Source organism: Hesperophylax consimilis, chromosome 27 (genome assembly GCF_061612785.1).
Source record: "Hesperophylax consimilis isolate HC1 chromosome 27, BYU_Hcon_1.0, whole genome shotgun sequence".
NCBI classification, from domain to species: Eukaryota; Metazoa; Arthropoda; class Insecta; order Trichoptera; family Limnephilidae; genus Hesperophylax; species Hesperophylax consimilis.
The window spans coordinates 4,223,650-4,295,738 of NC_142862.1; the positions used below are offsets into that span (position 1 = coordinate 4,223,650).

The 72,089-nt window shown below is 35.1% G+C and overlaps 2 protein-coding genes across 3 annotated transcripts; both read right to left on the reverse strand.

Annotated features, from left to right (window-relative positions):
- Positions 1-4,584: 4,584 nt before the first annotated feature.
- LOC149410495 (cytochrome P450 9e2-like) lies at positions 4,585-30,690 on the reverse strand. The gene is made up of 10 exons (XM_089647972.1): positions 30,644-30,690; positions 26,145-26,344; positions 24,682-24,845; positions 18,341-18,484; positions 17,008-17,213; positions 15,940-16,174; positions 14,758-14,979; positions 10,843-10,943; positions 6,118-6,286; positions 4,585-4,788 (listed from the first exon to the last, which is right to left on the reverse strand). The coding sequence occupies exons 2-10, from the start codon at positions 26,339-26,341 to the stop codon at positions 4,622-4,624; spliced, it is 1,605 nt and encodes a 534-aa protein (XP_089504098.1). The 5' UTR covers positions 26,342-26,344; positions 30,644-30,690; the 3' UTR covers positions 4,585-4,621.
- Positions 30,691-45,884: 15,194 nt separating this feature from the next.
- Positions 45,885-67,534, reverse strand: LOC149410496 (cytochrome P450 9e2-like). 2 transcript variants are annotated; one of them, XM_089647962.1, is made up of 10 exons: positions 67,487-67,534; positions 62,987-63,198; positions 60,630-60,793; positions 59,322-59,465; positions 56,393-56,598; positions 55,585-55,819; positions 54,166-54,387; positions 52,175-52,275; positions 48,626-48,794; positions 45,885-48,131 (listed from the first exon to the last, which is right to left on the reverse strand). In XM_089647962.1, exons 2-10 carry the CDS (start codon positions 63,193-63,195, stop codon positions 47,965-47,967), a joined length of 1,617 nt encoding a protein of 538 aa, XP_089504088.1. In that variant the 5' UTR covers positions 63,196-63,198; positions 67,487-67,534; the 3' UTR covers positions 45,885-47,964. The 2 variants fall into 2 exon arrangements, with proteins under 2 accessions (XP_089504088.1, XP_089504087.1); XM_089647961.1 differs by having other exon boundaries at positions 67,394-67,493.
- Positions 67,535-72,089: the final 4,555 nt, after the last annotated feature.

A 72,089-nucleotide genomic window follows, 5' to 3' on the forward strand; every position in this document is an offset into this window, starting at 1 on the left:
ATTTTTATAGAGCTTGCAGGAAAGGAACAAGGAAGGAGTCAGAAATTATGTAAAAATTGTACGTAATATTATGTCCGTAAGTATGTAAATGTATTCCGTCTCGCTTACTCGACTTCAATTGTATTTTATTTTGTAACGAGACACTAGTGTATGATTTGAGATTTTCACGGCCAAAAGTATTATAGTGATTTGTTTTTGGTGTATTATGCCGTGTTGCGCTACAATCATCAGGGACGTCAGGGCAGATGTGTAATGTGTAACACTGCAATGCTGTCCGAAACGTTGGCAAAAGAAGGAGGTAACACGGCATTATAACCCAAAAACAAATCACTATAAGAGACACTAGTGTACGCAGAGCAAAAGAAAGCCAAGCAATTTATTGTTTAATTATTGTAGACTATGTAAATTAAGATAATGTTGGTACCTAGTTCTTATTCAAAGTATGATACAGTTAAACGTGACCGAAAGAGATTGGGTCCCATTAGCTCAGTTGGTAGAGCGGTGCCCCGGCAAGAGTCCTGGGTTCAAGCCCTAGAAGAAACCGTATCTTTTCCTGTTTCAAATTTTCGTTTAAGAATCGGTAATATTGTCTTCAATTATTAAATATTTCAATTTGAACTCTTAAGTTATTGCAAAAAAATTAAAATAAAAAGTTTATTATTATTTGGTGATGTTTTAACCAATATTCATTTTGAACGCTGTGTGATTTTTCCATTTGCATGAACCATCTAAAAAAATGTTTTAATAATTAATATAAAAATATTTCAGAAAAGAGTGTGTTAATACGTGTGCTTTAGAGAATTACTCTATTTAAAATGATAAATATTTTATCAAAAAATTTGTGATTAATAAAAACTAAATAAATATTTATTTTTTCTTAAGATTTTTAATATTATATTAAATTCAGATGGTCGATAGCCCAATGGCTCAACTTCAATATTAGTCAAATTTGTTTTACTATCGTGTTAAATCGATAGTTTTTATAATTTAAATATAAGCCTAACAACATGCTTTTTTTAACAATTTTGGTTTCATTATGTTTATATAATGTACGGCCAAATATATTTTTTGTAATAATTATCATTAATAAGCGTGACGTGCGTTATCATCTACGTGTTCATAAATGGCGTTAATTACGCTTTTTGCAAGTTGTGCTTTACAATATTAACAATTGCTTCACCGATACAATATTGTATTTGTATGCCTTTTCTTGAAAGATTTAAGGTTTTATACATATGCAACTATTTATTCATATTCATAAACAAATAATTCATCTTAATAGTAACGAATATTTTAATAAAATAACTAAAGGAACGCCATCTATGAACATGTAGATTATAATAAACGACACGTTTAACCTAAACTCACAATAATTGCCAAAGTTGCCTCTGAAATAATGAAAAATTTAATTTTTGAATGGCCTTTATTTGACAATTCAAAACACAAATAAATAAATTAACTTAGTAACTTTTGGTTAAAAAAATAATTTTTCAGTTTGGTTAAGTATTTTGTGTTTTATATATATATACTTTTTATTTTTTATAGTAGTATTATATATATGTATTTATTGTGTATTAAGTATATTTTTTTACATTTTCACAAGAATATGTATATTTATATATATGCATAAGAGATTTTTATTATATAAGTAGTCCTCCTCACTAGGAGATTCTGTGTTGAGGGGGACTTTTCAGCGACTTCTATGATTCGACTTCATGTTTTGGGTAAGTATTTCCATAAACTTCTACGACGATGTTTTAAGTATGCTAGTAAGTTATTTATCCGGTGGTTCCTTAAGCCAAGATTTAATGTCCTTAATGTAGTTATTTTTTGTTTTGAATTGTTTGATACTAAGTGAGAGTTTGTTATATACCTTTACTGATAAAAATTCAGAGCTTCTTTGTCCAAATGTAAAGTTACACTTTGGTATATTTAGTATCTCTGTTTGTTTGGCTCTGTTTTTATGAGTATTGTCACGTCTGATGTCATCCTGATGAGCGTCTGATGAGCGTCTGATGTCATCCTGATGAGCGTCTGATGAGCGTCTGATGAGCGTCTGATGAGCGTCTGATGAGCGTCTGATGAGCATGGACTCTTGTCAATCACCAGGGCTATTATGGGGCTAAGGCAAGAAGACATAATGTGTAAAAGCATTGAAGAACCTTGATCATGTTGTCACGTCTGAAGGTGTTTTGAGAGTCCGCCAGCGGTGAGCAGGTTGCGCCGGGTAGAGATTCGTCGGATGGAGTGCGCGAGGCCATCCTCAATTAAACAGCATCCATTGAACGTTTAACGGAACAATGATGATTCATCTTTGTGTCACCTCGACAGCATGCTTGGTAATCCAGTGTAGTCTCCAAGGAATTACGCTTCACAAATAAAACCATTTTTTAATCCAAATAACCGATTGTATATTTTCATCTCTTCAAGCCACAACACTCGAACAAGCACAGGCCGATCTCACACAGGAGTCGAAACGTTGGTTATGTGTTTTGTAAATTTAAACGGAAAGTCTCCAAAGGATAAGTTCAAGGTATCCGCGCGATCTTTTTCTCAAAATTTCAATCTCCATTTTTTCTCGCCTAACGCCACGCGCACCGCGAAATCGTCCTCCCGCGTATTGTTCCCAATCTCCCTACCCGCGTAATTTTTGCTCGCCCCTCAAACCGATCGCAGGGCAGCCACCCGAAAAACTCTCAACAAAACAATAATCAGGCACTACCGTGGCAATCCAAACTTGCACAATTCTTTGACGTTACAGTATGTAAGGTGTTTGCCTGTAAATCATTTTTGAGGTGATGTACCAGAATGTTTTTGGCATAGATTTTCTGCATATTTGGAACGTCACGTTGTTAAAAATCTCTGCTGTTGTCGTTCTTATGGGAACTTTTATCATGGTCTTTATGATGCAATTCTGAGTTACTTTCAGTTGTTTAACGTATTTTGATGCTGCTGAGCCCCATCCTATTATTCCATATTCAAATTTAGAGTGGCATAAAGCATAGTATACTCCATTTAAATCCCTAGTTGACAAAATTTTTCGTATTAATTTTCTGAAGAAGTAGATAAGTTTTGTTAGCTTGTTTGAGGTTCGATCAATGTGTGAATCCCAGTGTAGTTTATCGTCAATTTTGATCCCAAGATATTTAATGCTTTTGGTTTTGTGTTATATGCGGGCAGGAACATTGAGGAAAATTGTTTTGACCTTCACATTGACATTCATGTAATTTTAGGTATGCTCATTCATTGGTTGTTCTCTTTTGTTTTTGGAGAAAGTTAAATATTTGGTTTTATTAACATTTAATGTAAGGGAGTTAGCTTTAAGCCAGTTTTGAAGAATAGTTAGGCCATGTTCAGCCTCCTTGTCGGTTCTTGTCCAATCTTGTTCGTGGAATATAATAACAGTGCCATCTGCAAAGCTCAATATGTTTCCTTTGATACGAAGATTCATAAGGTCATTTATATAAATTAGAAATAGTATACGTCGTAATACGCTTCCCTGGGGGACATCGTACTTAATTATTAGGGTTTTACTTCTTCTTTTACCAATTTGTACAAATTGTTCTCTTCCAGTTAAGTAACTTCTAAGTAAGTTTAGAGTTGTTTCGGTTATTTCATTTTTTTAGTTTTAAATACAGTATTTCATGGTCAATTGTAACGAAAGCTTTTTGAAGATCAATGAAAACTGCTAAACATTTTTTGCCTTCATCCATTTTTCTAATGATTGTATTTGTTACATTAGCTATAGCGTCACCAGTACTCAGGTTTTCTCTAAAACCATACTACGTAGATGATAATATTTTATTAGAATCCAAAAATGTAAACACTTGTTTTTTATTACTTTTTCCAATATTTTCGATAGTGTAGTTAAAAGACTAATTGATCGATAGTTTGATATATCCTTTTTAGGACCCTTTTTATATATTGGTATGATCGTAGCAATTTTAAGACAAGCGGGAAAAATACCTTTTGATATTGACTGATTTAATATATACTTCAGTGTTTTTTTGAATTTTTTTCTTTGGCTAATTTTTTCGTTTTCCAAAGAATTTCTTTATGATACGCGCTTAACTCTTCCCCGATGAAGATTGGAGATGTCGTCTTATCCTTTATTTAAAGCATTTCGAGTTATTTATCTTTCAACTTCTAAAATCATGTAGAATCACCCTCCTGAAGTTATTGCACTTTGCCCTCGGACATCCTGTATAACTGGTTATTCTGACAACAAATACAGATTTGTACTGTAGATAGCTAGTACTGTTATATTTGTAACTGTAGATAGCTACGCTACTTAAGTCACCTGTAATTTGATAATAACGGTTATTTATGGGTTTGTACAGATTGGCGTCAATTGAAAATAATTCATTAAAACGTCATTATTATCTATAAAAATTCTTATCTTTTGTACTTGTATATATTTTTATACTTCATATTTGGTACTGATATCTTTAACTTTCTATCTAAATTAATGGCACATGTTGTGCCGTATGTTTTTAAATAAATAAATATTTCAGAGTTATAAAATAAGTCATTCAATTTCAGGTAAGGGGTAAAAAAAATATTTTCGATAATACTTTTTGACTGTTTATTTATGATTAAAAACGCTACGTTTTATACATATTTAATTCCTTGGCTTGAGACCTATCCAGAAGCCGTAGCGCGCTTGCATGTTAAAAGTGCCCATCTTGAGCTGAAGAGGATCCTGGGTGCGCGGAATCTTGACGAAGTCAAAGTCACGGAGGAGGTGGTAAATCACTGACTTGGCTTCCATCAGGGCGAAACGGGAACCTGGAATATATATATATATATATATATATATATATATATATATATATATATATAATAATCACGTAAATAAATAAGAATTGGAGTAAAACGGTATCAGGACAGGCAGCAATTTAGCTGGCGGATTCGGGTACCGCCGCCCCCGGAACCGTTTATTGGATAACAAACACCTCTGCCATAGGTCACCCCAAGTGGTTGGCTACGTTTACTGATTTAGCAGAGGTGCCCGGGTTTGTCGGGCCATGTTTGTTCAGGATTCGCCTACCCACCAGCTGCGTGGCGTCCCGGCTTGGGAGAGGCTGGTTTGGTGAAACCCTTTGACCACTCCATATGGGCTGTCTTGATTTATCGCCTTGCGTCGGAGCGGGCGGGACAGAACGTTCATCCGTCACTCCTGGGCACACTTATCCTTAGATTCCTATCCACCAATAATACTTTTTTCCTTCCCAGAACTTCATCTCCTTCTTTTCCTTAAAAAGGCCCTTCAAAAAAAGATCCCCAAAGAGGACATAATCTATCCACTTTGCAGAGCACTTAAATTGGGAGCAAAAAAATATGCAGCCTGACACTGTAACTGTACTTGTTAAATATTTAACTGATTTTTTTTCTTCATATCTGCAGTCACAATTGGGGAATTAATTTTTATATTCTGTTTTCGCGAATCACAAATCATGGTCACAGGAATGGTTTTTCTCCACTGTGAGTCCGTGTGTGACTATTTAAATTAGACTTTTGTGAACATGAATAGTTACAGTCGAAACAAGTAAATGGTTTTTGTTCACTGAGAGTGAGCTTGTGCATCTTTAAACTGGACTGAAATGGCTACAATTGGGACACGGAAGTGGTTTTCTTAACTGCAAGTCAGTGTGTGGCTTTTTCTAATATTTTTTTCTTTATTTATTCACATTTCTTTACACGTATAATACACAATAACAAATAGTACATAATAAGATAATATATAATAACAAATAGTATAAATAAGAAATGAAAACCCACTAAGGCACTGCCTGAGTTTGGGTAATATAAAAACGATTACTAAATTTAAATTAGACTTTTGTGAACATGAATAGCAACAGTAGGAACAAGAAAATGGTTTTTCTTCACCGAGAGTCAACGTTCACCTCTTCGAATTGTAATTTTTTTTTTGAATAGCTACAGTCGTGATACAAGAATTGTAATTAAACTAAATTTAAATTTAATTGTCGTAATTTAAGTTTAGAGTTTCAGGTAGCTACCTAAGTTGCTTAGGCCTAAATACTGCATTGATTCTAACTCTTACTGAGACTGAAACGTTAATACTGTTGATTGTTTTTGAAAAAATGTTCAATTTACCAATGCAATTTCTGGGGCCGATTCCAAATGGAACGAAGGAAAGAGGCTTGATGTCTCCTTTGTTTTCGTCGGAAAATCTTTCCGGGTCGAATGTTTCCGGGTCCTTGTAGAAGAGCGGGTCGTGGTGGATTCCGTAGATTGGGAACAAAATGCCATCACCTTGTTGGAGCTGTAAATAAAAAATAAAAAAATTGTAATGTTATCTTTCCCGAAGTGAGTTTTATTAAACTTATGGCATCCTCAATTAGGGTATATTGTGAAAGGGAATGAGATGGGGAAGATGCCTGGCTATTCTGATCTTGTCACCAAACACGGCTAAAGCCATTTCAAGCTGAATGGTGGTCTTACACCAGGGTGATACTGAGAGTATCTCCCACTCTGGAACGTGCCGCAAGAATACTGTAGAGTATTTAAAATTACCAAATTGTGAAATAACAAATATTCATCAAATAAAATTTACTTGCGCTCACCGGGATTTTAACCCACGACCTTCGGATTGCTATTCGAAATCCTTACCCCTCAACCACGGGGGCCGTGAAAAACGTGTTATAAAAATTATTGCTAATATGTAATAATATATTATCACTAAAATGTAGCTTGGATAAATTTTGTCACAATTGTCCCGGTCAAAATTTCAAACAACATGACCTTAATCGGTTTGTTCCGATTTTGATTCAGACATTAGCCCAGGGCTAATTTGAAACACCAAAACATATCTAGCGTACTAATATACGTACTAGTAGTTCTATGAACAGCTGGTAGACAACGCGCCCAAAAAAATGTGTTACTAATTTTCTCTCATTGGATAAATCAAGAGCAAAATTCCTCTGAAATCATAAAATGTGTAAGTAGGTACTTAAATGCCCACTAACTTAATTATAAACCACACATATTTTATATAATTCAAATAAGGAATTACACAATTTGTCCAAAGAAACGTCACTGAATGACAATTCTATTTTCAAACTTTTTTAGACCTGTAAGTGCGGTAAGTACTTAATACATTAATAATTCGAATTTGTCCAAAGAAACGCAACTAAATGAATAATCTTTTTTCAAGCTTTCTTCAGAACGGTAGGTTCCGTAATATTGATTATTCCGATTTGGAAGCTCATAGGAAGATTCACGCTCATTCAAACTCTGGTGGGGTGAAAATACAGTATCCAATACGGCTACCATCTTAAACCGGAAACGGAACCTACCAAATAAATATGAAATTCCAAATATTCAAGTTAAATCTGCTCAATAAAACTACTTTTCCTGACATCTCAACAAGATCTAGGAGAAAAAAAATAATATTACAAGAACAATCGTTAAAAAGTATACTGATCTCTTGTTGATAACCCAGAAGCTTAGTTGATCGATACGACAAATAATATGATAGTTCAACAGTACATCAAAGTTTTTTCCAATCACATTAGGGATAATCAATAGATTTTTTTATTTATTTAATATTTGTATGTTTTTTACAATAAATATACAATTATACATATTATACAGTGTTATCAAGGTAAATAATAATAGCTTTTCCTCACCATAAAGAGACGAGGCTCTTGTGTTTGGTGAGTGAATCCTAGCTCAATTATATGGAATCATGTAAGTAAGTAAATAATATATTTGCAAAAACCAAAGGGATAAGTAAGAAATAGGCAAGATTTATCAATAATACAGTTTCAAGATTTGAAGGAAATAATAATAAGAGTAAGATATGGACTTTTATAGTAGTTTTAGGTAATTTGTTAATTTTATTTTAAATTCCTGAATATCTTCAATATTTTTTAGATATAATGGAAGGATGTTAAAATATGTTATACCTAGATAGAGATAGGTATTTTGTGTGTGCTTTGTATTAAGTTTTGGGATTTTGATAGTTTTTTGATATCTTGCTGATGAATTGAATTGTAAGTTATTTAACTGTATTTCTTTATAAATTTGTAGAATTGAATATTTTTTATATATATTGTCTATTGTGGGTACATTGAATATTGAAAAGAGAATATCAGTAGAAAATTTGGATGGTTTTTTCAATATTACTTTAATTATCAATCTTTGAACTATTTTAAGTGGATTTAATATATTGTTATAAGTTCCTCCCCAGCCAATAATACCATATTGTAATATAGATTGTACAATTGCATAGTACACTCTTTTTAGGTTTTCTAGTCTAAGAATATTTCTAAGTCTTATAAATATATAAATACATTTTCTAATTCTTTTGACAAGTTCACAAATTTGTTTTTTCCATTTAAAATGTTGATCTATATATATACCAAGATATTTAATTTCAGAAGTTAGACCAAGTATAGAACATTCTTGATTGCAATTAGTTCTGTTACATTTAAGTTGATGTATTATAATTTTTAATTCTGGTATTGATTTAAATTTGTTGATAGAGAATGGGATACATTTTGTTTTTTCAGTATTTAATGAGAGGAGGTTTTTATCGAACCAATTTTTCAGTATATTAATATCAGTATTTGTTAAGTTATTAACATTATTACAATCAGTACCTTCAATTATTATGACAGTGTCATCAGCATAAGATATTATTTTTCCATTTAATCTTTGATTGAATGTGTCATTTACATAAATGATAAACAGTAACGGTCCCAGGACTGTACATTGAGGTATGCCGAAGTGACTTGTTTTTTGTTGACTAAGTACATCGTTGATTTTTACGACTTGAGGGCATTTGAAAAGGTAGCTTTTTATTCATTCTATAGCTGTACCACTTAATCCAATGTTTCTTAATTTACTTATAAGTTTGTCGTGTGATATGCTATCAAAAGCTTTTTTAAGATCTATGAAAATTCCAATGCATTTTAATGATTTATCTAATGAATTATGAACAAGACTAGTTAATTTTGCAAATTGCATCCTGACTGCTTCTACCTTCTTGTAAACATCATTCTAATCAATGACGTTACAATATAAAAAGATTTGCTACGGAAATCACAAAGTTGCTAGAAAAAAATACGTCAATTTTAGTGCTTTTTATTTCGTAGTTTTAGTTTTAAATTGTCACGCGTCGCGTAAGGTTCCAAAATGGCCCTGCGTGTGAAGAGATGAGAAAGTAAATCCCAGGAATAACATGTAATTTCTAATACACGCAAATTACTTTGTGCAAAATATTTTTTTTCGATTATTACGAGTATAAATAAAACGGTTCTTTCCTGACCGAAGATTTTACGCGTCACAGAGAAAATACAAGGCCGACTGGAGTGGAAGTCAGGTCGCGAACAGTGTTGCCAACTCAACTACTTCAAAATATGCTAGAGTGATGGGAAAAAATATGCCAGAAATATGCTAAATTCCTTTAAAAAATGCCAAAAAAAGCCAACATAAATTTAACTTAGTATTTGTTGAGAAATAGAGTGATGGGAAAAATATGTCAGAAAAATGCTAAATTACTTTAAAGAATGCCAAAAAAAGTTTACATAAATTTAACTTAGAAATAAAATCAGTGAAATAAAAAATAGCAATATCTTCATATTCATCTTCTTCTTCTTCATTAACAGCAGCTGATGTGGAAAGCTGAGAGACGGAGTCGTAACTTTCTTTGGTCCCAATGCAGCGTAGTACTTCGTCAGGAACAGTGTAAGAATAACAGCACTTTCCTGCTCTCTTTAGGCCAAATCTCACGTACAAAATGGCATTCAGGGTTCTCACCGCCAAACGAATTCGGAGTTTTGTTTTGACCAGACTCATTTGGCTAAATACACGTTTAATGTACGCATTTGGATGCGGCAATGTTAAAATAGACATTGCAAACTGACATAAATCATCGAAGGGGTTATAATTAGCTGCATCTTTATATTGCATGACTTCATTCCAAAACTCTACAGTGGAAGTCAAGGATTCCCATTTAATGTGAACTATGTTTCTCCATTGAGACACCAGTTTTTCAATCGATATCATTTTTGTTAGTTAAAAAATTGGTTTTTATTATTTTCATGTTTCTGTAAAAATATGCCAAATAAATATGCTATATGCTAAAAGCATAATAGTTATGCTAAACATGGAGTAATTATGCCAAATTCAGCATATAATATGCTAACTTGGCAACACTGGTCGCGAAACAGCCTAATTACGAAGTCAATGCAGTCACCAACTAAACTTCACTGTTTAAAACAGTCCAATCACTTTGTTTATTTATATGCTTTTGGTAAAACAGCATACAAATCAGCATTATCGAGTATCATCAGGAATAACAAACTGTCGTTGCTCTATGTCGTTGCACGGCGATGAATAACACCTAAAAATCGGTCAAGCGCTCAGGCTTGTAACTCTAGTCGGCCTTGAGGTGGTATTTCTGGTAGTCCTACCGTTTATTTCCTTCATGAATATGTATTCCTTGAATGTTTCTATTTGTCTTACATTAGTAACGTTTGAATTAAGAGTTTACTGGAAATATAAGAGTGTTTCTTACTTGCCACATTTTATCTAAATTTTGTGAGATAATAACAAGTCTAGATATATTGTAACGTCATTGATTGTAATATTTAATCATTGATGAAGATAATATCAACAACTAGCATTGAAAATATGTAAGACGAAAATATGGAAGATAAAATTCTTTACAAACACACCAAAAAGATGGCTGTCAAAAATATATGAAATAACCGGTTCAAGTCCCTTTTTTGATGTCTTTTGTTGGTTTCATATTTACATTGAGAGTTAGTGTCATTATTTTCTAATTAATATTATTATTTTTTATTTATTTACCTGGAAGGTTTTCGTGCTATTTTTATTTGGTGGTGGAAGGGTGTATGGCTTCACGCACCTCCTGTCTATGAACGCTAAAGGTGGCCATAAGCGGAGGGTCTCTGAAAGAAAAAAAACATCTTATTACCATCCGCTAAAACCGCTTTTAAAGCTACTATACAATAATTTTTTTTCCAATATACTATGGAAAAAGAGAGAGACAGATGGCATTAATTTACTAACCGATACAAAATATTATATTCAATGTTTAAATACACTACAATAATAATATAATATATCTTTATTTAAGAAAGTTTGCACATTACAACTAAAAATGCATATTATGATGTATATTGTACATTTAATTATAACTTTTTTTAAGAATGTTTTGTTTTATTTTTTTATATGTACCAGGCCGTTCAACTCTATAACAAAATCCCGAAGGAAATTGCTGTGATAGAAAATATTAATAAGTTCAAAAATGAATTAAGAAAATATGTCTATCTCAATTATTAATGTTTCTTTTTTGTGACTTTATTGAAATATTTAAAGAAAGATTATGTTTGCCAAACAATGTACGAGTACATGTTTACATGTTTATAAAACTATTAGCACACACGAAGATGTGAGCTAACTTAAGATTAATAAATAAAAAATAAAATAAAATAAAAATAAGATATAAAATTATCAGAAAAATACAATAATAATATGATGAAGGTAAAAAAGAAAATAAAAGTAGTTAGCAGTAAAAGCAGTTAGTTTTTTTCTCATTATTTCTGGCTTTGACCCTTCAAAGGTGTTCTTGGCCATCATTTAAAATTATGGAGAAATGAAAGGTGAATTTAGATATTAATTTTATTTAAATAGGCAAATTTCAAAATTATAATAAAAATTGGAGTCGAGTTCAGACTTAGAAGAGATGAGATGTTGAATGGAGGGGAGGCAATTTTAGATAAGGCTTGATAGAAGAGAGGATATTTATTTAGAGATGGACAACCAAAAAATATGTGATCTAAAATTCCCACTTGTACAATCTGGGGAGTCAACGGAAGGAACGGAACAATGTCCGATCCACATTCGAATGAGTGAAGAAATTGTTTTTTTGGAAAAATGGGGGAATTGCTGAAACCATGGTTTTGATGGGATAGTCTTTTGTATTGAGGCATAGCAGGCTCCCTTGGATTGACTATCAATGTTCCAATACTCTGCCCAAACATTGCGGGATTTATCTTTGATGATGGAAAAAATGTCAGATAGGGGAATATGGTTTACGAGAGTAACAACAGGGTTGGACGCTCCTTGTTTTGTCATGATACCAACATGTCCAGGAATCTAAATCAGAGTTACAGTTTTACCAGAGCTTTGAATGGAGGCTATCATCACTCAAATAAGTCATACAAAGTGATCATCAGGATGAAGAAGGGGACAGGATTTAAGTTTTTGGAGGGAACTAGAGAGTCAGAGAGAACGACGGAATGTTCAAAATTATTTTCGATTATATATTTGAGAGATTCTATTATTGCGATGCACTCGTCTAAAAATATTGAAAATTGATTTGAAATGAATATATTTCATTTGAATGAAATATTCTGTCATTAGAATTATTGTGGTAAACGTTAATACCTATACCACAGTTAGGAGAGTCGGGAGATTTGGATCCATAAGTAAATAAAAGAGAAGAGTTGGTCCATTTAGATGAAATAATGTCATTGAACATATTATTGACAGCAAGGGCCGGGAGATTGGAATGACTTTTAAGGATTCCGATCCCTTCTAATATTGTTGGGGATAGGGTGACGTGACTATATTTTATTTTGTATATGGGAAGTAGATAATTTTGGAAGATGTGAAGCTCTGAGAGAGACTTAATTTTTTTTACAGATAGCAGGAAGAGATTTAGTTGAAGCTCTGATTGTAGATGAATGGGTTGAGTAAATGAACAACAAGACGCTGAAGATAACCTGATGAAATTTGAACATTTAAAAACAAACTTGTCATCAAATAGTTGACGCCTTAAATAAAGAAGAGGATCAGAACATTCTACTTGAAGGGAATTGATGGGTGACGATTGCATTGCTCCAGTTATTAATCGCAAAGATTTAGATTAAATTTTGTCTCATTTATCAATTACATTTTTAAGCAGTACTAAAGAGTGGGCAGGCATAGTTGAGATGGTTTCGAATAAGTAAAGTAAAGTATAGTTGCGTTGTAAAGCAACTTAATGCAAGTAGGGTGAGTTCCCCACCAAACGCCAGATAACGATCTGATGATATTTAATTTTTTTTCGTATTTAGTAACTAAATTATTAATATGGGAAGACCATTTAAGTTTCCCATCAAATTGCACTCCCAAAAATTTTACTTCAGCAGCTTAGGGGATTGGAGAATTTTTAAATAAAATTTGAACGGGGGGTTTTATGGCGGTTTGAGAAAGTGAGCCTTTATGATTGGGTCTAGTGCAGATGAAGTGCCGCCTTCCCATGCTATGATATAATACTGAATAATAAATTGGAAGACTGCAAAATAAATCATTTTCAGGTGTTGTAAACCGAGAAATTTTCTAATGATTCTGAAAAATTGCATGGTTGTTCATATTTTGTTTGCAATTATTTGAGTATTGTGTCAGGGTGCTTGTAAGAAAATAGTCTTTCAGCGTTGGTCAGTTTATTTCTCTTACATACTGGGTGACTAATAGTAAAAAACAAAGTACAGAAAAGTTGTAGCACAAAGTAAAGTCATTTAGAGTTTAAGCAATGATCACTAACGTTCTCACTAAACACTTAGCGTAATAACCTCAACAGATGACCGGTGGTCTCTTAGTTGGGTTGAGGTTTTCCCGAAAAGTAATGTCCCCGAGGGAGCTGTTACTTGAATTTCCAAGGAGGACCCGGGGGGGTTCTCTTGACTTGGTACTTGGGAGGGTTTAACTGGGCAATGGCCACTAGGATTCTGTTGCTTAGTTTAACCAGGAGACTGGATACTCTTACACCATAGGCCTGCACTGTGTTATATACGCTTTGGAGCAGGGTAGTACCGGCCGATGAGAGGTGGGGGTAGCTCGGCCAATGGGGTGTCTTACTGTACGGGTAGAGAGCTGAAAGTTGCCGAGCGAGACGGCGCCATGCGTGTGAGGGAGAAAGTATTCGGATCCGTGCATCGGACCAAATACCGCGCGCTACAGTATGAAGATTTCCTTTGCGATACGGATCAATGGTGAGGCCGAGGTACTTGATCTGAGTAGGGGCACTGACAAAATTCATCGACTTTACTCTAACGTTAGACACTCGACACTCGACTCGACACTATTCACTATAACACTTGACACTCGACCATCGACACTTGACAATCGAAAATTAACACCCGACACTCGAACTCTACACTCGAGATTGACACTCGACAGTTGACACTCGAAATTCGACATTGACACTCGACATTAGACACTTGACACTCAGTATTTGACCTTCGATACTTGAAACTCGACAAATGACACTCGTCAACAACACACGAAAATCGACACGCGACACTCGACACAAGACAATTGACATTCGACACCCGACACTTGACACTTGGCAATCAATACTTGAAAATTTACACATGACACTCGACTTTGCACACTTGATACTCGCTCTAGAAATATAGACACTAGTGTACATGTCGCCCATAGCTCACCACATTGGTGTCCAGATCAGCATCTAAATCGAGAGATGCACGTACCTGAGTGTTATGCCTTATTGCAATAGTTAGAATCGTAAACATTTTTGGAGTTAGCAGTTCAATTCACCAGAACATTCACAATTAAGATTACGATTTTTTATGTAAATTCTGATCTCCCGATCTATACCCGATGGAAACCAAATTCACGCGTAGAAAAAAAACAATGTTCTGCTAGCGTTGTATCAAATTCTCTAATATCAAAGGGTGAAAGTAGATGACTGACCTGACACAACCATATCCAAGTATTTCATCCCCTGAAGGTCATTGTAGTCCAGCTTGCCCTTGCTGTTGCTGGCCACTTCATCAATTTCCTCCTGCAATCTCTGTTGGATGTCCGAATGCAGCGTCAGTTCATGTGTTAAGAAGCAGAGGAGAGTTGAAACAGTGTCGAAACCAGCGGAGAAGAACACCAGGGCTTGGGCAGTCAGTTCATCATCAGTCCACCCTGTAAGAAAATAATAGCAGTCAGAACGTCGAAGAAGTGAAAAGTTTTTTGTACAATTTGGGAGGCGGGTATGGGAGCCGCCGCACAGTGGCTTAAATTTGAGCGCTGGCGCGACATTGACCCCGGATCGGCATGTTCCCGAAATGATTTTTTTTTTACCAATGTGTTCTCAATTAATCACTGACATTAAAAAAACTATATAACTAGCGCCGCCCCGGGAACCGGTCTTTGGATAATCAACACCTCTGGCGTAGGCCATACCAAGTGATTAGCTACGCTGGCAGGAGTGCCCGGGTTCCTGGGGTAAGGTTTATCCAGGTCTTGGCAGTGGATGCCCCTGCTCACTAACTGCTCTGCAGTGGGAGATATGAATTTATACGTCCATCACTCCTGAGCATACTGACCCCAGATTCCTACCAAATCTTGAAATATTTTTCTATCCCAGAACTTCTTCTCTTTCCTTTCCTTAAAAAAACCCTCCATACGGCACCCCAAATGATGAGGTCTTGATAGAAATTATTTTTTTCAAGGCCTCCTTTATGGAAAACAAGAAAAAACATTTTTTATTTTTAGTTTACGAAAGTAAGAAATGATATTTCAGATCAAGCCAAGAAAAAAATTACGAAACGTGCCAAAATTTTCCTCTCATTACTTTTTTTGTCTAATTTCATTTGTTTTGCTAGTTTTACAACTTGTATCACGTACTGCATATTTTGATTTTCTGATTATTGTCACTGAATTATGCTAGACATTGAGTACTGCAGATCAGAAGGCAGTGTTAGATGGTACTATATGAGAAAGCTCTTTTCATAGAAATCTTTGTCGTTTTTAGTTATCTCAGAAAAAGTAGAAAAAAAAGTTGTTTTCTGTTTAATTTTTAACCGAAGTACCATGGAACCAATACTAGTCGACGGCTTGTATTGTTAGTATTGTTTTTTTGTACGTAGGAAGTATACTTACTCCTTTTGGCTGTCTGCTTTCCCACTGCAGATTCCTCCACAGCAGCGAATCCAGCTTCCTTGATGACTTCATGGTTCGAATCTTCATGCTTTAGCACTCCCTTTTTGGCATCCATAAGGATCTGAATCATATCATGCCTAACTATCTTATTCTTTTCCCTTCCTTCCATCGTTTCAGCTATCAAGGTTCTGAAGAACTTCTGTACGCTCTCTTTGAAAATTTGGATTTTGAGGAACTGAAATAAATGCATAAAATTTATTTTCGTGAAGGTGCAAAACGCTTTACTACTATTACTAATAAACGTGGTGTAAATTTTATACATACTATCTTACTAATAAAGTAGAATAAAACTTTGAAAGTAGTTTAATTTATTTTATAATACAAATAACACAAAGTTATGTTATAATCAAACTTTTTGTGAAAAAAAAAATTATTGTAGACCAAGTTATTGCCACATTTGTTGGACTTCGTTTTCAAAGTCGGTGACAAATGTGATTCATAAAAAAAACCACTTGACGGATTTGAATGAAATTTATACACACAAAAAAAGATATAAATTTGTTTTAGACCACTTTAATTTCAATTGTACTGTACCGGTTTCGGAAGCACCCTTCATTCGTCAGGAAAATTAAAATGAAAATTAAAGTGGTCTAAAACAAATTTATATCTTCTTTTGTGAATTATGACGAGCTAAAAAGTAAATGCTTATGACAAATATGAAATTTATTCAGTTTATTGAAAGCATAGTAAACTAGTGTCTGATCGAAGGAGTTTTTTTAAAATAAAATCTAGTTTTTATAAACAATAAACAAGCGTTTTTTTCCTTGAAAATCCCTCACTAAATTATCAGAGATTTTCAATCAAAAATAAAAGGCTTCGACCATGTACTAGATTACTACTAACATAATGATTATTTTTGTTTGATTGATTTTAGATGAAGCAGTCAAACTTGTGGGTCAAATAAATACTCTTTTTTTCAATTTTTTTCTCAGAGGATAACAAAAAAAAAACTGATGGGGAAGCGCTTGCATCCTCCATTCGTTGAAAGTTAAATGCCATTAGATTTACCTTAAACAGTTTAGGTGCTGAAAACATCAATATGAACTTGAAGAACTGTCCCCCTGAGAAGTCAGTGACTTCTTTGCCCATCTGATAAAACTGGTTGTCCCTGTCCTTGAGTGAGTCGACCTGCAGTCCGAAGGCTGTGGTAGCGATGACGTCATTGGTGTACCTGGTGAAAGTATCCTTCATCTCTACCTCAACCAAACCCATCTCTGAAAATAAAACAAATGATTTAAATTAATAATGCTAATTTGTTCAGTTATGGGAACAAACATCTAGTACGCTGAGTCAATTTGTTCAGTTATGTTGACAAACAGCTAGTACCCTTTGAGTCAATTTGTTCTCTTTTTCGAACCACTCATATGGTCTCATGGAAATAGTTGTCTCCCTTACCGTCATTGTTAGAATTATGAACTGAACAGCGTTAAAAGAGATAACACCAAGCTTTATATTAAAACAAAGAAGATAACCACAGAATAATTAAAATGTACACCTCAATCAAACCAAATGTTCCGACCGCAATCTGAGATTTTTTTTTACATTTTGTGAATTTTTTATTAATTATTTTTTTTTTAACAAGTGAGGTGGCTGTAATGTTTAGAATATAATTGTATATAAAATATGTGTTAATTTTAGTTAACGTAGTTAGTAAGGCGAGCCATATTTAAGGCTTTTTTATGTTTGCATTTAAAATATTTCAAAAATTTTCATATTTATTTCTGAAAGTGTATTTCATCACTTTTCAAAAACAGTTTTTAGTTTTTGGAGACGTTCAAAAATACCCCACTATTTAGATTTTATTGAAAAGCGGAACACACACACACATTCTTCGACTTTCTGAGAGTTTTTTAAAGAAATATAACGGTCGATATGTCGTAAAGTATCTGCAGGCCCAATTGTCCAAAATATAACAGTTAATATGTCGTTAAGTATCTGCAGGCCCAATTGCCCAAAATATAACAGTCAATATGTCGTAAAGTATCTGCAGGCCCAATTGTCCAAAATGTAACAGTTAATATGTTGTTAAGTATCTGCAGGCCCAATTGTACAAAATATAACAGTCAATATGTCGTAAAGTATCTGCAGGCCCAATTGTCCAAAATATAACAGTTAATATGTTGTTAAGTATCTGCAGGCCCAATTGTCCAAAATATAACAGTCAATATGTCGTAAAGTATCTGCAGGCCCAATTGTCCAAAATATAAAAGTCAATTTGTCGTAAAGTATCTGCAGCCCAATTGTACAAATTATTATGAAATTTGACTTATGTGTATAAAATCGTTGAAAGTCATTAAGAAAACCCTGAAGGTGCTATGCTACTATTTAGAAAGATATTTACTTTTGTGCTCTGGCTTCTTCATCTCTTCCATATAGAAGTCGGAAAAGGTTTGTCCGCACACCGCCACGATGTTGAGCATTCCTCTTATCTTGGAGCTGGTGAAGGCTGGACTCATTGTAGCTCGCATGTCGCGCCATTTTTGACCTGGACATTGAAAATCAATTAATCAATCAGTCCCAATTACTATGAACTAAAACCTTCTTATTTTTGCTATAAGAAAAGGATACAACGTGAAGTGAACTTAAAGATACAGTTAGTAAAAAAATAAAACTACATGAAATTAATCCAACTATTTAAAACATCTATATATAAATAAAAATGTTAATGTTCATTTGTTCAAAATCTTAAATCTCCGAAAGTTCTTTGTATTTTTTCTTCTTCATATTTCATAGTCTCCATAAAACATTTGCACACCAAAATATTACAGAGATTAAAGGTGTAGAACAGATAAATGTATGGTTCATTTGATTATATCATTCTTAATATAATTTTTTTTAATATTGTCTTATTAGAGGCAAATTCAGAAGGAGGAAAACCATAATTCGTTTTATTTTGGCTGTATATACACTACGCAGGTACACAACGAAAGTGAAAAATGCGATTCCCCGAAAATGAATAATGAGAATTGCGATGGTACAACTGGAAAATACCAAGGTTGGTAAAATGTGTCCAACATTCAAGAAATTACATTATTTTGTTACGATGGTACAAGTGGAAAAAAATGTTTCTCTATCTAAATAACGAACAAAATGACACATCCTCATACACACAAGCCTAGCTTTATTATGGTGGTACAAATTGTGTATGAAATTTGACTTAAAAATACTTACTCCTTTTTAATAATTTACAAATAATTTTTATTTTTAATATTTTTTAATTATTTACTTTTCTGTAAGTTATGTAACATAATTTTTTGTGAATACATATTTTAAAAACAATATTCACAGACAGAATGAGCCACAACAACGCTTAGAGAGTGGTTTGAATGGTAGAAGAAGTCGGGAACGCCCGAGAAATAAGATCACAACAAGTGCGCAAACCTAAATTGGGTTCTTCTAATTTATCAGCAGGTGAATACCAGAACATCCTTTGGACAAAGGAGTTTTTCTTACAAAGCTCCATTGTTTAATAACATAGCGCCTGTTTCTGCTATCGTGGTACGAGAACACGCCGTCAGATGGAATGCAGGAAAACACTTCTTCTTGTTGCCATATAAATTTATTAGTTCACAATATAATTGCAGAGGATCTTATTTTCCTCTGCTCAAACTTAAACTGATAGAAATAAAGGTCTAGTTTCCTTTATTCTTCAGTTTTCTCTAGGTACACATAAACCTAGTAATTATCTCACGACTGACTGCGTAGGTACGCATGTACCTACCAGTTATATCAACACTAGCTCCTGCGTAGGTACGTCTGTACCTACCCGCTATAGCAACACTGCAATACTGTCCTTTTTCTGGGAGGTATCTGTATTTAAACTAAATTCTGAAGGACATTTTACCAAAATAAAGATGTTCCACCCGCTCGTTGGCAAACAACATTCTAAACATAAAATAAAATGCACTTAACTATTCTTAATGATACAAACGTGACTTAAGCAATACAAATATTTTAAAGGAATTATTTTAAGGGAGATGAAACTTTATTTGGGGTTTTTATTACTATAGGACAGGGGTGGGAAAGGTATTGGAAAATATTTTTAGGCATAATGGTTTAACTAGGGTCATCATAAAATAGAGAGCGAACAGCTCTAATTGAAAGCTGCCGCCGCTTGAAATAAAATGTCACGAGTTCTTAAATCATAAATGATACAAACAAGACAATATGCTTATAAAAATACCAGGCCAAAGAATTGTTTTATTGTAGGGTCGAATCTGCAAATGTGGGAAGCTACACTAACTTTTAAAATACGAACTGTGAGAACTGGCCTGAAGGTTAAATTTTACTGAGCAATATGTAATAGTCGCATTCTGGAAGATACAGCGCCCTTGAGGTGATTTTTCACAAAAACGGCGCTCTACAAATTATACAATTATTATTATTATTATTATTATTAGTGAAAACATAAAAACTATAGGTTCGTTAAATCTATTCAAGAAAATGGTCAAAAATTCCATACTAGCTGAGAGCGGTTATTTTAGATTACCCATATCGTAGCTTCTGTCATAAATCACATTAGAAAGCTCAAATTTGATATAATTCATCTATCTATATATTATTTAATTTACTTATTTGATTAAATATAATTTTTTTTTCATGTTCTCCATAAAACGGTTATACACCAATAAATCATGGAGAAGATTACAAATTAAAAAGTTTACAGAGGCAGTTTTACTATTTTGTCACATTCGTTATAAGATAGTTACTGAATTGTCTGTAGGTGACATTGAAAATGTCGATGGCTAATGCAGAATCGTTAAGCAGTTGAGTCGCTCTGTTTATTGGCGCGTTCTGATAGGCAGAAGTTTTTTTATTTTTATTTTTATTTTAGCGACTATATAAAATAATTGTTACATACAAAATATAATGGTGAAATTAAGTATAAAATATTGTATTTCTTAGTCCTCCTCACTAGGGGGTCCTGTGCCGAGGCGGACTAAAGTTATTTAAATATGGTTTATTTGTCTTCTATGTCGTTTTTAGTGTCTTCTATGTCGTTTTTAGTGTCTTCTATATCGTTTTTAGTGTTTTCATTAGGGTTTTTTCATTGACCTCTTTTAGCCATATTTTTATTAATGATTTGTATTCATTAGGATTTTTTATTAGTTTTATGTCTTGGGGAAGGATGTTATGGAGTTTTGTTGCAAAGTATGTATAGTTTCTTTGTCCGAATGTGGTTTTATAAGTCCTCGCTTTCGGAGCATATAAGAGTGCATGTGATCTCACTCGAGTTTAATTGTTAGGGACATAAAAGTTAACCTCTTTCAACATAGGCGGATTGTGTATTGTACCAGAGATTAACTTAAAAAAGTGTTTGTCTAAAAATATTTTTCTGCGGGCTTCTAATGTATTGAAATCGAGCATTCCTGTTAAGAACAAGGATGGATACAGGAATGGATAGTATGTATATTCCCTCATATACAGGTAACGCATAAACCTTTTTTGTACTATTTCTATTTCTAAGATATGGTTTTGTTCAGAAGGGGCCCAAATAATGGAGTTGTATTCCAGGATGATGCGGACAAGTGCTTCACAATCCCATTAGTAAATGATCTCGCATTACGAAGAGCAAATCCAAGCATTTTGTTGGCGCGGGAGACAATGTCAGATATGTAATTGAATTGACACAGGAATTCCCTAGTGAGATGAGCAGCGGAGGAAGAAAAAATAAAACACATAACGCGTTATCCCTGCATCAGATTGAGATACGGACTCAAATTAAAGTCGATGTAAGGTAGTTTTTTAACAGTAAAATTGTGGTATTCAGTAGTGAATGGTGGAAGAATTCCGAGATGCCCGAGAAAGACATTAGCAATTGCGAAACATTGCGGGGTTTACTAGTTGATTTTATAGTTACAGTGCGTGTACCGGACGTACCTCCACCGACTTTATATTAATTTGCATAAATCTGAATTTACGCAGAGGCAGTTCCTTTACAAACTCACCTCTGCGCATATTCGAATTTAGGCAACAAAATTCTCTCTATAAAAATCTGTAATCTTATCTGCACTTGTGTAAAACTGTAAATCTTATATGCAAAACTGATCAATAAATAAAACCACGGGGTCAAGCAGTCATCATTATAGACAAAAAAACAAAGGCTTGACCCCCCAACACCCTCTTATAAATTAAAATACCTATCATAATAAATTTGTACAAAACATGGAAGATTTGCATGAAATTTTAAATTGTGCAGACGCAGTTTCCTTTACAAAACTCGCCGTTTGCACAAAATTGAATATTGTGCAAATCTTCCCTTTTAGATACCAACTCCCTTTAATATTTAAATTTGCATGAAATTTGAAATTGTGCAAACGCAGTTTCCTTTACAAAACTTGCCGTTTGCACAAAATTGAATATTGTGCAAAGCTATTTTCTCTCTTTAATAATGTAAATTTGCACAAAGTTTGAAATTGTGCAAACGCAGTTTCCTTTACAAAACTTGCCGTTTGCACAAAATTGAATATTGTGCAAAACTGCCTTTTGGATGTCAATTCCCCCTTTTAATATGTAATTTGTGCAAACTCACAAAAATGTATTTAAATAAAATGACCCGGGCAAAGTGGGTTGAAGAACAGTCAGGGACCTAGTAAAAATCATCCCCTTCCAAGTTACGCAACAACGGCGCTCTCTCCTGTGACAAATTCCGGGAACCCAAAAATAATTCTCGGAATTTGTCGCTAACAAAGGGAGAGCTAGGCCCGTTGGTCCTTTAAAAGGCAGAAAACTTGTGCAATTCGGCAGAGAGCCAGCAACCATCGAACGATCAACATCTCTCCTGGACTGCCCTGACTGCCTTCTTCAAGCCTCTTCTGCCCTGGACCTTCACTGCAACCTGGCCTTCTTCTTTCTCCCGGCCCCCTGGTGTTCATCAAGAAGAAACTGTCACAATAGTCGAAGCGTCCCTAGTCAGGGCGCAGGTTCCCCCCTACCTTCCTCCCTCCTGCCTTATACCTTTCTCCCACATTTTCCCCATTTCTCCCTTCCCTATATTTTTCCCCATTTTCCCCACAATTTTCCCCATTTTTCCCTTTCATAATTTTTCCCCATTTTTTACCACATTTTTCCCCACTTTTCATTTTCCCCATATTTTTCCCCATTTTTTTCAACATTCTCCCTACTTTTTCCCGACCTTCCCTTCCAAGGCGTCGAAGCGGCCAGCCGGCCACTCCCGCTATATCGTCTGTGCGGCCGGCGACTACAGTGCCGTCCCGTACAGTGCGTGCTCAATATATATCGCAATACTGCTTATGTCACTCAACAAAAACGTCTAATTATCATGTGTACCAATAACTTTAATTTCAGTCTAAAATATATTAAGAATTTATTACTTAGGCATTAATAATATCACACAAAATCCACAATCTCGTCGTCACTTGTTAACTGACTTGATTCACAGTCAGTTAATATTGTTTAAAAATATACTCGCCATTCGGCCGTCTTCTTACGAGTCATTACAGTCAATTACAATATATAGTAGTACCCGTGAGTCAATTGCCCATGATGGGATAATGACATTCAGCGAATGATGATATAAAGGCGGCAATTGAGAAAACAGAAAAAAATTGCCGGGACCTAAAACAATCACTATTAAAGGATTCAAGATATTCAATGAACTACCGACAGATGTTAAAAAAGCTAAAAGCTTTGCTGATTTTCTTGGGTTATGCCTAAACGCTATAAAGAATAAGTTTTAGATGAAGTGTAAAGTATTGTAAGTAATTCTAAATTTGTATACTAGCGTAATGAATGCATTCAAAGCTTGGAAGATGAAACCAACCCATTTTGCGACATCCGATCGAGCTAAAACTCCTAACTCCTGACAGTCCTAAAGTAAACTCTTAAATAAAAAAGTAGTTTGAACTTGAAAACAATATATAAAAAAGTAGCTTAAAAATAAAAAGATAACGGTCTCAACAGATAACGGTAATAACTGGGAATATAGGTATGAAAATGTAATTTTTTACAACTGAATAAAAAAAACATGCAAATCTGAAATACCGACAGTTAGCCAAAAGCTACCGCAAGCAAGCTACCCTAGATCATGCAACATACATTGCGCAACATTTTTATTGCGTCTTTACAGCACTCTGTTTTGTCGATTCCTTACCGACCCGTGGGACAGAGACAATTACTTCTGCTTGATCCGTAAACCATCCTTTACTTACAATTTACTTTCTTCTTCTATTTCGTTTTACTGATTTTGTAAATTGGACGTTAGTCTGTAAGTAATAAATAAGTAGGATAATGTAATGTATGGAGTATTGTCGTGCATTTATTGTGGCGTGTGAAGATAGTATGCAATAATACTATTAGTTGATCTATGTACTGGTATTTATTGAGGAGATGTTTGTAATAAAAGAGGTACACAACTTACGTGCATCGCCTTTTATAAGATCTCGTAAGCATGCTATCTCGCTTGCACTCATACAAATTCGCACAGCCATCACAGATAATAATGATGGCAAAAACATTTTTTACTTATTTAGTATTGTTTATGATATTTAATATTTAGAATTTTTTGCGATGATCGCTTAACCATCGATTATAGTTCAGTTTCAGTTTCCAAGGCAACAGTGTTGCAAATTTTCACGTACACATATTTTGAGTTGTTTGCAAAATGAGAAATTTTGTGAGACGCCAGAAAAATGTGAATAGAAGAGGAGTGAGAAAACAAACCTTTGAGAAGGAAGAGATTGTTCCCAAACAATGGGTCGTTGACCTCATCGACTATTCCCGTATGATCGGTGAAGTGGTCGAAGTCTTTTATGGCAACTTGCTTAATGAGGTCAAGGTCCCTGATCATTACCATCGGGGTCAGGACTTGACGGACTCCAATGTAACTGTAATTTAAATTCAAATTCAAATCCCTTGTTTTTTCATTATTTATTTACTTACACTCTTAATACTAACTTACCGAACATGTATATGAAAAAGTAAATAAAAGAAATAGGAGAAAACAAATATAATTAATTAAATAAACTACGTATACGATACTAAGAAAATTGCTTTAAAGAAACTAGAACGCTTAATGCAATTTTCCAGCGTTGAAGTTATTTTACAGCTTTTGTCACTTTAAGGTTCTTTTGGAGTTCACTCCGGAAAGTGCCGCCGAATGATTTTGTTGAGCGCTTTGGTCATGTGAATATAAACGGTATGTCCTTGTAGACCTGTATCACAGACTAAGAGCTAACCGAAGGAGCCTCTTTCCAAGTGGCGAGTAGCCGTTGTAAGAATTGCTCATATCGGGTCCATTGAGAGATTCCATTGAGACGTTCGTTGAGTGTTCACACAGCCCAAATGAAGCACAGGTGAGGCCAAAGACTCGTCGATGTGTGAATGCAATTTAAATTAATACATATATATATATATATAGTTAACATACCCCAAAACTAGGCAAATAGTCGTATTATGGTGAGAAAATAAGACTAATAAGAAAATATGATGATATACGTATATAGTAAAACTAATAATATAACAATAATAATTATTCGACACCTCCGTTCCATTATTTGGACAGCTGTCCATTTATTGGTGTTGGTAGGCAAATCGACTCTAAGAAATCAGCTTCTCTAGTCCTCAAGTCCAGATCTATTACTGACAGGGTTGTCGATAGTAGGGATAAAGACATAATTATGGATCATCATCCTGCGATGCGGACAACCGAGCATCGAGTCAACGAATTCTACGATCCAAAAGGCAACACTTGATTCAATAGGCTTAAAGACATTGATGTTCAGCTTGGACTCTCACCAAACTGAAGAAGATAGTAGTGTAGGAACTGCACTCACGTGTTTCATTTTTAGTTACTGGCAAGGTCTACCAGCTTGCCACACAGAAACGATATGTAGCCCCCATCAGCTGGCGCGGCGAACCGATGAAATTTTCCTACCCGAGCACCCATCTACTAGAGACGTCATATCTCTCACGTAGTTCCTTTCCGCGTTCGCATTCTGGTTATAATATTTTCGCGTGTATCTTATATTTTTAAATAAAAGTAATCTTTTGAACGATTGTCTTTTTTCATTCATCTCTACAATCCGCGACCTTTTTAGCACTGCGTTGAGGTAAGGCGCAGTTAACAACTCTGCTAAAGTGAATTCAAACAAAACCCAGGATGAAAAAAAACAGATTTTGCTTACCTTTCTTCAGGGATGTATTTGTACATTCTGTATATCCAATCCTTGACGTGTTCCTTATTCCGAAGCATGTCTAAGAGGGATTCGTATATTGTAGTGCTCTTTATTCCTCGCCCACTGAAGTGGTTATCCTCCCATTTTAAGTACAGATAGAGGATGCTGATCAGAGCGATCACTACTAGAAGGACATTGAACAACATTTTCTGGAAGCATAAATAAGATTATATTATTTTTTATTAATGAAGTCTTCTTTATTAATATCTTATTCATCAATAACTGCCACACTTCAAGCTAACGTTTAACTAAGCATCACGATTTTTGTATAGATACAAAGCGGACGGCGATCATGCACCTCAGTCATAACCCTAAGACTGTACACCGTCGAACACAAAAATCAGACTAAAAGAGAGGGCAGAAATTACATTTCTGTTCCAACGAGCAACACAGCGACATATCAAAAGCATTCTCGTAACTCGGACCAAAAATATTTAATAAAATTCCCTCACAACTGAAACTGTGTGAATTGTTATTTATTTTTTACTTTATTTATTTTCATTTCTTTACACATATTAATAGATAGTTTATAATAACACAATATATAATACCAAATAGTATACACAAGAAATGAAAACCCACTAAGGCACTGCCTGAGTGTGGGTAATATAAAACGATTACTATATTTCAAGTACCTAAAGAATAATATACATTAGTAGAAAAAGTTTTTTTTGTTGTTTATAGTTATTATAAAAAGTAAAGAGAAAACATTATGTACAATAGTTTATAAAGTTTCAGCAAGTGAGTTGTAGAAAGGATCAATAAATTTATAGTAAAAGCGTTTCAATATCTGCCTCATTCAGCCATAATTTTACCTCTTTAATATATTCTATCTTTTTATTTATCATTTGAGTTTGTAGTGGTAGAAGGTTAAATGTACGAGGACCAATGAAACTGCTATGTGTCTTCATTAATTTAGTATTGGTTTGGGGGGTGTAAAATATATTATTTGTTCTTTTGCTCATTCTGTTTTCATTTATTTTGAAATTATTTTTGTTACATACAGTCATTTGATTTTGGGGTATTATGCCATGTTGCGTTACCTCCTTCTTTAGCCAACGTTTCGGACAGCATTGCAGTGTCCATACTCAGGGCAGATGTATAATCAGATTACACATCTGCCCTGAGGATGAACCAAAAACAAATCACTGTAATACTTTTGACCGTGAAAATCTCAAATCATACCTGGTTATTACATGGATTTATGCAGGACAGATTTCGGAAAAATTATTAAAAAATGTAATATAATAATTTATTCCGAGCGCCTATTTTTATCTTTGCTTTTAATCATTTTCTCTAAAAAGTATATTTTTCTTGTTATTCGCCTTAAGTATATTACTTATTGAATTTATTTTTAATTTTTTTTTATGTGATACAAGCTCCCAACCATCTGAAGCCAGTGAGACTATGGGGTATGTTGTAAGGCTGAAGATAGTGGGGAGGAAGGTGGGGAAGTATCTGACTATTCAGATTTGGTCACCAAACAGGGCCAAAGAAATTTCGAGCAAAGTTTCAATTCTTAATGGTGGTCTTACACCAGAACGACACTGAGAGCTTCTTCCACTCTGGAACGTGCTGCAAATATACTGGATGTTATTTTTAATTTATAATTTTGTGAAGTCACACAAATTAATATAATTAAAATTTTCTTGCGCACGCCGGGATTTGAACCCGCGAACTCCAGCTTGCTAGTCAAGAGCCTTACCCCTCGACCACAGGCACTGCCTAGTTAGAAAATAATGATGATGGGCCTAAATGTATTCACGTCTGTATTGCAGCTTATCATTTTGCACATATTCACGTATATATTATTTGGCCTAATCTGTTACTTATAATTTATAATTTATCAAATGTACAAGAATAATAAAAAATAAAAGATAATCACCTCGCTAACGATCACGATAACGCTCTCATACAGAGATAGTGAAGGTATAGGCAGTAGCGCCGAATAAAAGTTTTCACTAGTAAACATAAAAAAAAAAAATTTAGACATTTATTTTTTAAAAAGTTTTTTTTTTTTTTTTGTAATTTGAAAGTTTAAAAAAAAAATAGAATTTCAAAATTATAAAAATTTTTAACATTGGAAATTCTAATTTTTTACCTTAATTTTTTTGAAATTTATAATTGATTGATTTTAGAGTAGAGGTCAAACTTAACTTAACTGTTAAAAATACGTTACATTACGTGATGTTTTAAAATACTCTAATCACTCTGTTTATTTATATGCTTGCAGTCAGAGATGTGCAAAATGGGTACCCAAAACCATTTGAAATGCAAAATGGAAATGGGTCAAAACTTTTCCATTTGAAAATGCAAAATGGTTTTTAGAAAAGCATTTCAAATGCAAAATGCAAAATACCTATTTTCAAAATGCATTGAAAATGCAAAATGGTTTCTCAGGTCAAACAATAAAAATAATTATAAAATTTTTAAACAATTTTGTCATTTAATAATGGACATCAATGTAGAACAAACATATTACATGATGGTAAATCCAAAAACACCACGACTACAGATTATGAAACCACAACAAATTTTCGCGGGACTAATGTTGTCAACGTAAAAACATAGAAACTGCTATCTAACATTTAATATTACAGCGTCATGGCCCCGTGTTCAGTATTTGAATCAGTATTTTTTGTAATGGTATTACTCAATTGCCAGGGCTCCTACCAGGGAGCAACTTGACAAATGGAAATTATCATAGCGAGATTGAGGACTGGCTGATATTTGGAGCTTATGAAAAAAGGTGAGTGGAGATAGTAGGAAGAATGTTGCAAAAAAGCATTTAAAATGGAAAATGCATTGAGAAAAGCATTTAAAATGCAAAATGGAAAATACCCATTTTGCATTTTGCATTTCCATTTGAAATGGATTTATTTGAAATAAAGCACATCTCTGCTTGCAGTAAAACAACATTCAAATCTGAAGTAACGACGTCGTTGTTCTATTCTTAGTTAATCTCAAGAGATTAATGTTAAGACACCTCAAAATCCGTTAGAGGACACCACTTCCGTTTACAACAATACTAAACTATACAGTCATTAAGATAATAATACCATCAGACACACTTCCACATAAGTGTGTATTGTCAATGTACGTGATAAATGAATTTGAGCAATTACGTGATGTTTTTTCGGTAAACATCAAGTAATTGCTCGAAGCACGTACACCAAATATTTACTTTACAGACAATTTGAAGCCAATCCCTCAAATTTTGTTCCGGCACGAATTTAAATAAATATCTGCTAGGAGAAAACTTAATGATATGAAATATTGTAAATTTATTAAAATACTTGTCAAATTATTCGTTTTCCTGTTAAAAATGCTATAAAGAATGAATTGAAAAAGTTCCTAACAAAGTATCAGTTAAAAGCGAATGTTTTATGAGGACGGTGGAACACGTGTTCATACAAATACTGATATTGATATTAACATGCTGATATTGTCGCATTCCGTCATGATATTATTTGAAAAAGAACACGTGTTCTCGATATATTCTGAATGAAAAATATTTTATCGGGAATTTGGCATGCTGCCACTTTTTTAACAGTATGATTTTCTTCGTGAACTCCACTGATTCGGGTACCTACCTCACTACCCCCGGGTCAGGAACAAGGAGCTTTTATAGAAGAGAAGTTATTATAGTTTTGTAGTTTTGGCAACTCAATTTGATTTAAGCAGACCTAGCGTCAAAAAAGTATGTTTATAATATTCTCTTATTTAATAAACCAAAATCTAAATTATCTCCTGAAATCATAAAAATCTTAAGTACAATACATAATAGAAACTATTTTAATTTTTTCTCAAGAAACTTTACTACCTCAATGACAATTCTTTTTTCAAACTTTTTTCAGGCAGTTAGGTAAGAAAATATTAAAAAAACCTAATAAAAAAGTCCAAATAATTTTTACTGAACCATTAAACGGCCACCAACTTGAAACGGATACGGAACGTACAAACAAATTTACAAATTTGACGGCCTCCGTGGTTGAGGGGTAAGGCTCCCGACTAGCAATCAAGAGGTCGCGGTATAAAATACCGACGTGCGCAAATGAATTTTATTTGCTTAATTTGTATTGTTTCACAAATTAATAATTTATAAATATTATAAGTTTGTAGCACGTTCCAGAGTGGAAGATACTTTCAGTATCGCCCTGGTTGAAGACAACCATTCAGAATTGAATCGTTATTTGAAATGGCTTTAGTCGTATTTGGTGATCAGATCTGAATAGTCAGGTACTTCCCCACCTTTTCTCTTCCTCATCTCCTTCCCCTGTCCATTACCTTTAGTCTCACAACATATCCCAATTAGGGTTACAAGAGTCTCACTGACTCCGGACGGTTGAGAACGATTGGGACTCTTATACGGAATTCTCAAAAAGAATAAAGGTTTTTTTACGGTTCACTAATTACAAACGGAAAAAATCAATAACTGTTTGGCTTACGAGTACTTGCGTCCTGCGAGCACTAGTATCTCTTCATAACGACAAAACACGACTGAAATGAAAAGTAGAATTGAATCGCTTCGATCGACTCGGCTAAGTGAACCGGATCTCCATTCGGATCCGGAAGATCCGGTTCACAACGACCGATCTTTACAGTTCGCGGATCTTTGCAAACATGGACCTAAAAAACCCTGGACAGAGCATAGAGCGATTTTGTATGAATTATGAATTAAAATCAAATCCAGGGTTAGGGGATATTGCCTGGCAGCCATCTTATATGACAAGCTTTTGAAAAAATTTGTACGCAAAGTTGAGCATAGTGAAATATTATAATTTTCTTTGTGTGTTGTTAATCCAGTTATAACGGCTTATGGTTTTGAAGGTTACACCCGCCCTGTCCCACCCCGGTATAGGTGACTTATGGTCACCCCTTCGGAGTTCTCGCATGAATCTAATTTTTGAATAAACGGCTCTACAAAGTATATAAATGAAGCTAGACCTTCAATGTCCCCGCATACGGTGTTAGGAGGCGGTATGCGAGCGCTTACGGGTATTAATCCAAGGACAACACAGAACAATGAGCATCAAACAATCAAGTAACAAGTGTCAGGCAAATAGTTGGTGGAGGGAACCCACACTCCAGTACCTGTAAGCACAAAAAAGAACAAAGTGAAATAATAGAGTGACGGGGGAGTTTCGCCGAGCCACGTCTGGCAGTCCTGTTGAGAGATTGGTGGTGGTTGGGGTGACTGGTGCAGGTCAGGACTTCCACACCCCTTAGCCGACCACCCGGTGGTGCCCTGAAGATAAGTATGGGAAAAAGAGGGATAAACCCTAAAGAACCTAGGGGAAAGAAGCGTCAGGAGGTCGGAGGCAGGGTGGAGGTTATCCCAATCCGCACAGTCACCCCTCTGACCACCAACGCTCCTCAGGGGTGGCGCAGGTGATTGGCGGAGTCCCCCGGTAAAAAAAAGGAAATAAAAGAAGCTCCAGCAAGGTATGCGGGGACGAGGCCCGTTGTCCAACCCCTATTGGGGAGAAGTAAACAATACAAGACAAACAACGGAGTTCAGTTCTAGCCTGTAAACTCGTTGCCGTTACTGAAAAAAGAAAAAAAAAATACATATAAAAGAAGAGAAAAGAAAAGAGAAAAGGAAAACAATAAACAATCCAAAAGTGCCAAAAAAAACAAAGTTGAAAGTGTAAAAATAAAATCTGCATAGTCTGTAAAGAGGACAGCATGTGAAGTATAAGATAACAAAAAAGTAAAACATAAGAAAAGAAAACTGAAAATAAGAAGAAAAATAAGAGACAAGTTATTTAAAAGAAATGTAAGCGAAAGAAAAATCATCTGCAGCAGCTGGTACAGTAAGGAAAGAAAAATAATAAAAATAAGAAGAACAGAATAGCATAAACAATAATCGGAGATTTGTAAAAGAATTAGTCATGGAGCAGGAGCAATACACCAGGGGTTCTCAGTTATCACGCTAGTCAGCGACTCTAAGCTCAGACCATCTCTCAACCCAGATCCTAGTAAACTTCCTCAGACATTCGAAATTAACTCTGTTAGAAACAAGATCGGTGTTCCACACCGGTCTAATGGGGACATTCAGACCGTCTATCATTTCGTCTCTGGCATCCTTCAAGATCTCACAGTGCCACAGAATGTGCTCGGCCGACTGGTAAGTATTGCCACAAGCGCAATTGGGATGGGTAGACAGGGCAAGGCTGTGAAGCCTCCCCCTGAATTCCCCATGTCCTGAAAGGAGCTGCGTCATGTGATGGTCCAGTTTGAGGAAGGCCCCTTCCATTCTGAGTTTAACTGATGGGAAGAAGGAAAAGGTCCATCTTCCCATGCTCGACCTATTCCAACGGATCTGCCACTCTTTAAACGAAAGGTCCCTCATCGTCCGAAGCAGTCCAGGGAGAGTTCCCGGTCCACCTGGTGTCAGAACGACACCAAGATGGGTTGCCGGGGATCCTCTGGAAAGTCTCTGCTTGGTTAAGACTTCCCTAATCTCCAGATCGATTGGCAAAATGCCGGCCAAAACTGGCAAAGCGTCCGAAACAACAGTACGGTATGCGCCAGATAGTGCCAGCAAAAACAGATCGCTGGCCCCTAGTAAGAGCGAGGAGTATAAGGCAGTTATCCAGGCGGTGCTCCCAAACAGAGGCAGCATACGAAACTTGCGCAACGTATACGCCCCTGTACAGAGCACGTAGTGCCGGACTGCGTAGTCCCCATTCAGCGGTGGAGAGTCTCCTCAGCTTTAGGAACAGCGCCTGAGCCTTGCTTGAAACATCTTTAACATGAGCCAGAAATGAGGACGATCGATCGAGTGTTACACCTAGGTACTTGACCGTGTCTGCAAATTTGATGTTGGTGTCTCCCATCCGGATGGTAGGGTTTCTTGTTCTACTGAGAGAGCCCTTCATCAGGAGACCTTTTGTCTTGTGGGGAGCGAAGGTCATCTTATTCCTCTCCCCCCATTTAAGGAGGGTGTTCAAACCATCACCAGCCTTTTCTTCAATTTCCTTTCTGCTGTTCCCCGAGACAAGATACATTTTATCATCCGCGTAGTCGATCATGATACATCCTTCAGGCAAGGGTAACCTAGAGGAGTCGTCAAAGTCAATATTCCAAAATTCAGGTCCCAGAACGGAGCCCTGGGGACAGCCCATATTTACTTCGCGTTCTATAGTAAAATCACCATGGGATATCGAGACAGTTCGTCCCGATAGGTAGTTGTCAACCGATTTAAACAGGCGTTTTGGACAATTCCTACTTTAACCTTTGTGCGTATCATGTCCCACCACGCGAAGTCGAAGGCACCAGTTATATCTAAGAAGATTGCTACAACATACCTCTTTGTGCAGACCTTCACCCAGTTAAGCGCAAACGAAATGGCGTGCACAGTGGATTTACCCGGGACGAAACCAAATTGAAGTTCACTGGGCGGTGATAGTGTACTGCGAAGACGCTGCCGAATAAGTAATTCCAGGATCTTACCGAGGACTGGGAGCAAGGTTATCGGGCGATAAGCCTTTACATCGGTGAGTGGTTTGCCGTTCCCTTTAGGTATAATCCTGAGCACGCCCCTCTTCCATTCAGAAGGGAAAATTCCTCTTCTCAGGCACGATTCCATCACTTGAAAGAGCTCCTCTTTAGCGTGGACCCAGACATGCTTCACTATTTCGCCGTTGAGTCTGTCATACCTTCTTTGGACCCAAACCCTTAATTATAGCACCTATTTCAGCTCTAGTGACGGGAGTGATTCTATCCTCTTGGGCGAGGTCTCTAGGTGGAAGCCGTGCTAGATTTCTAATCTGTTTTTGGTGGTCACTTTCCCCAATTACTGACTCTACAGGGACTAACTTGCCCAAAAGTGTGTTGAGAGTAGAGGCCACGTCCACAGTCTCAGCGTCCCTCCCATCAATATTCCCAATTAAACTTGACAAAAACCGATCCGATCCCTTGCCGGATTTTTCAATTGCGCTGTGGATTTCCCACGGGTTGGCGTTGCCCACATCTTTAACCCAATTATGCCAGGCAGCTCGTTTCGCAAGGAGAACCGCATGTTTGAAAGTTGCCCTGGATCTAGAGCGGCCTGAAGGGCAGCTGTCTCCTCCTCCGTACAGCTTCCCCTCCTGGACAGTCCCAAGGCCCTATAGGCTCCTTTGTAGGCCCCCTTTAGCGAAGTCAGCTCAGGTGACCACCACGGCGTTCTAATTTTCGTCTTTGGGTTTGATCTGCCCAGAGAGGAATCAGCCGCAGATACAACGGCAGAATTGAAAAAGTTCCCCAAATTGTCCGGATCATTAGCTGCTACGTGATGAAAATCCCTTAATGTATCTCGTAGCGCCTCCCCAAAGTTATCCCATTTTGATTACGGCTTATGGTTTTATGAGTATTTGATGAAACAAGGAATGGGATATGTCATTGAAAAATTTATGTAGATTTTAGCATTTTTCATCTTCCCCCTCACCCCGCGGATTTTAATTGTTCTCTAATACCCCCTTCCAAGGCAATTTAGGTTGATAGTCGCGGATGAGTGAGCCGGTGAGCGGATATCTATGGGATTGTTTAACCGTTCTCACAGCTCTCGGGTCACTACTGATCCGAGTTGATAAAATAGGGATTCATAGTGTGCGTGCAAACTTCAGTCGTTGCGTCATGTTTACTAATAAAAAATATCCGGAGGAAATTTTGGTAATGATTCAAAATCAAAAATGTCAATTTTTGGACGCGGGGTCTATTGTTTATAGAACTACTAGTTTTTTGTAATTATGTATCAGACCAAACGGGAAAGATGCAAAGGATTTCTCAATTTTGTTTGATTTTTTTTAAAGTGGATTCCAATGATATTCAATTTCAGTGCCGGCAACCCGGGCGTTTATTTATTATTAGTTATGTACATACATGATTTTTCTCCTTACCCTCCTTACTAGACAAAGTCTGTTCTGAGGCTGGTAACGCACTGGTAAGGTACTGGCATATATTGGAATTTCCTTTTGTAACAATGAAATATAAAAAGGTGGGTCCAGGAAGCGTGGGAGAGGGCGGAAACCGTGGCGAACCGTGGTTCAATAGAGCCGGTTCACCGACCCGGATCTTTACGGACAGCTCTAACTGGGGATCGGGCTCTCTGAACTGAGTCACTTCGCCCATCGCTAGATTGATGTAATCAAAATGGATGATAATAAAATGATAATTCTGTCACACTTCAACGCTGATATCGTTGGTGATTTTCAACTGATGAATATTACCCCTGGAAATAACTCCGATGCACAGACAAATGAATATTCATATGTCTATGCGCCGATGGTATTTCTAGTAATTTATGTATTTATATTTTTATATTGTTTTCCATTGGATTGTTTTTTGTGTGTTTCGTAATCAGTGATGTCTCCTCATTTAGTTAGAATATTATGTGTAGTGTTGAAAAATAAAATAAGATAAGATGTTTTATAAGAATAAGAGTTATATGAACCAATAATGGAAATATTTATATGTGTATTTAAACCTGATATTTTTCGTCATATTGTTTACTGAAGGAATATACTGCTTTACTAACACTTATTTTAGTATTGAAACTTGTAATATATAATCATTAATAAATGCATTTTTTATATTTAACTTAATTAATCCATTGAATTAAATTAATAATGACATAATATGCACTTCGGAAGTAAAACACTATTTTAATGAACTAAAAAACAAAGCCTGTAAAACCAAACTAAACATTGACACGTCACTAAGCCATAGAAATAATAAATAATTATTTCAGAGGCGTCGGCAGCGTCCAAGCTAGGGGGGGCAGTTTTTATTTTGTTTTTATAGAGGTTGCAGGGAAGGAACAAGGAAGAAGTCAAAATAAAGTATAAATATATACGTACTAGATGGAAGGTTGTACCCGGCGATTGTATGAATAGTGCTGTCATAAGACGGAATTGGGCCCATGGGCATACTAAGTTTGGGGGCCCCTTTTGAAAGCTACAAACCTACGCCAGTTAAGAATGTCTTTTTTGTTGCTATTAATTAGTAATTTCTATTTTTGTACTCTTTATGTAAAAGCCCAATTGGGCGGGGATAAATAAAATAAAAATAATGATACGTACAATGTTTGTGTTTATACTACACCTAATGCGTGACGGGTCGGATCGGGAGAGACTGGTTGAGGGAAACCTTCAACCTCTCCAGCCGGACTCTCTCGACCCATCGCATTGCACCGCAGTGGGAGGGTTGGATTCATACGCCCGTCTCTCCTGGACACATTAACCCCCAGATTCCTAACCACCCTCACACTTTTTCCTTCTTAGAACTTTTTCTCCTTTACTTTCCCAAAAATACAACATTATTTTTCATACAATACATTCATTCATACAACATCCCCAAAGATGACATAGGGCCCATAAGAAATTTTTTTCATCGGAGCCTCCTGTGTGGAGCTAATGTAACAATAATACAGGTATCTATAGTCAAATACACTGCAGGTAAAAATATGTTAACTAACCACCGAAAAAATCATTTTCATTGTGATGCACTCCCAAGGGTTATATTATAAATTATTTATAACGCTCTAATATTTATTTAGGTCAGTTAGATTATATAAAACACATTTTTAATAAATATAGATATTGCGAATACAAATTTTCTTGTCATAATATTGCAACAATGTAGCTTAATTTACAGAATAATATTGCAACAATGTAGCTTAATTTACAGAATAATCTTGCAACAATGTAGCTTAATTTACAGAATATTATTGCAATAATGTAGCTTAATTTACAGAATATTATCGCAACAATATAGCTTAATTTACAGAATATTATTGCAACAATGTAGCTTAATTTACAGAATAATATTGCAACAATGTAGCTTAATTTACAGAATAATATTGCAACAATGTAACTTAATTTACAGAAAAAAATAATAACAAAAATAGAGAGAATGTACTGATGGAATCACATAATTTTTTTAATGTTGTCCGGTATTTTTTCTGGATATTATTATTTTAAATTGTATTATTATAACACAATAATACTTTATGGAAAACAGGGTAAATCTTTTTGACAATAGTGTAGGTATGATACACAAAATATGTATTGACACAATGTCTATGACGTTGTGTCAATATGACATTGTGTCAATATCTATGTCTATGACATTGTATCAATATGACACTGTGTCAATATCTATGTCTATGAAATTGTGTCAATACGTTGTGAATACACGGCTCAACAAACACAAAGTTTTATTGTGTAAATAGGTATCCTGCCGAAAATATAGTGATAAACTACATAGTTTAATATGTTTTTAACATTTTAATCAGTTATATTCTTCTCACGAGTGTCCAGTGAATCTTTATTTCAAATATTTGTTTACGCCGAGTCATCGTGTTAAAATCGAAAAAAACTCTCTCATTGGTCAGAAGTGACGACACTTTTATATTTTGTGTTATTGTGTTTGCGGATAATTATACGTTATTGCAAATATGAACCAAGACGGATGTGCTAAGGATTTTATGATGAAATCGAAGGACCTAATCAGTGTGATTAACAATATTCTAATGGATCTTTACTAAGTGGCCAAAATACTGCCAAAAACATCCGATTAACTTGGGACTATTGGTCTCATGGCTTTAAAAATGGGGGTTACAGAAGGTGAATTGACGGCCTTCAAATGGCACTAAATCCTCAGACCACCATTCAGTCTAATCTTCCTATGCAGAGTGCCGAGATTATTGAAACCCTAGACGAGATAGAGAACAGGAAGGTGAGGGTTTCCAACCTCATCCACTATCTTCCGGAAAGTTCTGAAACGACCCAAATAAATAAAATTATGACTGCAACAATGTTCGGAATTTTCTCAACAAAATCGAAGATGTTAACCTGCAGGATAATATTAAGGTATGTATACCGATTGGGAGTTAGGAAGGGCGACAAGGTCAGACCTATAAAAATTGAGCTCCTGAACCCCCAAAAGGTCAAGCATATACTATACAACAACAAAAAAACTACTGGATTTCATACGAATTTACCAAGACCAAACATTTATTCAGCGGAAACAATAAATGGATCTACGATCAGAACTTGAGGCACGCACTAAGGATGGGAATCGAACCTCACTATAAAAAAATACTAACTAAGATTTGATTCCGAGACTTCACAGTCTCGGAAACAAATATTCTGATCTGGGTTGTATATTTCATCTTAAAAGTAATAAGTATAAATGTTGTATATTCTATCACTTTTATTCTTCTAGACACAAATAGACCTATGTACCCATATAACTTCTTCGCTTCTACTATTAAGTTTTGTTGAATCTTTTAAATTCAATTATATGCGCGAGGATTCTTAGTTCCTGTTCACACTGATTTTCATTATGATTTGCTGCTTTTTATTATGAAGCTGAATGAAGCACTGTCACGCGATTCTTGTTATGATTAGCTGCATTTCATCATGAAACTGAATTTAGCACTGTCTAATGATTTGGTGAGTTTAATTATAATGCTGAATGAACACTGATATTCATTATGATTTGCTGCTTTTTATTATGAAGCTGAATGAAGCACTGTCACGCAATTCTTGTTATGATTAGCTGCATTTCATCATGAAACTGAATTAAGCACTGTCTAATGATTTGGTGAGTTTAATTATAATGCTGAATGAACACTGATATTCATTATGATTTGCTGCTTTTTATTATGAAGCTGAATGAAGCACTGTCACGCAATTCTTGTTATGATTAGCTGCATTTCATCATGAAACTGAATTAAGCACTGTCTGATGATTTGGTGAGTTTAATTATGATGCTGAATGAACACTGATTTTCATTATGATTTGCTGCTTTTTATTATGAAGCTGAATGAACACTGATTTGCTGCTTTTTTTATGAAGCTGAATGAAGCACTGTCACGCAATTTTCTGATAAATTTATATACCCCTTTTAACATTGTGAAAAAAGTGACTACGTGCTTGCGCATTTCTCGAAATAGCAGCGCACATGGGCTGATATTTAATAATGCAGCTCTGGAAAAAACGACGTTTGAAAGGTGATGTTTGATGAGTTTATAATCTTTTAACAATGCAATGGCTGGCGCAGAGCTGCAATTTTTTGCGTCTTTGGTGTTACGCTCGTTCAAATAAAACGATTTATAATACGCTCAAAACGTAATAAAATGATTCACCATTTAAAAATGTAAACAACTGAACAACATTATGGTGATTTTTTGCGTTGTGCGTTCTCTTTTTTGTCAATCATTACAGTATCCATCATCAAGACATCGTAAAGAAGGAAAAATTACGATAATGCTTTTGGCGTGAAAATCACAAATCATAATTTATCCAACTGAACAACGTAGCCAAAAACGGGTAAAAGAAAATCCAGTTTTGAACAACAATTAACAATGTGAACGATGCACTATTTCACAATTAAGATGGGTTGGCAAATTTTGAAAACGACGCTCTTGTACCAAAAAACTAACTACTTAATTTTTTCAATATTATTTTCTCTTTTGAATGACGCCATTAAAATGTTTGTCAGATAAAAATCACGTAATCATAGGTCAGTAATCGTAAAAAAACATCTGTCAATTTAATTCTGACAAAAAATGCCACAATTGGCATTAAATTTCCTGGCTCACTCAAGCTCTATCGCACTATGAATAGGGCTGCAACCTTTCAAAAACAGTAGATCCGGAGATTTTTGCAGTATATATAGTTTTTTTTATTAAAATAAAACTATTTTAGTATAAATTAATTAATTAAGGCAAAATGTCATGGTAAATTACCATTCGTAATGTTTTTTTAAAAATATAAATGACCTAGCTAGTGCTAAGCTCACTTGGACCAGCTTGACACTTAAAACTATATTTTTCATTCTGAAGGGATTGTTTAAGCATCTTTCGTTGCTCAGGTTTCTTCAAAAACTTAAAATATTCTTGGCAATTCATATTAATTAAAAATTAATCTTCACAATTAACTCTGCCTTCACCATGGCCACTCTGACAAGCAGTTTTGCTCATCTGTCCACAAATTTCCCATTAAAGAAAAGACGCGTTCAACAAAAACATTGCTTATAGGGATTGAAAAAAAATACAATTTTTTTGGCAGTTATCTTTGGCAAGGTTGAGGTGACTTTGAATAACTGAACCCATCGTAAATCAACAGGCAATGTTGAATCACTAGATTGTACAAACTGAGGAAATACTTGAATTAATTTTCGGGTCTCGTCATAAAGTTTATCTAAATTTTTCAAACCGAGTGATTCAACAGCTTCCACAGTATCTTCGTAACTTACTGCACTTGTTAAATCGAACTTAGAAAAGATTTTGAATACAGAATCCTCAAAATCATAATATTTCTTTATGTATTCAAGAGTTTTCCTGTATATTTCATTGGTTTCTTTTTTTAATTGATCCTGATCAGAAGGCCTCAAAAACTTTATGTTTCTCATTATTTCGGCACCGTGAAATTCAGCATGCTTTCACTCAGTCAGACAGTTACGCGCTCCGTGCCATGATGGTCGTCTCAGTCGTCTGTCGCTTCGCTACCACCGCCTGGTCTGACCCGGAGATATTGATGTTAAACCCGTAGCCCGGAGTGCACCATGCAAACCCGTAGACTCCGGGTCAAACTCGGAGAGGTGGCAGCCCTAACTATGAAGCGTCTCTTCACGAGAAACTGAGCACAAAATTGACCAAAAATAAACCACTCACACATTGACGTCCTGTACTAACTAATCTAAAGGATAATACAATCTACCGTAGAGTGGCGTGAAGTGAACAGCGAATCATGTTATTTTTTTTTTATATAGTTTCGTTGTTCAGTGTCGATCACTCCCATTGGCGAACCAAGCCAAATAATTACTATTTATTTTTATTTTAGAATAATTATAATGAAGGTAACCTCAAATTGTAATAATTATAAATAAAAATGTAAATGTGCGTTTGTTCAAAATCTTGATTCTCCAAAAGTTCTTCACCGATTACTTTAAAATTTTGACACATTGTTGCATTTGAAAACGCGTGTGTTTTTGTATACCTATATTGTATAGATATCACCTGTTACAGGTAAAAACATGCTTTTTGAACGTAAAAGCATCACGCGCTATTATTTATCTATCTGTACAAACAGACTGAGACACAGCAACAAGTAGAGCTAGTTTCAAATAAAATAACGAATTATCCATAAACTTTTTGCCTGGAGTGTATTTGCCTATAGATACCAAAATTATGTACACATTGTACGTAATATTATGTCTGTAAGTATGTAAATGTATAGAGTCTTGCTTACTCGACTTCAATTGTGTTTTATTTTGTGAAGAGACACTTGTGGCGTCGAGAGAATAAACCAGATTGTCTAATTAATAGTAAACAGCTCGACCTACCTAAGTACTTGCAAATTATTATCGAGAACTAATCGTAAACAACGCGACCTACCTACGACAATACGTTGCGAGTTAGTCTGGCACACTACGCCAATTCGCTAGAAGGTTCGAGCCTATCGCCTGTGCGTAATAGCAGCGCCAACGAAAGTTCTAGTAGGACCCAGTCTGAGCGAGTGTCTCCGCTTCACTTGCGATTTCGCCTACCTACTGTTGCCGTCGGCTGTACCGTATAAATAAGCCCGACGCAGCGAGCAGTCAGTCAGTCATCAATCGGCCGTCAACAATTTGCAAGTCTCGCGAGTGATAACCCGCGCACCTTCATTGCGCGAAGGACAATATTCCCGGCTCCGCCCGGCTCAACTATGGACTCCATCGGGACATCATCATAGCGCCTTGGCCGCCGTCCCTGGCCAGCGCTCCATCGGATCTCAGCGCCCTGGTTCCAGCGCATCTGACCAGCGCTACATCCATGCACCATAACCACCACGAGGACACGTAGCATCCTCACTGGTCTACGCACCTCCCGTTTACCGCCGACAGGTCCACCGTATCTTCGGCCTTCCTGTCAGCACTGGAGTACCTGAAGACCCACGTTCTTCGCCAGTGCCTGACCTTCATCGAGTCCGGTCACCAGCGTCCGGCGTCGACTCACTGACCCGCGCTTGACCAGCACATCATCGCCTGCATTCCGGAGAATTCAACATCATTCCCAAGTCAACTCTCATCACGGCTATCTGACTCAAATAAACACTGTGACCTTTACGACCGTCTTTCATTCCGTGCCTCTCACCAGATTCCCAAACGGGGAGAGGGGTAGTTTAAAGGGTTTTAATCAATTTTATTTGTTACTAAGTCGTTTAAGATTGTGGAATTTCTAAATATTTGGTAATTCCAGTAAGCTAATTACCTTGGGTTTGTAGCTCATTTCAATATTTATTAGGGAAAAACCTCACAGGTAATATGCATTATTAATGACCTAATTTTATTGTCTTGTATGACCCCTCTCCCCCCTCCCCAATATGTTGTGTATATAAACCGTAGACTAAAAATTTTGTGTACCAGTCTGAAGATGGCTTTGACGAGCTGAAACCGGTTACGGTCAAAATAAAATTAAGTGGAATAAAGTTTTTTATTTGTTTTATTATAATATAAACTAACTATTTATTCATATTCATGTTGCTCATGTACGGGCGCAAACAAATAATTCATCTCAATAGTAAAACAAATATTGCAAAAAGCATATTATGCTTATACTGATCGTCGCGTTTAAGTCCTTGTTCTATCTGTAATGAGTCACATGTAATTATGGTGTGTAAAATAATTATATGTGACACATTACAGATACTAAATTGCTTTATTATCTTTTTTTTGTATTCAGTTTTTATTTTTATTTGTACAATATTTTCTCTTACTTAAATCCTACAAAACTGAGCAATCAGTTTAATTGTAAGAAATCTCTCACTTTTTCTATTTATTAGCTTATAATAATATATTTAATTTCAACTTGATATCTTGATCCTAATTTTCGTTTTGATTTTTGAATAAGATGTCTCATTCTTAATGTCTTCAGGTAATGCGTTAAATAATTCCGGAATTTTATGTCTTTTTGTTCTATCTCCGTATACATTTTGCGATATTCTAATAATAAACATTTGTGCTTCTCTATGCCTAGTATGTAATGTGTCATATGTAATTATGGTGTGTAAAATGTCGATCATGATAATGTTGTTCAAGAGGATTGTGCGGTGTGAATTCACGAATAAAAACTCACTTGTTCTCAAACAATACATTATGCACATTTAATTTGATTGTAGTACAAGAATGTATTTAAAATATTTGCTACAATATTTGCAAGAGAGAGTGTTATTCATTACAGATGAATTGATGTTAACGTACGCAATTTATGCAGGTGGCACTGCGATGGTAAACTTCAATCGCGTTCTGTTGGCTTCAGGTTGTCTCCGTAATTAATCGTCAGGTTCCTCTTGTGTGGGTTTAAACGATATGACGGCCAGCATAGTCCAGTGGTAACGCATTGGACTGCCATTCCGAAGGTTGCGGGTTCGAATCCGGCGTGCGCAAATAAATTTTATTTGATTAATTTGTGTTATTTCACAATTAATCAATTAAAATAATATATAGTATATTTGCGGCACGTTCCAGAGTGGAAGATACTACCGGTATCGCCCTGGTGTAAGACCACCATTCAGAATTGAAACGTTGCTCCAAATGGCTTTAGCCGTGTTTAGTGACTAGATCTGAATAGCCAGGTACTTCCCCACCTTCCTCTTTCCCTTCCCCACTTACCTTCAGCCTCACAACATCCCCCAATCGGGGATGCCATAGTCTCACTGGCTCCAGACGGGAGCAGTTGGGACTCTTGTGAGGTATTCACTATAAAAAAATAAAAATAAAAAACGATCCAGTTCTTGTAATTATGGAATCCATCTTTGTTGCGTCATGCCGAGCGCCGCGGGTGTGAAAAAACAAAGTCTTCGTGCCTCAAACAGATGTGAATACAAGGGGATTAGAGTTTAATTCAGAAGAAGAAGCTGTTTTGTTTCATGTTATCCCAGTATAACATCCAATCTCCACTTTCAATGGATTCCTGGGCTCAGCCCCAGCGAGAGGCACGTTACTTCTTCTGTTTGCCTTAAAACTACCTTCTTGATGAATACAATGCAATTAGAGTTAAATCCAGAAGAAGAAGCTGTTTTGTTTCATGTTATCCCAGTATAACATCCAGTCTCCACCTTCAATGGACTCCTGGGCCCAGCCCCGGTGGGGGGCGCGCTACTTCTTCCGAATGAGGCTACTTCTTCTGAAAGTTCCGCTCGGAGGTTCGGGGTAGAGTAAAGATAACATCAGTAGGGGTGTGCAGTTTTGTGACGATTGGGTAGTAACCCACACGTTACAGTTGCAACGGAAGATGCTACTAGGATCTAGTGTGAATGATCCCTTCAGCACCAGCAGAAACATGCCAAACGCGTGCTCAACATTTTTACACGGTTGAAATTTTACTCATAGGAACGGGTCGTTTATACGACTTGTTTATGAATTCAACACCTCGGCAACATTTAAGTATTAATAAAAGAAAGATTGCGAAAACGAAAAAAATGAAAAATAATAAATTTTCTACTTCACCCCACCTGATCGGCTTCACCCCATCTTGCGGTACTCACATACGTACATACGAGTACTATTTGTTTTCGTATACACTCCGGGCACAAAGGTTATGAACATGCAGTTAAACATTAAAAAAAAAAATAATTTAGTAGGTACTTGAAGTTTTATGATTATTTAATAGTAAAATATAAAACATCTGTATAATAGTGCATTAAATATTTCATAATACGTCGTCATTGAATTACAAGAAAAAAACAGTTAATTATTTACATTTTTTATTTAGCACGATAAATTGTATTTGTTGATGAGACGTTATAAATTGATTAGAAAGTGTTTATGCTAACATGTTTATGCAAATCAAAAATCGTCATTACCATATTATTTAAATATTTTTTCGGCCCGTAATGTACATTTAGTGGGTGGCCGTAACATTAGGACCAGTAGTACAGTTTTTTCTAATCTTATAATTTGGATATTTTTCAAACAAATATTATGGTAACGACAGTGCAATTAAAAGCTTACTATCACAAATTATTGTTTAGTATAAATAAAACTAAAAATCAAAACATTTCACAAATCTTAAGGTAGATACTTATAATCAATCGACGTGTAAATTGTCGACTGATTTGGGATTATTAAAAAAAAAAGAAATGCGAAAGGGTTCGCTGCACAAGAAGAATTGTAATGCGTAATTTCTCTAGACTCAAACTCCACCATTAACGTGAAGTGGTTACTCACGTTTTTTTGTTTTCCTCTTCTCCATCTTTACTCGGCACGAAAAGCGAACAGCCACTTTCAAAGGTTCACCCTTCCGACTGTTGTTTCCTTTAGTCAAGCCCGTTATTTGATCCCTTCCAACCAACCTGCACTCCGGGCGGTCCAGTGCCCTAGCCCTATTTACTCCTTATATTATTGTCATGAACATTCTCAAACTCTTTTATGCAATTAATGTTTAGAGTCATTACTCTTTAAATGCTGTGATTTGTTTAGCTTTCATAAACGTTATTGTGTGTGAAAGATAACTATTAAAATTAACTTCATTCATCATTGATGAGTATAACTTAAAAAGTTAAGAAAATAAGTTATTCTAATAGAATTATGTAATATTTTTGTTAGTTTATAAAAAAACGTATTATTCTCTCAATGATTTTATTCCTGTCATTTGTCTATCAGAACTGTGTAGAGATTATTAATATAAACCTATTGACAAGTAGTATAGGCATCGCACGAGTTTTTGAGGTTATATGCACTGAGCGAGCGTAATAATTATGAAATTTTCACATGTAGCAAACGCTTTGTGAATATACATAATTAGAAAACAACACACCTAAAAAAAGTTTCATTGGGTGTGTTGCAAATTCTGAAAATCTACAGTGTTTAGCACCACTTGTCCCATACACCATCATAAGCATATTACAAAGAAAACATAAAGTTATGTATGTAATAAGTTTAGAAATAAGCTCAACTCTCCCATTCCATCTCAATCCTTTAACAACAACCCAGTCCCTTTAATAAAGTTCACCAGGGTTGTCATTGGGTATGTGGCTATGTCTTCTGGTTCCACTGTATGTCTCCCCAGGTATCTGAGCCTAGTTCCCACCAGGGCAGGACATTGGCACCATAGGTGAATTGGAGTCTCTTCATCCTTTTTACATTTCCTGCATCTATTGGTGTTTTCTACTCCCAATATCTGGATGTGTCTCCTGAGATGGCAGTGTCCCGTTAGTAGTCCTACCAGTTCCCTCGGCGAGTTTCTGTCCATGAACAGTGTCTTGAATTTTAATTTTTTTTAAATCTTCCTCTACAGCATTTTGGTCAACAAGGGCCATTTCGCGTAGTAGCGGACCGGACTGTGTAGTTTATTATGTCCGTCACTGACAATTGGATTTAGAAAACGTTGGTGGTTTTCCTGCAGTGTGCGTCAGCATTTCAGCTATAAGCCTACTTTTGACAGTAAGATTAGGAAATTGGGCGCGCTCGTGTTACAAACCGTGTTCAAATGTTGAGCGACTATTTCCTGGTGTTGAAGGGATCAATTACGCTAATTCCTCGGATCAGCTACCATTAAAATACCGATAGAACAGGGACAGTATTCCTACCTGATGCCTGTGCTATAAAGATTGCAATATTTTTCTCAAGATATCTATCAAATGAAAGTCGCGTTTCTGCACCGAGTCCAAAGGTTTTTTCAAGTATTTTAAACTTCAGACCAGAGGTAGCTGCCAAATTCAACAGTGAGCCCCATTTGCGATTTGTACAGAGTAGGCAATTGTGTACTGTTAAAGTATATGCGGGCCCTGCATAGAACACCCGGCTTCTGAGAGGCTAACTTGACTGGATTCGATGGAGCCTCCGTGCCTGAGCTGGTCACTTAAAGTTACATCAAGCTTATCAATGTGAGGCATGTTGGGATGTTTACTTCCATTGAAGGAGACTAAATTATCATATCTGCATCCTGTATTCTGTAAGTGGAAAGGATAATGGAGTTAAGTCAATTAATTGGCATTGATTATAATGAATTTATTTATTTACATTATTTACGCCCCAATGAGCTTTTACATTATTATTTAAACTTCCGATTTTATGTCCGGGTTAAATCTTCCCCATATAAAAAACTAAACCCTTCCCCACACTTTTTCACAAATGATCAAAATAATATAAGTAAAATAAATACAAAACAATACAAGAACAACACGTCAACTCACCAGAGATCAAATGGGAAAATAATTCACCGACTCCAGATATTTTCATATCATAGGGTTCGGCTCGGTAGAACTTATAGCAGCCTATAAATCCTACTGATCCCTCAACATAAATACTTAAAAAGTATAATAAAATTATTATTAAGATACATTTTTACTATCGAAATATCACTAATGATATAGGTACTGTGCCATAAATCAAGAAAAGGTAAATTTAGAGAATATTATTATATGTAAGTAAAGTAGCGATGAAAAATAATTGCAAGAATTTATAACACATACAATTTATATTATATGGTCTATACAGTTGTGTTGAGAAATAATTGTGAAATACATATTGAGCACAGGCAAACAAATATGTCTGAGATGGCGAAGCTGGAGATGACAGTTTAAATATAATAAATAGGAAAAATGGTCCCCAGAAACACAGAGGCTGGCATATCATTCAGATACGATTGATAATTGATTTTAAAATAAACTTTTCGTTTCTTTGGGTCAATAACCCAATTATTGTAACGCACCTTTGAGAGGTGACTCTTCAAGATAGCCGTGCACCAGAAAATATAATATAGACAGAATACGTTGTGTTCCGTACAATTAATTTATTTTCTTGGCTTCAGACCGATCCAGAAGCCGTCGCGTGCGACCATAACTAAGGAGTCGATCTTTATCTGAAGCGGATCTTGGGTACGTGGGATCTTCACGAAGTTGAAATTGTGGAGGAGATGGTAAATCACCGCCTTGATTTCCATGAGGGCGAAGCGTGAACCTGGAATACATTGATAAAAATATCAGTAAGAATTGTAGTGAATCTGGATTAACATCTGGATCTGAATCTGTATCTGGACATGGATCTGAATCTAGATACGGATATAGATTTGAATCTAAATTTGGATCTGGATCTGGTAGTATACTAGATGTGGATCTGGATCTACAATAGGATAATGATCTGGATCTGAATCTGGAACAGGATATAGAACAGGATATGGATCTGGATCTGGGTGTAGATGTGGATTTGGATCTCTATCAGGACATGAGTCTGGAGATGCGTCTGGAAATGGGTCCCGATCAGGATCTGAATCTGGATCTGAATTTGGAACTGGATCTGGATGTGGATCTGGATATGGATCTGGATCAGGATAAGGATCTGATATGGAACTGAATATGGATCTTGATCCGAACATAAATCTGGATCTGGATATGGGTCTGGTTTTGAATCTGGATCTGGATATAGAACTGGATCTGATGAATTGATCAACCTACCGATGCAGTTTCTGGGACCGACTCCGAATGGCATGTAAGAGAACGGTTTGATGTCTCCCCTGTTCTCATCGGAGAATCTCTCCGGATTGAAGGTTTCCGGGTCCTTGTAGTATTGACGGTCGTTGTGGATTGCGTAGACTGGGAACATAATAGCCTCACCAATTCTGAGCTAGAAATAGAACAAACGTTATTTACAATTTAAATCTACTAGGAAAAGTTGGCGATTGCTATTAACGTAATCGTGTTTTGGTCAAAGGTCCATACTTTTCGGCGAGGAAACTAATTTGAAGCTTGACTGCTAATCAACATTTGAAAACGAAGCCTAATCGAATACGAAATCAATTAAAGTCGCTTAAGATGGGACGATTATTTTTTAATTTATAATTTTTAATGATTATTTTATTTTTAATCCAGCTTGACTGGTTGGATGGTTCGAACCCAGGGTTTGAAATGGTAACTATAAACACATTCACGATGGCTCGAATTGTCAATCTGTGATTGAATAACTTGTCGAGATTGAAGAACTAAGTGATTGCTAAAAAGTGTGGAATGACGCCTTTGAAAAAACACTGTCGATTAATATTTGTATATATATTACCAAGATATTTTATTTTTATTTGTTCATCCACGCTTTCAAGGCTTTTACATGTAGGTATATATTACGTATTATAGGTAAGTTGTTCAAAGGAGTGTAACAATAAGTGTGTAGTACACAACACAATAAACTATGGAAGAAAAATATAAATAGGTACCATACTTAGACATTCAAATTAAAAGACTTGCCTTAACATGTACTCTGCATCATAATTTTGACTCCAAGAGGGTTCGAGAATGCTTTGAATGACATCGGTCGTACATTTACCACCGAAGAAAATTTTTCTAGTTTAACTATGTAATTCTGTATTGATGGGAAACTATTAGACTGGTTCGCTAGTTATCTAACTGATTTCTATTAGTAAAAATCAATTTGTTTCTTTCCAACAAATTTATAGCTACAAGTGGTGTGCCACAAGGGTCTCATTTAGACCCAATTTTGTTTTTTACTGTTTATAAACGATATTGTTAATATATTTGATAAAGATATAAATGTATTACTTTTTGCAGACGTTTTAAAAATATTTGACAAAATTAACCGCTGAAACTTGCAACAAGAGGACACTCTAAAATAACCAGACCATGCGCAGAAAGGTAAAATTCGCTAAAATAAGGCAAAGGTTTGCAGCAATGTCCATTGTGCTTTTCTGTGCAGAACCTGCATGTTTGTCCTTCAATGAATCGCTTGGAGTAGCAACGATAAAGTTGAATGCGGTGGGTAAATTGTAATATATTTGTAGAAGTGTCTAACTAAATAGAATAAAAAAATAAAAACTTTGAAAACAAGCCCTAAATTTTGTTTACCCGATTTGGGATAGTTAGATTTTTACGCAGAATTTTTTTACAGAAATTTTTTTTTTTTTTTTTTTTTTTTCTTAGGTTTGTCAACAGTGATTCATATCAAAGCTCTCGAAATTCAATTACACTAATTAAACTTGGTTGATACTATCACTAATTACAGACAAACACAACATTGATGAACACAAAACTATACGTAAAGAATAATGTACATGTATGCACCTACATGCATACATGTATACACAAATACATCCACTTACATATACATTTCATAACAGCAACAGTAATTATTTTATAGATCAACACGATAGGTAGCTTTAAGTCTTGTTTACGTTTGATTTGAAGGTGGCCAGTGATGACATTGACAAATCAATGGGATGACTTTTATATGTCTCGTTAAAATAACGGCACATTCTTGGTAAAGGTGAGTCATACCCCAGCTTAGTTTTATATTTTTTAATATGTAACGGAATATAATGTATTAGTCGGGAACCAATTCTAGGAACGTTGAACATAATTTGATAGAGTAAAAAAGGGCAGTTTATTAGAGCATTAATAATTTTGAAAAGGAAATTTAAATCAATATTTAGTCTTCTCTGTTCAAGGGTGCGTACATTGTAGAAATTTAGTCTATCGGTGTAATGAGGAAGTGATCGAGCTCGCTTATCACAATACGCTAGGTGGTACATAAAATGTTTTTGAACCCGCTCTATTCGCTGAATATGAACTTTGTAGGTTGGACTCCATATAGAACTTGCGTACTCCAACACGTTGCGGGTGAAGGAATTGTATAGCGTTATTTTTGCTTTGGGATTCTGAAAATTTTTACTATTTCGTTTGATAAATCCTAGCATTTTTAGGGATCTAGAAATAATGCTGTCGATATGAGGTGTGAAAGTTAGGTTTTTATCAAATATTACGCCTAGGTCCCGAATGGTTGTGACTTCCTGGAGTTTAGTACCGTCGATAAAATATTGAGTTGAGATTGAGTTGCGTTTACGTGTAAAAGTTATGTGGACACATTTTAAAGAATTCAGAAACATTCTATTGTCAGTGCACCATTTAGAAACTCTGTTGATATCATTTTGAAGGAGTATTGAATCAAGTAATGTGTGGATAATTTTAAAAATCTTACAATCATCGGCGAACAATAAAATTTTAGAATCCAAAATAAGAAATAAGAACAAGTAATTCGTTTTGGTTTTTTAGATGATCGAATGATGATATTACAATGCGAGTTGGCTGAATACTGTCAGATTCAAATCACTGAATGTGGGACGGTTACGTCGGCTCCCGTACTCCGCGCAAGTTGGTTTGTTTTGCTTTTCCTTGATTGACTTGTCGATTAATTTGAATGTCTATGGTACCGAATATCATAGACAGTTGTAGAAAGCAGTTTAATAAGTGTATAATATAACAAGACCACAATGGAGCAAGTAGGTAATATGTAAGTAGTTGCAGCACAATGTGCAGTAAGTTTGTTTTCTATCGTACATATCTTCTACATATATATAAATTAATGTTTCTTTGTTTGACCCCTATAGACTCTTTATATAGAAAATTTCAAAGTTTGTTCTTATTAGTGTCAGGAGTGTTTAGAGAGTGACTTGACGGTAGAAGCAGTCGGGCACGCCTGAGGAAGACTTAAAGCGTTATCTCTGCACCGGAACGAGATACGGAATAGAATGAAAGTAGATACAACGTAGTAACAATGAAGCATATAATAGTAAACGGTAGGAAGAGTCGTGGTCGCCCGATGAAGACTTAACTAATTATCTCTGCACTGCAATGAGATACGGAGTCAATCGAATGTCGGGGACGCTCGAGGAAGACACGGCACGATCAGGTGAAACGACAATTTATAAATAGTCAACTTTTTCAATTCTTTCGAAAAATATTACTTCCACCTTAAAACTACGCCCAGTTTTCAGGTACTGTTATATTAGAGTAAAGTGCTTGAAATAGTTGGAGTAAAGGGAGCGAGTAGACAGGAAAGATTGAACATAATCATTTGCCCATCCCAGAAGCCACTATCTCAAATCTCTGACTCCCAGCGGCCATTTCATAGACTCTTGTAATCTTAATTGATACAACGATAAAAGGTGCACATGAAACGAAATTTGAAAGATATGATCAGGTACAATACAAGAGTTTTACCTGATAGGTTTGAGTGCTATTCTTGTTCGGTGGTGGGAGGGTGTATGGTTTTACGCACATCCTGTCTGATAACACTGAAGGCGGCCAGAGACGGAGGGTTTCTGAAAAAATAAAAGATAAATATGAAGAAGAAAGGAAAATGGAAAAATAAAGAACGTATCTAAAAACTAAAAATTGTTTTTGACAGGTGATGAAATACGTTTTCATATTTTATTATCAAAAATAAAACATTAAATTTTTTGACCGTAAAAAAGTTTGGATATTATTTTTTATATTATATTATACGTTTTTTTGTCTAAACACCGAACTACAATTACTGATAACGAAAAACACATGCGTGTTATTAGAAAAATGTTTAATAAACATTTTTTTGCCTATTTTTTTTTGTATCATATATAAATAATTAGTAAAAGGTTTCATAATTTTTTCTCAAATTATGGTGGTTTCTGTATTCAATGTTATGAAATCTTCATTTTGACGGCAAAAGATTCTATAAAAAAGTGCAGCAAATGGTTTTGGTCATTTTTTGGTCAAAGGCACATTTTTTTTTTCCTTCAAAAAAATGTACCTTGGCGATATTTCCTGCACTGATGGATAATCCACGTGCTACCATTTTGGTGATTATGTAAGATCAGTTTTTGTAGAAAATTCTAGCCCGTGCTCCAACCCCATAAACTCTGAAAATAATGATGACTCTAATTTAAATATACACATTATTAACTTCAATCAATCACATGTACTTAATTATTTTAAAAAAATGATCCGAATAAAGGTGAGGGATTTGTTTAATTCTATCCATATTTTATGTAAAATGTCGGAACCAATCTCTCTGCTTGATATTCAAAATGTCATTTGAGGAAGGCAACTTCCCTGATGTTTGGAAACCAGCACTCAATACACCTATCCACAAAAGCAGGGACAAAAATAATATTACCAATTACAGGCCCATCTCTAAACTCCCGATTGTCAGCAAGGTCATGGAAAACATAGTTCTTGATCAACTTTGTCCAGCAGTACAAACAATCATATTAAAAAATCAACACTGCTTTTTCAGAAAACGGTCGGTCGAGAAAAACCTGTTGAAATACAAAGATTTTATATTAAATTCTATGGGTAGTAATAGTCAATTAGGCTCTATCTCTACAGATTTTTGTAAAACCTTTGATAAAATTAATATCGAACTGCTTATGAAGAAGTTGTTAAGAATCGGGATTAATGGGGACCTTCTATGATGGATCTAGTCGTATGTCACAAGCAGTTAGAGCTAAGAATTTCTTTTCACTTCGGAATTCGACAAGGATCACATCTCGGACTTTTATTGTTTATTTCATATATCAATGAAAAAGGCACATATTTAAAAACTCAAAAGTCCAAATTTTTGCAGGTGACACTAACATTTACAAAAACTTGTTTGCACTGCTTAGAATTGCAAGAGGATATATTAGTAGGCTTCTTCAACAATTAACTTTCTTTATCCTGGAAAAAATGTAACACAATATCTTTCACGAAAAGAATTAGCCGTCTAATATTCCCGTACAAAATCTGAAAAAACAACTTTTAAGGAAGATCGTCTGATCTCTCCAACAGGACTCTATCGACTTGCACCGTAGTGGAAGAAATGGATTCATGCGTCAATCATGGATATTCTGACCCTAATACCTGTTTTATTCCCTGAATTTCCTGTCATTCTTCTTTTATAAATACTCTCCAGACAGAATCCTCAAAGAACACATAGGCCACAATGAAAATTATTTTCCTACAGGAGATAATTTAAATAATGTATCTACGGTTAGTGGAGAATTTTTGAAAATTCAAATTTATTTTCTTGTTCCTGCATTTTTCTACTTTTACTTTTGAAAGGCATTTGTAAATCTGCTAGTAAAACGAACAGATTAGGATGTATGCTTTTATCTTCTACTCTTAAATTTCTGATTGCATCTTCAGTGAAAAAGAATACGAACCGCCAGTGCCAGATAAAACTCACGACTGACCTGACACAACCATGTCCAAGTACTTCATCCCCTGCAGGTCGTTGTAGTTGAGTTTGCCATTGCTATTGATGACCACTTCGTCAATTTCCTCCTGCAGTCTCTGCTGGATGTGGGGATGGACCGTCAGCTCATGTGCCAAGAAGGAGAGGAGAGTTGCCGAGGTGTCAAAGCCAGCGAGGAAGAACAGCACGGCTTGGGCGGTCAGTTCGTCGTCAGTCCACTCTGGAAGTGATCATTGTAAAATTAGTATTAGATGATTCACCCAATTACAGTATAACCATTCTCTTACTGACATTCTTAACATCTGGGAAGATAATTATATAAAAAAGCCTAAAAGCTATAGAGGAATTAAATCAACTATTTACATCAACTATTTAAAAAAAAATAAACAGCATTCCTCTTGTCATGTTATGATATGCTGGGACAATTGTTCTGCTTTGTGGTATCTTGAACTAGTAGTGAAAATGACTGCGGCTGAAGTTTACAGCCATTAACGTACAAGCCATAGCATTCCAAGAGGGTTTTCAATAGAGTTATAAATTATATTGAAAAGAAGTATTTCAAGATTTGCATTTTGTCTGGTTTCTATACGAAATACATTTGCTGCTTCAAGTAAGTCTATATAGTACATCAACTGAGGATAAGTCCATGCATATACAAACTTTGTCTTGCGATATTTTATATTTAAGACAGTCGTACACCCATGATTTACGCGACTAACTTCTCTTCACACAATGCTAGCGAGCCGCAGCTGCATAATGCATGATTTAAGCGCCTGAAATTGATGGCGCCTTCAAGTGGTTTTAAAAAAGTCGCTATACAAATTAAAATCAAAAATAAATTTACTTATTTCACGTAGGTATTATCAAAGAAAACTATACTAAAATTTTGCACCGGCGCAAGTTAATGGTTTCTAAATGAAAACATTTAATATTGATGGAGATTTCAATGAGAACGAAGAGTTTTTTTTTAAATGGTTAATTTCCAGAGAAGAAATGTTACTATATTAAAACATATTATAATTGTATTTTTTTATTGTGTGTGTTTCTGGCAAATGGAAGCAGTCTGTTAAAAAAATGAAATAGAAATAAATAGCACATATGTTTAAGTTTCTTTTTCTTACGTGTTATATTATCTGATAAGAAAAGGTGAGAGACAATTTTTTACAGATACATACAGCGAATAAAGAAAGAATTAAACAAATAATTAATTAAATCATCTTGATTTTACTGTATTGCCGAAACTGTTTTCAATCCTAATTTAAATTAAGATAATGGTAACAGTAGTTTTAAAATGACCCGGGTCTGTAAGATACTACCAGGCATGCGAAGGGTTGACAAAGACGTGGAAAATCATAGTGCTTATGAACCACGAAAATCAAATAATCTTTTGATTTACTCTGCGAAATGAGTTACTTACTCCTCTTAACTGTTTCCTTTCCTACTGCAGATTCCTCAACAGTGGCAAATCCAGCTTCCTTTACGTCTTCCTGGTTTGAATCTTCGTGCTTCAGCCGTCCCTTCTTGGCATCCATGAGGATCTGAATCATATCATTTCTGACAATGTTGTTCTTTTCCCTTTCTGCCATCGTTTCAGCCACCAAATTTCTGAAGAAACTTGCTATGTTATCGTCAAGAAGAGAGAGTTTGAATAGCTGAAAAAATCAGGAATAAGCATTAAAGAGAATCGCTGCGCTGTTTAAAACTATACCCACTTATAAATTAATTATTAATAATTTCATAGGAAGTCACATGCCAAAAAAATTATGTTCTTGGTGTGTCTTATATCGTCACGAATATAGGTAATTTATACATAAAAATCGCTTGAAAACTCGACTTCAACAGCAAAAACTTTATTTTGTGAAAAAATTTATAATAAACAAAAAAGTTAATGAAAGGAAACTGTTACAGATAATCTATGCCATAATACTGTATTCAAGCGAAACGATATAAAAATCTTTGTCAAAAGATTTTTTTGGGATTTATAATGAAAACCGATTCGTAGTAAAGATTAAACGAAAATGTTCTTTTCATAGTCGTACACTTTCAAAGGTTAAATATGGTCTTCTGAACATTTTACAAATTGTGACTGTAAATACCACACTCCACACTCTCGAAAACAGTTTTATCGACAATAATTGTAGCCGATGCTTTAAACAATGTAGGTACTTAAATAAATTGGGATTCTAGATCAAAATCACCCTAATTGAAAAAAATAATATTTTTACCTTCATAAATTTAGGGAACGAAACATGCAAGAAGAACTTGATTATCTTCCATCCTGAGAAGTCTGTGATTTGTTTGCCCATCTGGTAGAACTTGTTGTCCCTATCCTTGAGCGAGTCCACTTTCACGCCGAAGGCTGTGGTAGCGATGATGTCATTAGTATACCGGGTAAAAGCATCCTTCATCTCTACTTCGACTAGACCCATTTCTGAAATTTAAATCAACCATTTGAAGTTTTTTGCTGGACTGAATCGTGCAAAATGTAATATGATATATGTAGTGACCTATCGATGTTTCGGCCAAATTTTTTTTTTAAATTATGGCTCAGCCAAAACCTGTGTTTGTGATGTATCAGATCACATAATCTCAATGTAAACAATATCGTTTACTCGGGCGCGTAATCCATGGCATGCATATATTGCATATGTTCTTGAACAGCGGTTGCCAAACAGTCACTTGCGAGCTACTATTTCAGTAGCTCGCATAGGATATTTTGATGCTGGAAAAATAAATAAATCGCGGAAGCTACAAAAGAGAAAATCATGTATAGATTCTTTTAAGCTTGCGAAAACTGTTTGAACAGCGGTTTAGTGACTTTATAAAAGTTGAACTGCTTGAAAAATTTTTTTCAGCTGCTTTTATTAATTTTGACATTGAAAAATAATCCAGCTGTATTGTTGAAAATTTTCAAGAATATCATACCGTTATCAGAAATGGAATTGATACAATTTGAATATGATTTATCGCTTATAAGTATTGCCTTAACTGTAGAATGTGTATGGCCTTTCGTCTCATCCGACAAATATCCACATTAAGTTCGAATTGCACTCAAAATAAATTGTATTGTTCTACGTACTTATGATAATCAATGTTTTCTTCTGTGAAGATTGTTAAAAGTAAATATCGAAGCAGACTCACAGATGTCCATCTTGATAATTGTATTCGGATGGTGGTGACAATTTACTCACCGAGAATTGAAAACGTCAGAGGAAAGTAAATACCATTCTTTTCACAAGGGGAAGTCTTATGTCCTAATTTATTTGAAGTAATATAATAATATTATGTTTGGTGTTATATCTGCCATACTTTGCAGATTTAAGTGTTGGGAACTCTTTGTTAAAAAGTAAAAGGTTCTTCTTATAATTGTGTTTATTTACTTTACAAATCATAGGTCTGGATTTAGTTACACTGGTCATTACCCGAGGGTTGGTAATTCTCTGGTTCGAGAAGCTTGTTCCCTGTCAATCTCATCTCACAAGTAATTGTTACACTCTAGCGACATCTGTCGGACTCTGGAGTAAGCTTTATGACTAGCGCCATCTATCGCTTAAATACTCAACATTAATTTTAATAGCGCTATTTTTCTTAAATATCTTCTGATAAAAAAGAGTAACCGTTCGATTGAGCCGTAGAAATACGAATAAGGCTCATCAAAAAGAGCTAGCTCAATTGTGCGACTCATTCGTGAACGACTCATCACTATTTGGCACGATCAACAACTTACGCCTGCATACAGCTGAACCTGTTACAAATTAAAAATTGGGACATGATGATGGCATTTGATTAAAATTGACCATGGGACATGCGGCGGCATTGAATCAACAATGTAATTTAATGTAATACGATGAGGTCAACTTGCGGATAAGTTATTTTTAAATTGAACAAAATTTCCTATTTTAGCCTTAGTTCAAACAATATCCCACACTCAATGCATGCATACCACAATTGTTTTAGAAAAATCGTGCATTATCACTGATTAATCGTATCATGGTATTCCGCGCCAGTATTGTCCGTTCTATCATGTATTTTCCTGAATAGTCCGTGGCGTTTACAGCGGATGTAAATGTTGAACACGGAGTACACATTACAAAAGGAGTACCTATAAACAATTGATTATTTTTTCCCGTATTGATGAGACACTGATTAATTAGGATTAAATATTTCCTGTCTTTAAATACAGGGCCTCATTACAATATCTGCTTGACATCATTAATGGTAAAATTATAGACATATTTGTAATCTACCCTTTACCCATTCCTGTTTATCATTTACTTTTACATATTTAGCCAATAATTTTTGTAATTATTATATTTTGTTGTTATTACCATGTATTAAAACATCCACGTATTGTACATCAGTATGTTTTATGAACTTAAGGCGACATAAGACTAACGAATAACGGGGGTTTGCTCAACGCTCACATTTGAATTATTTTTGATGAACGTATTACTAAAATCTCAAATGTTTCTAGAGGAATTCTAATGTATGCAAGTTATTTAAATTTAATATTAATAAAAATAGGAATTTATCGTTATATATTTTATCTAAAACGGTTTGAAAATTTTATAAAACTTTTTTTAACTATAAAAGCAGTAAGCACCAGATTTTATTTTTTTAGGCGATGAATTAGTAACTTCCCGAGAGATCCCTTTAGAAACATTTGAGATTTTAGTAATACGTTCATCAGAAATAATTAGTTAAAATAAACCCCACGGAAAGATCGATTTTATGGGCCTGCTAGGGCAAAGCCAACCGTAGGTCCATCCATTACGTTGAGCTGCGTGCCAATTATTGTTTTAACACGAGTTCATCACTTATGTCTTATGTCGTTAAGATTGCCGTTTAATTTTAGAAATTTGATGGGGCAAGTTCAACCGCAGGTCTGTCCAATACACAGGGCATCGCATTTGTATGCACGATTGCTTCACTTACGTCGTTAAGATTCTGGCTTAATTTTAGGGTATTGTCTCATCTTAAACAAAATAGAAAGCCGAAATATAATATGTATTTACCAAGGTAGATTGGGATCGAAGATTTCACCGAGATCGTGAATTAAACTCATCCAGAAATGGTTGAAATAGAATCATGTCAAAAAACACAGGGTGAAGAAGATGGTTACAAAAACGATGATGTTAAAAACCTGGTGTCTACTTTGGTTTTCTGGCTTCTTCATCTCTTCCAGATAGAAGTCGGAAATGGATTGTCCACATTCCGTCACGAAGTCGAACATTCCTCTCATCTTTGCGCTGGTGAAGGCTGGACTCATTGTGGCCCTCATGTCTCGCCACTTTTGACCTGAAAATGGAAAATAAAAAAAGTGTCACCTTTCAAGGAAAACTTTCATCTTTCCTTTGACGGCCTTCAAACGGTAAGGCTCTCACCTAAATTCGCACCTTTCCTCTGCCCCAACTCCTTCTCCTCCCTACTACCTTCATCATCACAACACACCCTGATTGGGGATGCCATAGTCTCACTAGTTCCAGACGGTTGGGATCAGTTAAGACTTGTGTGCGGTATTCACATTAAAAAAAGCCCAACGCAGGGAAAGATTTGTCGTGACCTGTGTTTTGGGAAACCAAAAAAAATTATATTTACAACATGTTATCGACTTAAGCCTTAGACACATTCTGTTATATTATGCGCGTATAATTTGGGCTTGGCATATAAGTATTATATGTTGGGGTGACACACTACGCTATACTCTTACTCAGGAGGTCAGATCAATTAGTGGACTGCCGCGGAATATCATTTCTTTGTATGGGATCTGTCACTTTGACAGATGACAGCCACGTAATTACGGTGCCCACTAAATTGTTCGCACTGAACTGAACTCACTTTTTCATATAAGTGAAACAACACAAAACTGCGCTATATAAATGCTATAATGCTATGGGGCTTAGGGTCGACAAATCTTTTCTTGTGTTGGGCATCTTTTAGTAAATTAGTGCGGCATCAAGAAATCAACAAGTGATTTTGAGTTTCTTGCAATTTGCGATTTTTTGTATTAATGGAAGTCACTAGAAAAGGCTTCGAGATAAAGATAAAGTAGCCCAAAACGTACTACCTTAAATAATTATTAAACCTTGTCAAAAAAAATTTTTTTGGGCATTCAACACAAGGTAGAAGATATCATTGCAAGTCAATAAAAATATTAGTTTATTTCATATAGTAGAGGGTTAATGATTAATTATACAGGAATTTAGAAATTCTAAAAACGAAAACATAAAAAAGTACGTACGAAATTGCTTTTATTTTTATTACCAATGCCTTTATTGATTTCTGAAAAGTTGTCAGAACATTGTTTTATTTTTGGACTCAATAAGTTTTATATAGTTTTTTTTGGACTAAAAAAATATTTGCGAATCTCATGAAAACGTTGCAGTACATGAGAATTATTGGCGTAATACATACAGGAGACCAAGAGCATATTGATAAAGAAGACGAGGACGATGAACACACCTTTGAGAGTTAAGAGAACGTTCCCAAAAAGAGGGTCGCTCGTCTCGTCGACAATTCCCATATGGTCAGTGAAGTGGTCGAAGTCTTTGATAGCAATACGCTTCACGAGGTCAAGGTCCTTGATCATTATCTGTGGAACCAGAAATTGACGGATTCCCGTGTAACTGAAATTTAAATAGGATTAATTATTTTTAATGCAACATTACAAGGACTGATCATTTCAAACTCATTTGTACCTAGATTACATGAAGTTAGTAATAAATACGCAGATGTGGCGGATCTATTTAACTTCACGGAAGGTACAAGAAAGCTATAATATCATATCATTCGAACACTTTATTTTAATTACACTCAACCGGTTTCAGAAGTAACCTTCCTTCGTCAGGAGAATGTTAAAACTAGTATAGTTAACAAAACTGAAGTTTTTAAATATTCCTGATGAAGGAAGGATAATTCTGAAACCGGTTGAGTGTCATTAAAATAAAATTGCCAAAAACAGATGTATGTTTTTATTTTGTAAATTATGACGAGCCACAAAGTTAACGCCGTTTAAATATTAATTTAACATTTAGTCTGCTTATACTTGTATATTATATTCTGTATGTACTTGTATGTTACTTTTATGCCTTGTTATTAATGTTATATTTTCTGTGGTCTCTTTACGTTAAGTTGATTGCTATTTAATAAAAACATATTTAAGGTATTTTTTAGGCTTGGATACTGTGACATGCAATTATTGTTTATGGTATATTTATACAGTTTTTTATTTAAGGCTGCTTGCATCATTTTACAGTCGTCCAGCAGCATTGGCACAGTTGTGCTTTCATATAATTTGTATGAAAATTCCCAGGGTATGTACTACTCGAGAAGTGGAAAAAACGTAGGACTTGAAAAAGCAGTATGGTTTGCATGCAACCCATTTGCGCTAAACATTCAGAATCAAGGACAGCATGTATTACTTTTTTTTTTCCTTGACTAGTTTCCTTACAAAATGTATGAAGGCACAATTGTACCTTGCCCGCCTGTTAAGGGTATAAAAAACAACTCAAACCCTCATCTCGGGTTGGATAAGTTTTTAAAATTTTTAATATTGCTTATATAATTTGACTAAAAAGTACATATGGAACGAAATGTAAGGTTTTATAAAAAAAAATTACGAAAATCTAAAATCGCAAAAACTCCAATTGTGCCCATCCCGCTGCATAGGTTAAACCCTTGCGTTAAACCCTTTTTTGAAAAATCCTAGAAACACGATTAATGAATTTACAGTAGGTACCTGTAATATCCTTTTAATAATGTAATAACATTTTTTTAATTTAATTTTATTTATTTTTTTATTATTTAAAAATAAACTCTTTTTATAAACCCAATAACAATATTATTGAATATATATAAAAAAGTAATAACATTTTATGTACCACCTACCGTTTTGTGATAAGCGAGCTCGATCACTTCCTCACTACACCGATAGACTAAATTTCTACAATGTACACACCCTTGAACAGAGAAGACTAAATATTGATTTAAATTTTCTTTTCAAAATTGTTAATGCTTTATTAAACTGCCCTTTTCTACTCCATCAAATCATGTTCAACGTTCCTAGAATTGGTACCCGACTTATACATTATATTCCGTTACATATTAAAAAGTATCAAACTAAGATGGGGAATGTGCCGTAATTTTAACGAGGCATATAAAAGTCATTCCATTGATTTGTCAATGTCATCATTGGCCACCTTCAAATCAAGTGTTAACAAGACTTAAAGCTCCCTATCGTGTTGTTCTAAAAACTAATTACTGTTATTTAATGTATATGTAAGTGTATGTATGTGTGTATATTTGTATGCATGTAGGTGCATTCATGTACAATATTCTTTACTTACAGTGTTCTTGTTGTAATGTACTGTGAAGCATATTATTCATTATGTCATCAATGTTGTGTTTGTCTGTAATTAGTGATAGTATCAACCATGTTAAATGTAATTTTATTTGCGAGATCTTTGATATGAATCACTGTTGACAAACCTAAGAAAAAAAAATCCTATTAGTATAGGAGCTTCAGTAGGTGGCACTAGATTAGTCTACTAGTTTTCCTGTCCTGTCTGGCTTTTAGCTGTTAAGTATTGTAGAGATCGAGTGCACGATAAATAAGGTGGGAACCTCCAGGACGGGCTCGCTTGTTAATTCCGGAGCCAATTGACAATCTATTACTTTAAAGTTCTTTGTTGAGCCAGAGATTTATTTAATAAGAGACTTTGTGAGAAAACCAGGAGATACAACAGTACCCATCTAGGCACAATATTTTCTGGCAAAGAGAGTACACACGGATCTGTGAGTGTTAAAATATATCATCTTACCTCTCCTCTGGGCTGAATTTGTACATTCTGACTATCCAGTCCTTGATGTGTTCTTTCTTCCGGATGATGCTTACCATGTGACCAACGAAGGGTAAGTAAGTTGGGAGGCTCTTGACTCCCCGCGAGCTGAAGTGGGTTTCTTCCCATCTGGAGTACAGGTAGAGGACACTCAATAGGCCGATTACAACCAGAAGGAAAACGAACAACATTTTCTGAAAGCCAATTGATGAACTTTTACTAAAAGGTGGGACACCGAAGAAGTGATACTTAAAAGTCATTCTTAAAAAAAATTGGAATGACTGACACAGACCGAATATTCCATATGTTTGACGTACTAAATAAAACACACATTTTAAATACATTTTTGACCAATAAACCAAATTACTACAATTATAAATTAACATTAATAGAATAGGTAGACGAGTTTACATACAAAACATAAAAGCTTTGTTGAAGTACAAGCTTTGGACAAAAGCACCACTAATACGAGGCAATAAAAGCATTCCACATTCTTACACTCGATACTAAAAAAAATCAGGGAAACAGAAAACATTTCGCAAACAATATTGAGATATTGATTAAAGAATAAAAAGGAAAATATTTATATTTTTTACAACTTATATTATACACAACCATACAAACAATTACGTACATACTGACTATTTTTTAATTACAGACTTCATTATTTTATTCAATACTATTTTTTTATTGTAAAACTCAGTACGGGAAAGCATCCATTACCAAATCGCTGCCTTAGTTCTTGTATGTTCAATAGACCATTTAGCAAATTTTTCCGGGTAACGTTTTTTTTGTTTTTACAGGCAAATTCTAAAAAATCCTCGATATTGGTCATTTCGTTTAATACATGTGTGTAACAGGAAATTATTAAAGATCATTTTTCGAAGATTGAAGCTATAATAAGCCCATATTATGACTTTAAAGGTGGACGTTGAACATGGCTTGAAAATGATGAATGATTATTTTGGATATTGAACATATCGTCTGGACATTGAACAATTTGGCTCCCATAAGTTTGAGGTATTTTTTGTTCAATTAGCCAATTAGTGGTAAATTGTATATACAGGATGATTTTCAGATTTCAAATACTTTACTTTTATCTTAGTTAGTAGTTGACTTAAAGTATTACTTTAAAATATACAAACAGAGTCCTTGAGTTGATTTTTCACAAAAACTGCTCTATTTAATCATCCAATATTTTGGAAGTTTGAAAACAATGCACAAGTACAAAGGTACCTACCGCTAATATACTACTATCGGTTGTCGGTGCATGCGTGATGTGAAATATTCTTACATCGTACGTATTACGGCCTCCGTGGTCTAGGGGTACTCTTGACTAGAAATCCGGAGGTCGCGGATTCAAATCCCGGCGTGCGCAAGTAAATTTTATTTGACCCATTTATGTTATTTTCACAAATTATTCATTTAAAATAACATATAGTCTATTTGCGGCATGTTTCAGAGAGGAAGATATGGTGTAAAGACCACCATAAGAATTGAAATGGCTTTTGCCGTGTTTGGTGATCAGATCTGAATAGATACTCACATACCATCTCTCTTCTCATTCATCCTCCTTTCTCTCTTTCTCCTCTCCATCTCCTTTCCCTCCACACTACCTTCAGCCTCACAATATACCAATATACCCCAATTGGGGATTCCATAGTCTCACTGGCTCCAGATGGTTGGGAGCAGTTGAGACTGTGTACGGTATTCCATAAAAAAAATTCCAAGTGATGCGTAAAACTATTGAAGTTCAATTTTCAGTTGAAAATTTGTATTTTTTTATTGTTTTGTTACCTAAATTTGATAAATGTAATTTTAAAAGTTTACTTACTTTAGAAAGATTTTTTTTTCTTTCGGAAAGTCTTATTTGCCGTGAGCTTATTATTTATGTTGATTATCGTGAGTAAAATATTATTTTTTTAAATACTTTCAGCTCTAATCCTAAAATTATAATATCCCGCGATTTGGGTTATGGGTGTGCGCTATTTAACATTACATTTATTGTTGTTAGTCGTTTGCCTAGTTGGTTTTATTGTAGTTCCTACATAAGAATATGTTTATTGTTTTTTATGTGACTAAAAAAAAAAATCATAAACTTTTAATTGAATGAATTCAAAATTGAAATATTTGGACTTCGTTTTCATCAGCGATCTCAGCAGTGATAACGGACTAAATATGTGTCGTAGATGTCTTTCAATCAGACTATGAGGAAAGTCGACTTTTTGCACATTTCCATGTCCTGGCTCTTTTGTTGTATTTCTTGAATAAAAATAAGTTTTAATGCACTAATATAATTTATTATTACTCATTTTATGTAAAAGTCCTAAGTTTGTAAATAAATAATAAATTAAGCATCCTGTATATTTGCCTAGCAAATTTAAGAAGTACATGTAAACTATGGTGAAAAAGCCTATAAATGACATAATTTTAAGACTTACCTACATTTCTATTTGAGCTACTGTTCTAAGGTTTATTGATTCTGGAGTCTGTGAAGTCATTTTTTAGTTCAATAACAGTATAATAAAACGCAATTGAACGTATTTTTAGTGGAACAATTTCGTTGTTAGAAAACAACTAAAAATCAACATGGCCGCACATTTTAACTAGCCGGCTCCTGATTGGTTGACAGTGGAGATTGAACATTCAAGACCTCAACGTTCGGCGGGATGTTGAACAAATATCTATGAACTTTAAAAAAAAATTATATTCATAACTTTGAGTGTTTGAATGTTCAATGTCCAGGAGATTGAACAAATAAGAACTGAAACATTATCCCGTGAGTGGATATTGGCACTCGAAAACTGCTTAAAATGTCACTTAAAAACCAAAAAATATGGTTTTTTGAGCTTCATTAATGCGCAATAGGCTAATGAACATATTGGCATTCATAACTCAGTTTTGCAAAAAAAGGCCTATTGAACATACAAGAACTAGGACAGCGAAATAGTGTTTTATAATAAACAATGCCAATGTACCGACAGTATAAAAATAGATTCATGATATTGGAGCAATTTTTCATTATGATTTACTGCATTTCATTATGAAGCTAATGAAGCACTGTCACGTAATTTTCATTGCGATTTGCTACATTTCATTATGAAGCTGAAAGAGGCACTGTCACACAATTTTCATTATGATTTGCTGCATTTCAATATGAAGCTGAATGAAGCATTGTCAAGCAATTTTCAGTATAATTTGCTGCATTTCATCATAAAACTGAATGAAGCAGTATCACACAATTTTAAGTAAATTTTCTACATTTCACTATGAAGCTGAATGAAGCACTGTCACAAAAATTTCATTATGATTTGCAACATTTCACTATGAAGCTGAATGAAGAACTGCCACGCAATTTTCATTATAATTTTCTAAATTTCATTATGAAACTGAATGAAGCACTGTCACACAATTTTCAGTATAATTTTCTACATTTCACTATAAAGCTGAATAAAGCAATGTCACAAAAATTTCATTATGATTTGCAACATTTCACTATGAAGCTGATTGAAGCACTGCCACACAATTTTCATTATAATTTTCCACATTTCATTATGAAACTGAATGAAGCACTGTCACACAATTTTCAGTATAATTATCTACATTTCACTATGAAGCCGAATAAAGCACTGTCACAAAATTTTTATTATGATTTGCAACATTTCACTCTGAAGCTGAATGAAGCACTGCCACGCAATTTTCTGCATTTCATTATGAAATTGAATGAAGCACTGCCACGCAATTTTCATTATAATTTTCTGCATTTCATAATGAAGCCGAATGAAGCACATTTAATTAGGAAATGGCAGGCACACAGTCGTATCAAAATGCACTTTTTATCTTAGGTATTACGCTTGTTAAAATATATAGACTTGAAAATGCTCAAAATATAATTAATTCATTCACCATTTAAAATATAGTAATTTATTTTTGGGATATTATGCCATGTTGCGTTTTTGAGTGTAATGATTACACATCTGCCCTGATGATGAACATTGTGAAACGTTGGCTAAATAAGGTGGTAGAGCAACACAACGTGATACCCCACAAATAAATCACTATAAGGCAATATCGGGATTTATTTTTGGGTTACTGTGCCGTGTTACGCTCTCTCTCTATTTAGCTAACGTTTCGGAGAGCGTTACAGTGTCATCATCAAAACATCGTACATAAAAAGAAAGCGCAACATGGCATAATAACTAAAAAATAAATGATGCCTTTGGCCGTGAAAATCTACAATTAATAATGTGAACGGTGCCTTATTTCACTATTTATATTGGTTTGAAAATTTGTGAACGACGCTCAAGTACCAAAAAACTACACTATTTTTTCAATGTTTAATTTTCTTTTGAATGATGCCAATACAAGGTTAGATAAAAATCACGTTACCATAGGTCAGTTATCGCAAAAGAAACATCTTCTACAGCTGTTAAATTAATACTGATATAAAAAATGTCATAACAAAAAAATATCTGGGCTTACACTCGCTCTACTGCTCTATGAAACGTCTCTCCACAAGAAACATAGCACAAAATTGACGTCCAGTACTTACTCATCAAAAGGATAATACAATCTACCGTAGAGTGGCGTGAAGTAAAATTAGAATCATTTAAAAAAGTATGTAAATTATAAATAAAATAATACATATATTTATATCAATTTTTTATATTCCTTACGGGTAAATTATTTTCCTGTTTTCAGTCTTTTTGGTATACAACAAACATGTACAATGTACATACTTTCTTTATATTTGAAACTTTGCTTTATTTACAATATCTGGTGTTATTATTTGGATTTGATGTTAATCATAGTATTAGAATTTGATTTTTATTATTTTTTGTATGTAGTTATGCTATTATCCATGTATTATGTTACACTTTATAACATTATTATAACATTCTAGGCCTTAATAGAATTTATTTTATATTATTTACTATCTATTATCATAAACACCTCATACCTAGATTTATATCAGGTCTTAAACAAACCTAGTATTTATTCAACTATTACTACACTAGATATTTCTTTTAATTTTGTATTGTTTAACTGCACTTATATTAACAACTGTATCACTTGCAACATTATTTTTGTGTTGACATTACTTGTTCTGTTATCACTCTATTGTAAAAGCCATTTTTTGCATTTAAATAAATAAATAAATTGTCAATTTTCTCTGTAAAATCCCGATAGGGCGTAAGTGAATAATAAATAATTAAATAAATAAATATTCCCCATTAAATAGCTCCGTCGTTCTCTACTGATCACTCCCATTGGCGAAAAAAGCCATTTTTTTTTTTTTTATGTACGAATAAAGGTGGCATATGTAAATCTTACACAGTACAAAGCTGGCACCGAAAACAGTGGCGGCTCGTGACTTTTCAGTGTGATAGAGTATAATTAGATGTGACAATGAAACAAAAGAAGCCAGTATAAGACAACGGGTGAGACAGGGATGCTCTCTGTCACCTGTTCTTTTTAATGCTTATATACAGAGTGCGATTGATGACTTGAGAGAGAGAATGAGTAACAGAAAAGTGTAAAGATACACGGGCAAAAGGTGGATATGATAAAGTTTGCTGACGATATTGTTTTGGTTGCTGAAAGCGAAGAAGAACTGCAAGAGGCCTTAACAACCATGCAAAGCATTCTTCAAAACAACTACAACATGAAGATAAATAAAGGCAAAACAAAGCTGCTGACTGTAGGCCGAACGCAACATCAGATGAGAGTAGAGATGTCAGGAGTTCGACTAAAGAACACCGAGGAGTTTGTCTACCTCGGGAGCAAAATAACATGGGACGGTCGGTCTAAGAGCGAGGTCGACAGCCGTATACATCAGGCTAGGCTTGCATTCAATAAAAGGTCGAAAATAATAGAATCGAATAATATAGACCTAAAACTGAGAATACTCCTCATCAAGACCTATGTATGGAGTATCTTGATGTACGGCTGCGAAACAAGGTGCCTATCCGAAAGAGATAAACGGAGACCAGAGGTTTTGAGATGTGGTCCTATAGAAGACTGTTAGGAATTTCCTGGAGGGACCATATTACAAATGAGGAGGTTCTCCAAAGAATCGAAGGAGGAAGGCACCTGCTCAGGACCTTGTCCGAAAGGCGTGCAAGATGGATCGGCCATGTTATACGACAAGAAGGCCTCTTGCATGTCATAATGGAGGGTATGACCGATGGGACCAACTCTAGGGGACGCCCACGCCGAGAGTACCTGGAGGACCTGCTGGTGGACGTGCGCTGCTCATCATATGCAGAAGTCAAAAGAGCCGCACAAGACAGGAAAGAATGGAAGAGAAGATTAGATGAAATTGCTGCAAACCAATCCCAGGATTGAAACCAGAGAGAGAGAGAGAGAGAGAGAGAGAGTGCTATGTTTGAAAAATTCGACATTAATGATGTTGTTGTAGCTGAAAATGATATTAATTTTTTTTGGAAAATTTAATTTTTTGTATGAAGATTTTCAGGTTAATTTCAGTTTGGCCGTACGCCTCACGGATTTTCTGAAAATCTTCACACAAAAACTTAAATTTTCGAAAAAAAAATAATATCATTTTCAGCTACAACAACATCATTAATGTCGAATTTTTCAAACATAGCACTCTCTCTCTCTCTCTCTCTCTGGTTTCAAGCCTGGGATTGGTTTGCAATTCCCAAAGATGACATAGGCCCAAATTATTATTTTCCTATCGTTGCATGTTACTCACATACTAGCTAAATGAATGTACCTTGTTCTACCGATATTTCAATGGAAGATGTTGCGAGGAACTAGCGATATTGATCCCTTCGGCAAAGGTGCACAGTCGGGAAACACACGCCCAACATATGTACATGTTTGACGTTTGTTACATGAGAACGGATCGCTTCCACGACTCGTTCTTGAGTTCAACAGCTTGGCTGTGGAACGATTTGCTTCCTCCCTCCTATATTATGGGTTTTATCAAGACCCATCTATTTCTAATACCAAATAATTTAAAAAACAATAAATTTTCCACTTCACCCCACCTTATCGACTTCACCCCATCTTACGCTATATAATAATACTTTAAATTTACGAATACACTCCGGGCACAAAGTTTATAAAAATACTGGAAATAAAATATAATTTTTTCCAGTATTTTTCAAGACTAAAGAAGGTGCTTGTAGTTTTATTGTTATTTTATTCATACAATATAATTTGTTTACATAATATCGACTGAAATGTTTCAAGGAGCATTTTTTTATTAATGCGTCGTCATTGAAATGAAACAAGCTTATTATATCATTATTTATTTTTTATTCACTATGATAAAATTTTAGTTGCTGGTGAATCGTTATAAATTGGTCAGAAAGTATTTATGCTAATGTAATTTTTATCTAAATAAAACACCGTATTACTTCATTACCATAATATTATTATTTTTTTAATGTTTCTCGCAATTTTCATACAGTGGGTGGCCATCACATTAGGAACAGTAGTATTTAATAATAATAATAAATAATATTTGGATTATTTTTAAAGCGCCGTTTTAGTGCAAAATCGCCTCAAGGGCGCTGTACAAGTAAATAATACATTTCTACTATTATCTATGTTATTACTTACTATATATGGAGATAATATACAGTACAATACTTACCTGATAGATGACTTGAGATTAACGCTTAATTAACATGAACTAATTGTTTATTAGCGAAATTTAGATACAGGGATTAGGATATAATTGGACTTTCTTTAAGGAATGGAATATTTAATTTAAGGGTATGACAGCTTAAAAAGGTAAGTTTTTAGTTTAGACCTGAATTCTGTTGGACTTGTTATGGATCTTAGTTACGGAGGGAGTTTATTCCAAGACTTCGGCCCAGATACTCCGAAAGCGCGATCACCAAACTTAGTATTTGGCTTGCGCTTAGGTTCTATCAGTCTGCATACAGCTGATGATGTTGCTGATCTAAGAGTTGACTGCCTCAGACCAGTGTTTTCCTGGACGCATAGTTCAGAGATGTAGGGTGGGGCAATTTCATTGATGGATTTAAACACCATCCAGCACAATTTGTACTGGATTCTTTGGAGGCCCTGAGGAAAATATTTTCCCTGAGGGCCTATGTCAGCTTTGGGGATGCTGTGTGGTGAGTCTTTATAAAGAAAGGAAGTATGGGAAGTTCTGGGAATGAAAAAGGTATGAGGGTTGGGGAGGAATCTGGGGGGTCAGTGTGTACAGAAGTGACGTATCAATCCATTCCTCCCACCACGATGCAAGGCGATGACGTCAAAAAGTATCACCCTCGACCATCTTCGATCGATCCCACCCATCACACAATTGGTGGGCAGATGTATCTGCCGTCAAAACCTGGAAAAACTTCACCACACGAGCCCAGGCACCCCTGCTAAGTCACCAAACGTAATGAACCACTTGAGTGACCTATGGCAAAGGCGTTATCTTGAAACCACCTTCATAGCTAACCAACGCAATGCGTAAGAAAGAGATAGCCATTCAAGAAGATACTCTCAGTATCGCTCTGGTGTAAGACCACCAATCAGAATTTAGCCGTGTTTGGTGACCAGATCTGAATAGCCAGGAACCCACCACCTTCCTCTTCCCCATCTCCACTTCCCAGTACCTTCAGCCTCACAACATACCCAAGTGGGGATGCCATTGTCTCACTGGCTCCAAACGGTTGGGAGCAGTTGTGAGTTGGGACTCATTTGCGGTATTAAGAAAAAAAAGTGTATGAAATAGCTATATAACCGCTTGCACACCTTTTTTTTTTTTTTTTTTATTTAGTAGCTATATTATACATTTTTTTACATTTTTATAAGAATATATATATAAAAAAAATAGATGTTGATTATATTCATAGTCCTCCTCACTAGGAGATCCTGTGCTGAGGGGGACTAGGTTTTGGATAAGTTATTCAGCGACTTCTATGGTATGACTCCATGTTTTGGGTAAGGGTTTCCAGAAACTTCTACGACGATGTTTTAAATATGCTAGTAAGTTCTTTTTCCGGTAATTCTTTAAGCCAAGATTTAATGTTCTTAATGCAGTTGTTTTTTGTTTTGATTTGTTTGATACTAAGTGGGAGTTTGTTATATA

Coding starts and splice junctions, on each gene's coding strand:
- LOC149410495 (XM_089647972.1), bottom strand. CDS start 26,341: ATGTTGTTCAATGTCCTTCTAGTAGTGATCGCTCTGATCAGCATCCTC. Junction 10,944..14,757: donor CTTGGATATGGTTGTGTCAG/GTCAGTCATCTA, acceptor TTTTTCTTTCAG/AGACCCTCCGCTTATGGCCA. Junction 4,789..6,117: donor CGGCCCCAGAAATTGCATTG/GTAAATTGAACA, acceptor TATATATTCCAG/GTTCCCGTTTCGCCCTGATG.
- LOC149410496 (XM_089647961.1), bottom strand. Junction 60,794..62,986: donor AAATTCAGCCCAGAGGAGAG/GTAAGATGATAT, acceptor TTTAAATTTCAG/TTACACGGGAATCCGTCAAT. Junction 54,388..55,584: donor AAAGGAAACAGTTAAGAGGA/GTAAGTAACTCA, acceptor GATCACTTCCAG/AGTGGACTGACGACGAACTG.